The sequence below is a fragment of the Gossypium hirsutum genome, chromosome A10 (assembly GCF_007990345.1).
Source record: "Gossypium hirsutum isolate 1008001.06 chromosome A10, Gossypium_hirsutum_v2.1, whole genome shotgun sequence".
NCBI lineage: Eukaryota > Viridiplantae > Streptophyta > Magnoliopsida > Malvales > Malvaceae > Gossypium > Gossypium hirsutum.
Window position 1 is genome coordinate 48,058,032 of NC_053433.1, and position 72,089 is coordinate 48,130,120.

Below are 72,089 nucleotides of genomic sequence, written 5' to 3' on the forward strand. Positions count from 1 at the left end.
TTTCGAAAATATCTCATTTTATTACATGTACGAGAACTGACGATGCTGTTCATGATGCGAGCATGCCCCAGAATTCTCCTAGCTCAAGTATGGACCTGATTGTGCTGCCCCAAGGTCCCATTACGCGAGCACGAGCTAAAGCATTTAAAGATCATGTTTCAGCCTTAATCGAACATATATGGGATGAATCCATGGTCGGGCACATTAAAGAATCTTAAGTCAGCTCAACGAAGACTCCATGCATTCTTTTACAAGTTGACCTTAGCTTCTCTTCGGTTCCAAGAGCTCAACTCAGCTCCAACTAGCTCAATTGAACTCAACTTTAATTTTTATTTAATTGCATAATGTTGGAATAAATTAAATAAGTTAGTTAATTTAGTTTATGCCAGCTCAAATAAATTAATTTTGTTTTAATTGGTATAAATCTGGACCTTTTAAATAGATATGATTGTGTCTTAAGTTAGCTTAATTTATTAGCTAATTAATTTAGTTTAAGACCGGTTTTAAATGTGCTGCTCATTAAATTTTCCCAGCCGATTTTTGCTATTGAATTTGTCCAAGTTCCAGCCAATTTAATACATGTCTTAACTTTGCATAATTAATTTGTCCCAGCTACTACAAGGTTTATATGTGTCTTAAGCTACTACAAATTATTGTGTCTTAATAGGATTAATGTGCCAAATTTATTTCGGTGCAGATACATTGCATGGGTGGCATTTAAGCTAGTTAAAAGCTGCTAATTAGCGTTCCCTAATAGCCATAATGGTTCGGTCATTGCAATAGCCACCATTAGCTGCTGGTTGCTCTCTCCAACGTAACCACTTAGCTCTTCCAAGCTGCTCTTGAAGACGTTCACACCAGCAGCCAAGCCGTTCACATTACAAGGCTATTCAAATCTTTGTTTTCACACCTCATGGCTGGCTAGCTACCTAAGGAGATCACTTAAGGCTCAAGACCATTCAGCTCTACTAAGCATTTGCTCCTTAATTGTTTTCAAGCTCCAATGCCGAATTTAATTATGCATTTCAGTTCCCAAAATGTGCCATTAATTTCCAGCTAAACAAATGCTTCTAGAATGTCGTCCAATGAGTTCTTCAAAGCCAAGAAACTTCAAGGAAACTTCCTAAATAAATCTGGAATTTTCTAGCTTAATTAGGAAGCAAATAAAAGGCTGATCAGCTACCTAAAATGGCTATTCGGCTAGCCTTTGCAACAACTATAAATAGTTTGCTTATTTCTTTGTAAAAGGACTTTTGCCAAATTTACAGCCGAACCTTTGTTGTGGTGAGAATTTTCTTCTCTAAATCTCGTTTAAGATTTTGTTGGCTTATCTACCTAGTAGTGGCGTCAACTGATTTCTTTTACGAGACCGAACTTATCACTTATTTTAGTATGGCATTCACAACACTCAATACCGAGGTTCCTATCTACCTAGATAGTGGGTCGAGGCCCATATTCCTTTCAACCATCCCAACTTAAGAGTTAATAAGTTTCGGGTCGATATTTGCTAGTATCGGTTCAACTTGTTCTTAAGACAACCATTTGCCATATTTTCTTCCATTACCTAAAATACTCCGAATCAACCATATTTTGTTTATTTTCTGAACCAAAACAAACTACCAAATATCCTAACTCCTCTTTTTCTTGAACCTAAGCTTATTAACAACTTTTGAACCCAAACTTAGTCATCCAAATCTTCTTAAACTGAAATTACTTTCTTCCTTCAATTTCCATCGACAATTTCTCATAGACAATCGAGCATCTTACATACGACTCAAATCAAGGAAAGGAGAGCACGTATCATTTGGTATCAGAGCTACCCAAAACGAGAAGTTCAGACATTCAGAGCAAACCCGGAGTAGATTCGTAAAAAAAGAGTAAAAAAAAGTTATTTCATGAAATTCAAGTATTACATTGAAATTATCATTTTGTAAGTAAAAAAAATTCGAAGTTGAAAAAAAATCAAAAATTTAAATATAAAAAAAGAGGTTTATACAATTGATTTGTTCTTTGAACTCCGAAGTCCTTGAATCAATATAGCTCCCGGTCAACCTTCTTTGCTAATATTCCTATCAATATACACGCCACACTTTCTACCCAAATCCCTGTTCTTTCAGCCAACCCTCAACCTATACGCTAATCCATTGTTTACCCTTTTTGAAACCGATTCCCAAACTAGAGATCTAGCCTTAGTATATCCTTTATGAGGTTATAAGAGAAGAAAGGAGTGGAAAAAGGCACGAGTGAGTGAGTGCAATTGAGTGGACGTAAACGCCAAACGAGCATAAACACAAGCACGAGTGCCATCATTCTTTCTTTCTACGAGATCTTGTGAAGATTATGGTGAGGTTACAACATGTCGCGAAGTCCAAAATGTAACATAAACGAGGGATTACCAAGACAACCTGTAAGGAACGTGGCTCCCGTAGGTGGAGGAGTCCCTCCTAAGGGAAATCCAACGGATGTTTCGCAATGAACTTGAGTCCATAAACAAAAAATTAGATCAAGTCAAAGAGAGAGGGCAACGATAAAGGACACCTCAAGGCCCTAGACGTGAAAGAGGTCGAGCAAGGAAGCTGATATGATCTCGGTTTAGTAGTTGAGTCCAAGTCGTTTGATTCCCGATTGTAAACGAAGAAGTAGATTAGACGAGAAGGAGTTAGAATATATTTGTGTACAAAGAAGTAAGATAAGTTCGTGCAAAGTTGGATGTGGATTTGGTTTAAGTCGAAATGGTATGAATAGAATGGAAGAGTTCGGTTTAGGATAATTAAGAAATGGTATTTGGTTTTGGTACGTTTTGGTATTTGGGAATTGGTACGAAATGGTATGGAATTGGTATGAAATGGTATGGTATTTGGTACGAATTGGTAATGGTTCAAAGAGGTCAAGAATGAACCAACATTAAAGAAAAGTGTCGACCCGAAACTTATAGGACCTAAATGAATTGGAAATGGTTAAAAAAAGAACCTTGACCCGATACTTAGGAAAGTATGAACCAAAGGTATCAAAGGTGAACGCCACACTCGGGTTTAAGGAGTGATAAGTTCGGAAAAGACTCGGAAAGACGCCACTAAAAGCTTAGATAAGTCTTACGGGCCTCGAACGAAATTTGAGAGAAAATGCCTCACAAATTTGGCAGCAATTCGCTAATTAAAATGTCAAAAAGTTTCTTTACAAATTGAATTTAACAACTATTTATAGACAAAGACTAGGCTAGCCGAATAGTCATATGAATGCTTAAGAATTAAGCAAATGAATTCCTTTAATGTGCTTAACTAAATTCGGCTGAATGGAGCTCCAATGGTCATCTTCTAGAAAGAGCAATGAACTTAGAAGCTTGGAAAGATGCATGGCAGCAGCTAGGTTCGGTTAATGGACTTAAAAAAACTCAATTAATTGGCAACTTTTGTTGAAAAGTGATCAGCAATTAAAGGAGGTAATGAGCAGCCACCAAGGTGTGAAAACTCAGCTTTGAAGAGTCATGGCATGTGAACATATAGAACCGAACAGCCAAGATGAATCCAGCAATGTGAAAAGAATTAAAAGTCGGCTGAATGGTCAACTTGGGAGTAGGAAACAATAGCTTCTTTGGCTGAATGGTCACCTAGGATACTTCAAACAACAGCCAAATTTAATTCCCCAAACATGCATGTGCCGTCCCCTTACATGTATCTTCTTTTAACTCATTCATGCACCAAGGACATCCAAATGTGATGTACCTACAGCAAAATTTATTCAATAAATCAAATACATTTTTAAACACATTAATTTGGCAGCAAATGACACAAAAATTATGCACATTAAATTCGGCCACCTTAGGACATAATTAAAACATGTAATAAAATTGACACATTAAAACATGCATAAAAAACATATTAATGAGCTATAGAAATTAAGACAAATTAATAACATATAATTATAACTCAATTATCATGCATAATTAAATTTGTCCAAATTTTAAACCAAATAAATAATGAATATTAATTGAGCTGTAATAAACTAATTAAATGACTCAAATAATTATTTCAGCTACTATAATAAGGTCTTGATGTGAGCACGCCCGGGGCATCCTCGAGTGCAAACCAAGATCTAAACGAGCTGCCTAAAGGACCTATAACTCAAGCTTATGCTAAACATTTCCTAGAAGCTATTTTAGCTTCTAATGCAAAACCTTGGTTCGAAATAAGGGCCAAAGCTCACAAAATCAGCTTGAAGCAACTATCCAAAGGACCCGTGCATTGTTGGCAAGCTGATCCTAGCTCATTTCTAGCTCCTCGAGCACCGTCCAGCTCAACTCAGCTCATTTGAGCTTGTTTCAGCTCGTTTGAGCTCAACCGAGCTTACTTTCAGCTCCTTCTTTCTTTCTTTCAATAAACTAAGTCTTAATTTAGTTTATAATTAAGTTTGCTACAGCTCATGCCGAAACCCCTAGCTCAATTTCAACTCATTAAGTGTTTTGACTATTTTGAGCTAGCTGAATTTATTATAAGTTGACTTATAATTATTGTGTTCAAATTTAGTTAGTGATATTAAGTTATTTAGTTATTATTTTAAATTATAATTATATGAATAGTTGTGTGTTATTTAATTATGTTATTTACTTTTGTAGGTTAGCCGAATTTGGAAGATACATTCATGGCATTTAATGCAAGGTCCATGGGAAAGTTAATTGAACGGGAGGATACATGCATGGACCGGTTCAATGTTTGGAGGACATACATTCATGTACATGGAAGGTTAATGCATATTGAAAGGTGCATCTCCCTTGGACGGCACACATGCATGAATGGGGGGTAATCAATGCAAGTGCATGTATGGCTAGGTTCAAGGCCCCTTCCAAGTTCCATGTACAATCGATGCATGTGGGAGGACCCTTGGAGTTTCCTAAGCACCTATTCGGCCAAGAGACACCCTTTGGGAGTTTCATGCATCCCATGGCCGAACCTAGACAATCCCATTGGCTTCCAAAGTTTGCTCATACATGAAGCTGCCCATTCATCTCCCATTCGGCCGAACATGGACAAGGACACCATTGGTCATTTTTCTAGAAGATTCATGTCTTAATTTAGGTTCATTACTTAATCATTAAGTTCATGAATGGACTATTCGGTTAGCATAAGAAACTAGTATAAATAGTTTGTTGATTTCATTTGTAAAGGACTTTTGACTTTTGATCATTTGAATGAACTTTGTTCAAAGAGTGAGTTTTCTCCTCTCTAAATTCGTACGAGTTTTGATCTGACTTATCTAGCGTGCTAGTGGCGTCTATCATTCTCTTTTGAACTTATCACCTTGCTTTGGTGTGGCGTTCAACCCTTCTACAATTCCGCAATCCCACCTTGAACCGAATAGAAATCGGGGTGACACTTTTTAGTGTTGAATCGTTTCTGGCGTTTAAGCTCATTTATCCATTCCATCGACTATCCTAGATTTTACCCAACTATAATATCTTTTTACAAAACCGAGCCTTCATTTATCAACTTCCATTTTTCTTATTTTTATCCTTAAATCGAGCCTACTACCCTTATAAATTTACCATCACCTTAGCCAACCTTTAAAACCATTTGAAAGCTTCCGCATCTTTAGCCTTATTTCATCCTATTTTCGATAACTCAACTATTCCTCGTCGACGATCGGGCAATTACGTGAAACGACTCAATTAATCCGGGCCGGATCATATCATTTGGTATCAGAGCTACTAAAACGAGGAGTGTCGACATTCGTATCAAGCTCGGAGTAGGTTCGTAATGTAAAAAAAAAAGTCAAAAAAAAATCCAAAAAAAATTTTTTGAGTTGGAATTTAATTTTTTTTCTCTTCCTTGTATTTTGTTTACTATTGTATTAGATTTAAAAAAAAGAGAAGAAATTCAAAAAAAAAATCAAAAAAAATCAAAAAAAGAAAAGAAAAAAAAAGGTGAGCAAAAAAATCAAGTTAAAAAAAAGTGAAAAGTCTTGCGAGTTTTTATTTTTTCTCTTATTTACTCCGATCATCAAGTTTCCCTTCCTACCATTATTTACCCATCCCAACGCCACACTTAGCCTTGATTTTATTTTGTTTAGCCTACCCTACACCGACATTATCCCTTGTAACCCATTTTGAAACCGACCCTCAAGCAGCAAATTAAGTCTATCGAGACGAATTACAAATTTGTGAGACTAGGTCGAGTGGTAAAAGGCAAGAGAGCGTGAGTTCATTCGAAAAAAAAAGCCTAAAAGAGAGTTCAAACACGAGTGAGTGAATTTTTCTTTTTGAGCGAACTTGAGAGATTTGTGGTGAGAATTATTTTTCTTTCTAATTTAACTTTTGTTTTCTAATATTTTGTTGAAGCATGTCTGAAGAATTTTCTGAATTTGAATTCCAAATGTGGAGACAAGAAATGCAAAGGATAATGCGATCTGAATTTCGACAATTCGACAAAGATAAAGAAGATTTGACATCTACTATCGTTGACATCAAGATTAGTACAATCCTTCAAAGATTGGAAAATGAACCACAATGTGAAGATATGTTTCACACGCGTTGCCGTGTCCACGATAAAGTTTGTTGCCTCATTATTGATGGTGGAAGTAGGTCAAACATGGCTAGTATTCGAACGGTAAAAAAACTTGGCTTGGCCACTACCAAGCATCCACAACCCTATCAACTGCAAGGACTTGGTGTTGAAGGCAAATTTGAAGTTACTCAACAAGTGCGTGTTGCATTTTCCATCGGAAGATACCAAGACGAAGTCCTTTGTGATGTTGTGCCTATTCAAGTTTGCCATTTGTTGCTAGGAGAACCATGGCAATCGGATCGCAAGGTCATTCACTATGAACGTACCAATAGGTATTCCTTCAAGCATCAAGGAAGGAAAATCACTTTAGCGCCGCTCACACCGGAACAAGTGCAAGAAGACCAATTCAAAATGAAGCAATCCATTGAGCGAGAAAAGGAGAAAGAGATTGAAAAAGAAATTGAAAGAAAACAAAAGAAAACGAAAAAGAAAAAGAAATTGCAAAAGAAAAAGAAATCAAAAAAGTGAAAGAAAAAGAAAATGAAGAAAAGAAAATTGAAAAAGAAAAAGCGAAAAAAGAATTTGAAAAAGAGTTTGAAAAAGAGAAGAGTGACAAAGGAGAAAGTAATCGAGCAAAAGTGAGGAATGTTCTAACTAACCCATTTGCAAGTTTGCTGTGTAAAATTTCTTCTTTCCAGGTTTCCAAGGAATCGATTGACAAGTTTCGACTTCAATACCTTTCGAAAGAGAGAGGGTTCACCTTGGTTGAAAAAGGTAACATTCTCAATGATCGTCGTTCGCCTAAGCCAAAAGAGGAGCAAGGTATGAATGTTGAAAATTTTAAAGCACCTCTGCCTTATTCGATTGTTGATGGAAACCTTGTTGATGATTTGTCCTTTAAAAATGATCTGAATTTTGATGTGGTTACTTGCCATTCTTTGACTGATAATATCATATTTGCGTGGAATGATGGCAAGAAGAATAATGTTTTTGGAAATTGTGATGCTGATGAGTTTGTTATTGAAATAATAAATATTCGGCATTTGCAAGATAAGAAAACATATAAGCCTTTCCATCTGCTTGATTTGAGTAAAAATGTGCACTCATTGATCTTTTATGAGAAACTACTTTGTCTAAACAAGAATGTACGTATGAGATTTGAGATGCATGAATGCTTGAAAACATGCATGTCTTTGATTTGTTTGTTTGATACGAGGATGACATGTAAAATGGTTAGTGCACTTAAAGTTGAAGATGGTGTCTCAAATCTGCCTTGTTGTATAAATTTTGCATGTTTGAAAAAAGCCTTTGCTGTTTTTAACAAAGAATGACCAAAACCGTGTGTTTAAGCCCGGAGCAAGTTATCTTAAGTTGTTGATAAATAAAGGTGAGTACTCTAATTTTGTTTGGAATAAATATTTTGAATCTTCTCATCTTTTCCGAATCTTATCACTATGTGTGAATAGATGTGTGAACCATTTGTGCTTGCTTGATGTTATGACTTTAAATTTGAAAACGAAGTTGTTGAACTATGACAAGTTGCAAACGCTAAATCGAAGCTTTGGCTCTACATCATTGTTCAAAGTTTTTAAGTCATGGATTTTTGTTGTCCAAAATTATAATTCCCGAATGCTTCTTGTTTTTGGTATATCTCCAACGAAGAAATTCTTAACTCATTGCGGAAAGGTAAAATCAACTTTCACTTTTGATCCCGGCATTGGTTCATTTGTTCAATTTTTGCATAAGATCTTAAGAAGACCTTTTGAACTTATAAACCATGGTGTCACTAATCTATTTAATTTTTGTGTAGGTGACACTTCGAAGTGGTTCCCTCCTAAAAAGGGAGGGTATAAACATAAATTGTGTCCTACTCAAGGCATGTCTGATTTGCAGGTTTTTGGAAGCAACTATGCCAATTCCATCGACAAAAGGGCTGGTGACGATGTAAAATTTTTTTCGAGAAAATGGCCCGATTTGGGGACAAATCGCTTTAAAGAGGGAGGGAATGATGTGAGCACGCCCGGGGCATCCTCGAGTGCAAACCAAGATCTAAACGAGCTACCTAAAGGACCTATAACTCAAGCTTATGCTAGCTTCTAATGCAAAACCTTGGTTCGAAACAAGGGCCAAAGCTCACAAAATCAGCTTGAAGCAACTATCCAAAGGACCCGTGCATTGTTGGCAAGCTGATCCTAGCTCATTTCTAGCTCCTCGAGCACCGTCCAGCTCAACTCAGCTCATTTGAGCTTGTTTCAGCTCGTTTGAGCTCAACCGAGCTTACTTTCAGCTCCTTCTTTCTTTCTTTCAATAAACTAAGTCTTAATTTAGTTTATAATTAAGTTTGCTACAGCTCATGCCGAAACCCCTAGCTCAATTTCAACTCATTAAGTGTTTTGACTATTTTTGAGCTAGCTGAATTTATTATAAGTTGACTTATAATTATTGTGTTCAAATTTAGTTAGTGATATTAAGTTATTTAGTTATTATTTTAAATTATAATTATATGAATAGTTGTGTGTTATTTAATTATGTTATTTACTTTTGTAGGTTAGCCGAATTTGGAAGATACATTCATGGCATTTAATGCAAGGTCCATGGGAAAGTTAATTGAACGGGAGGATACATGCATGGACCGGTTCAATGTTTGGAGGACATACATTTATGTACATGGAAGGTTAATGCATATTGAAAGGTGCATCTCCCTTGGACGGCACACATGCATGAATGGGGGGTAATCAATGCAAGTGCATGTATGGCTAGGTTCAAGGCCCCTTCCAAGTTCCATGTACAATCGATGCATGTGGGAGGACCCTTGGAGTTTCCTAAGCACCTATTCGGCCAAGAGACACCCTTTGGGAGTTTCATGCATCCCATGGCCGAACCTAGACAATCCCATTGGCTTCCAAAGTTTGCTCATACATGAAGCTGCCCATTCATCTCCCATTCGGCCGAACATGGACAAGGACACCATTGGTCATTTTTCTAGAAGGTTCATGTCTTAATTTAGGTTCATTACTTAATCATTAAGTTCATGAATGGACTATTCGGTTAGCATAAGAAACTAGTATAAATAGTTTGTTGATTTCATTTGTAAAGGACTTTTGACTTTTGATCATTTGAATGAACTTTGTTCAAAGAGTGAGTTTTCTCCTCTCTAAATTCGTACGAGTTTCGATCTGACTTATCTAGCGTGCTAGTGGCGTCTATCATTCTCTTTTGAACTTATCACCTTGCTTTGGTGTGGCATTCAACCCTTCTACAATTCCGCAATCCCACCTTGAACCGAATAGAAATCGGGGTGGCACTTTTTAGTGTTGAATCATTTCTGGCGTTTAAGCTCATTTATCCATTCCACCGACTATCCTAGATTTTACCCAACTATAATATCTTTTTACAAAACCGAGCCTTCATTTATCAACTTCCATTTTTCTTATTTTTATCCTTAAATCGAGCCTACTACCCTTATAAATTTACCATCACCTTAGCCAACCTTTAAAACCATTTGAAAGCTTCCGCATCTTTAGCCTTATTTCATCCTATTTTCGATAACTCAACTATTCCTCGTCGACGATCGGGCAATTACGTGAAACGACTCAATTAATCCGGGCCGGATCACATCAGGTCTTAATGAAATTGAGCTAGTTCGAGCTCATTGAGCTTGAAAGAAGCTGGAAACGAGCTAAATGAAGCTCCACAAAATAAGATTGAGCTACGTCCAGCTTGTAAACACGACGAGCCTCGCTTGTAGGCTGATGCAATGGCCGTTCCCAAGGGCGGGTCGTATCAGAAGCCCTAGATGACTTGTATGACCCAAGTGACTTAAAATGCGACCAAGGATCAAATCAAAGTGAGCGTCGCCAATGATGTGATCTCAATCGCATCATGTTGTGGCACCACTCATTGCTATCATGATTGGCCTAAACACGAGGGCCCCAAGTGCAAGATGAAGCTCAATCTCAGCTCAACAAGCTCAATCTTAGTTTTTCCCAGCTCGATTTAGCTCACATGAGCTTAATTTAGCTCGTTTGAGCTCAATTTAGCTTACTTTAGCTCGATTGAGCTTGGCTTAAGTTTATTTCAACTCATTATTTTAATGTCTGAATAAATTAAGTAATTTATTAATTTAGCTTAAATTACTACAGCTCATAATTATGTTTTGACTTATTACATGTTTTAAATGTGTCTTGGCCGAATTTAATATGTCTTGTTAAGACTTTATTAAATTTGTCTAATTTAATTTATGTTTAATTAGTGTGTCTAAATTATATTAATGTTTGTTCAGTTGAATTTTATGTGATTTAATTTTGGTTCATGTGTTTTTGTAGGTGAGTTGAATTTGGAGAGTAATTAAACAAGGTTCATGCATGATAGGTTCAATGTATGGGACGGTGCATGTAAGGCCTCTTTCAATGAATGGTGGCTGATCCATTTGGCTCCCCAAGGCACCTATTTGGCCAAAAGGTGTCCAGCAACTTAAAGCACAAGCTTGGCCGATCGTATTCCCAAGGCAGCATCTAAGCCATTCACACCTCAATTTGACTAATCAGCTCCTATACATGTATGGGTGGATTCATGAACGTCCAAAGGGAGGGAATATTACCTTAATTCATCACATTGAATGTATAATGTGCATGTACAAAGGGGAGAACGAATTTACAAGGTACATGCTTCCATTCATGAACCAGCCCATCATTAAAGTTTTAATTAAGAGAGATGCATGACCCATGCACCTAGCATTCGTCCAAGAGGGGTTGGATATGAATTGAAGATGCACATTCATGGAACAAGGAAGCTTTCTTATTGGTTAAGCATGCATGAACGGGTTTTGGGAAGAAACATGATTATTCAACCATGCATGAACTTACACTATCCATGAACAGAGATTTAATGGTTGAAGTGTGAACATTTTTAATTGTTGTGTGAACACATTAGTAGCTGAATTTTAATAGGCATTAGAGAGCCTATAAATAGTTTATTTTGTTTATTGTAAAAGGTTACAGAATTTGATTATTGAAAACTTGATTGTGAGGTTTCCTCCTATCCTATTTCGTACGAGTCTCGTTCTGACTTATCTAGCTCGCAGTGGCGTCAACCCGACTTCTTGAACTTATCACCATCCTGGTGTGGCGTTCATCCACCTTTTTATACCTTTGGTTCCTACCTCTCTATAGGTAACGGGTCAAGGTCCATCTTCGACAATCCATTAAACCCACCTTAAGCAATATAAGGCCCGGGGCAATACTTCATATAGTATTGAATCGTTCTTCGCTTGAGTTCTATTTTTCCATTCCATTTTAACTATTAAATTATAAACAATATTTCTTTATTTCACCGAGCCTATCAAACATCTATCCAAACCATCTTTTGAACCCATTTTCTCAACTTCCGCTATAAAAAATCATCTAACTCCATCTATCTACAAAATCGAACAAACTTCTTGTCGACGATCGGGCAATCAAGTGAATCGACTCAATCAATCGGGCCGGATCACATCATTTGGTATCAGAGCTACTAAAACGAGGAGTACCGATGTTCGTATCAGGCCGCAAGTAGGTTCGAAACGTGAAAAAAAAATTAAAAAAAAATTGAGTTGTAATTTAATTTTTTTCCCTTGTATTTAGCTTACTATTGTATTGGAGTAACAAAAAAATAAAAAAAATCAAAAAAAAATTGATTGAAAAAAAAATTCAAAAAAAAAGTAAAAAAATCGAGCAAAAAAAAAGAAAAGAAAAAAAGGTGAGCAAAAAAAATCAAGTTTAAAAAAAAAGTGAAAAGTCTTGCGAGTTTTTATTTTCTTCTCTTATTTACTCCGATCATCAAGTTTCCCTTCCTACCATTATTTACCATCCCAACGCCACATTTTAAACCAATTTTCTTCTTTATTCAGCCTACCCTACACCCGACATTATTCCTTGTAACCCATTTTGAAATCGACCCTCAAGCAGCAAATTAAGTCTATCGAGACGAATTACGAATTTGTGAGACGAGGTCGAGTGGTAAAAGGCAAGAGAGCGTGAGTTCATTCGAAAAAAAAGCCTAAAAGAGAGTTCAAACACGAGTGAGTGAATTTTTCTTTTTGAGCGAACTTGAGAGATTTGTGGTGAGAATTATTTTTCTTTCTAGTTTAACTTTTGTTTTCTAATATTTTGTTGAAGCATGTCTGAAGAATTTTCTGAATTTAAATTCCAAATGTGGAGACAAGAAATTGATACGATCTCGGTTTAGTAGTTGAGTCCGAGTCGTTTAGTTCCCGATCGTAAACGAAGAAGTAGATTAGACGAGAAGGAGTTAGAATATATTTGTGTACAAAGAAGTAAGATAAGTTCGTGCAAAGTTGGATGTGGATTTGGTTTAAGTCAAAATGGTATGAATAGAATGGAAGAGTTCGGTTTAGGATAATTAAGAAATGGTATTTGGTTTTGGTACGTTTTGGTATTTGGGAATTGGTACGAAATGGTATGGAATTGGTATGAAATAGTATGGTATTTGGTACGAATTGGTTATGGTTCAAAGAGGTCAAGAATGAACCAACACTAAAGAAAAGTGTCGACCCGAAACTTATAGGACCTAAATGAATTGGAAATGGTTGAAAAGGACCTTGACCCGATACTTAGGAAAGTATGAACCAAAGGTATCAAAGGTGAACGCCACACTCGGGTTTAAGGAGTGATAAGTTCGGAAAAGACTCGGAAAGACGCCACTAAAAGCTTAGATAAGTCTTACGGGTCTCGAACGAAATTTGAGAGAAAATGCCTCACAAATTTGGCAGCAATTCGCTAATTAAAATGTCAAAAAAATCCCTTTTACAAATGAACAAACAAATATTTATAGTTCTTCAAAGGCTAGCCGAATAGACAAACTTAAAAGCTAAGAAAAATCAAGAAAATTCCAGAATTAATTCCTCCATAAGATTCGGCTGAATGGGCATTCAAATGGGCAGCTTAAGCATGAAGCAAATGCACCTTGCAAAGATGAATGCATCGGTAGATCAATGGTCTTGTCCAGGTTCGGCCTTGCTCTTAAATTACTCCTTAAATTGGCACTTGTTGGCTGAAAAGATAGGAACATTAAAGATAGTTGTTGAACAGCCACACAAGTGTGAAAAGTCAGTTTTGAAGAGTCAAATATGTGAACATATAGAACCGAACAGCCAAGATGAATCCAGCAATGTGAAAAGAATTAAAAGTCGGCTGAATGGTCAACTTGGGAGTAGGAAACAATAGCTTCTTTGGCCGAATGGTCACCTAGGATACTTCAAACAGCAGCCAAATTTAATTCCCCAAACATGCATGTGCCGTCCCCTTACATGTATCTTCTTTTAATTATTCATGCACCAAGGACGTCCAAATGGGATGTACCTACAGCAAAATTTATTCAATAAATCAAATACATTTTTAAACACATTAATTTGGCAGCAAATGACACAAAAATTATGCACATTAAATTCGGCCACCTTAGGACATAATTAAAACATGTAATAAAATTGACACATTAAAACATGCATAAAAAAATATTAATGAGCTGTAGAAATTAAGACAAATTAATAACATATAATTATAACTCAATTATCATGCATAATTAAATTTGTCCAGATTTTAAACCAAATAAATAATGAATATTAATTGAGCTGTAATAAACTAATTAAATGACTCAAATAATTATTTCAGCTACTATAATAAGGTCTTAATGAAATTGAGCTAGTTCGAGCTCATTGAGCTTGAAATGGAAGTTAATTCAGCTCGTATTAAAGTGCAAGGAAGGCTCATCGAGTTTGTCCAAGCTTCGTCAATGCGTCCAACCAAAGTCTCGCCCCAAACTTGATCTACTAAGGCTGAAACAGCCTCCTTGAATTGTTTAGCTCGTGATCGGGTGATTGGACCTTGAGGAAGCTCCAAAGGCTCCTTGCTCGAGCTATGTTGGACTTGAAGCGTGGCTGTATCAGAAATGCAAAGGATAATGCGATCTAAATTTCGATAATTCGACAAATATAAAGAAGATTTGACACCTACTATCGTTGACATCAAGATTAGTGCAATCCTTCAAAGATTGGAAAATGAACCACAATGTGAAGATATGTTTCACACGCGTTGCCGTGTCCACGATAAAGTTTGTTGCCTCATTATTGATGGTGGAAGTAGGTCAAACATGGCTAGTATTCGAACGGTAAAAAAACTTGGCTTGGCCACTACCAAGCATCCACGACCCTATCAACTGCAAGGACTTGGTGTTGAAGGCAAATTTGAAGTTACTCAACAAGTGCGTGTTGCATTTTCCATCGGAAGATACCAAGACGAAGTCCTTTGTGATGTTGTGCCTATTCAAGTTTGCCATTTGTTGCTAGGAGAACCATGGCAATCGGATCGCAAGGTCATTCACGATGAACGTACCAATAGGTATTCCTTCAAGCATCAAGGAAGGAATATCACCTTAGCACCGCTCACACCGGAACAAGTCCATGAGGACCAAATCAAATTGAAAAATTTGGTTGTAAAAGATTTTGAGCGAGAAAAGAATAAAGAAAATGAAAATGAAAGAAATGAAAAAGAAAAATGTGAAAATGAGATTTCAAAAACAAAAGAGAGTGAAAAGCAAAAAGAGATTGAAAAAGAAATTGAAAGAGAAGAAAAAGAAAGAGTGGAAAAAGAAATTGAAAGAGAGCTTGAAAAGAAATCGAGTGGAAAAGAAAAGAGTTCGTAAAAGAAACGAGTGAAGTGAGTAATCACGAAAAAGAGAGGAATTCTTTTGCTAACCCCCTTTCGAAATTACCTTGTGATTTTTCTTTGTTTCAGGTTTGCAAGATTCCATCCCCGGATTGGTTCCAACTTCATTACCTTTCTACCGAGAGACGTTTTCAATTGATTGAAAGAGGTAAGTTGGAAGATAAAAATGATTGTCACATTTCCAATGGTAAGCAAGGTAAGGGTTCCTTGTTGAGCGAGTTTCAACTCATTTACTCACATGTTTATGACAAGATTGCTGAAAATTGTTTTTGCGAAATTGTTTTCCCCATTGAATTGGTTAATTTTCGTTCATCTATTATTTATGATTTTGTTTCAACTAGTGCTTTGAAAAGTTTTTTCTATGATAAGTTTGTTGCTGGCAATTTTATTGAAGGCGTTCGATTAGATCAGCATGAACAAAGTGTGATAGTGTGCGATAAAGATTATTCACATACAAAGTTCGATTTGTTTGATTATCATATTCTGAATGATGGTGATTACACCTTCCATAGTGGTAAGAAGTGTTTTCCTATTGATGAGTATGGTATTGGCAAGAATTTTACTGAAGTACGAATAAATCCGTACAAACAAATTTTGAACTCTTGTGATAAAAAGTTGGCATGTGAAACGCCTAGTCTACTTGTGTGTGGTGATAATTTGAATTTTCTATTTTTTTGCGTAAATTCCCCATGTTTGAACAAGTCTATTCGAATAAGATTTACGATGTATGAATGTTTGAACATATGCATGCTCAAATTCTTTTTGTTCCACTTGTGTGAATTGTTGGTAATTAAGAAATTCACACTGCATTTTGGAACGAGTGAACAATATCGTGTGTTCAACCCTGGAGTTCGCTATTCTGGTTCATCTTTGAGAGAAGGCAAGCATTGTAAATTTTGTTTGAATGACCAAGTAAACAATCGTTGCTTGTATGATGCTTTGTCACTAAGTTTGAAAACGAGACGTGTGAATCTTGCTGGCTTGTTAAGACAAAATCAAATTTTTGATTGTAGAGAATGTTGTTTATTTTTGTTTAACAGAGTCAAGACATATGAATGTTTAAAGGCATGCTTGTTTAATTTTCTGTTGATCCGAATATGTGATAAGACGATGGCATGTAAAATGGTTAGTGCATTTGAATTTGAAGATGGTGTCTCAAATCTGCCTTGCTATATAAATTCTGCATGTTTAAGTAAGATTGATCGAGTGGAACTTAGATTACATGATCATTTGGAGGACTCCTTGATAAATTTTGATTATAAATTTGATTTGATTCTGATGCATCCTTTATTACCAAGTATGGAAAACCATTGTGAACAGGTAAGATCCACTTCTACATTTGATCCCGGCATTGGATTATGCATTCTAATTTTGAATAAGATTCTGAAAAGATCGTTTGAGTTTATAAATTTTAGTGTCACTAATTCGTTCCATTTCTATGTAGGTGACACTTTGGAATGGTTTCCTCCTAAAGAGGGAGGGCATGGAACTAAATCATTTTCTTTTCAAACCATTTGTGGTTCCTGGATTTTTAAAAACAATACTTTTCGGATCATGAACAAAAGGGCTTGTGATCTCGAAAAATTTTTCGCGAGCAAGTGGCCCGAATTTAGCTTAAATTACTACAGCTCATAATTATGTTTTGACTTATTACATGTTTTAAATGTGTCTTGGCCGAATTTAATATGTCTTGTTAAGACTTTATTAAATTTGTCTAATTTAATTTATGTTTAATTAGTGTGTCTAAATTATATTAATGTTTGTTCAGCTGAATTTTATGTGATTTAATTTTGGTTCATGTGTTTTTGTAGGTGAGTTGAATTTGGAGAGTAATTAAACAAGGTTCATGCATGATAGGTTCAATGTATGGGATGGTGCATGTAAGGCCTCTTTCAATGAATGGTGGCTGATCCATTTGGCTCCCCAAGGCACCTGTTTGGCCAAAAGGTGTCTAGCAACTTAAAGCAAAAGCTTGGCCGATCGTATTCCCAAGGCAGCATCTAAGCCATTCACACCTCAATTTGACCAATCAGCTCCTATACATGTATGGGTGGATTCATGAACGTCCAAAGGGAGGGAATATTACCTTAATTCATCATATTGAATGTATAATGTGCATGTACAAAGGGGAGAACGAATTTACAAGGTACATGCTTCCATTCATGAACCAGCCCATCATTAAAGTTTTAATTAAGAGAGATGCATGACCCATGCACCTAGCATTCGTCCAAGAGGGTTGGATATGAATTGAAGATGCACATTCATGGAACAAGAAAGCTTTCTTATTGGTTAAGCATGCATGAACGGGTTTTGGGAAGAAACATGATTATTCAACCATGCATGAACTTACACTATCCATGAACAGAGATTTAATGGTTGAAGTGTGAACATTTTTAATTGTTGTGTGAACACATTAGTAGCTGAATTTTAATAGGCATTAGAGAGCCTATAAATAGTTTATTTTGTTTATTGTAAAAGGTTACAGAATTTGATTATTGAAAACTTGATTGTGAGGTTTCCTCCTATCCTATTTCGTACGAGTCTCGTTCTGACTTATCTAGCTCGCTAGTGGCGTCAACCCGACTTCTTGAACTTATCACCATCCTGGTGTGGCATTCATCCACCTTTTTATACCTTTGGTTCCTACCTCTCTATAGGTAACGGGTCAAGGTCCATCTTCGACAATCCATTAAACCCACCTTAAGCAATATAAGTCCCGGGGCAATACTTCATATAGTATTGAATCGTTCTTCGCTTGAGTTCTATTTTTCCATTCCATTTTAACTATTAAATTATAAACAATATTTCTTTATTTCACCGAGCCTATCAAACATCTATCCAAACCATCTTTTGAACCCATTTTCTCAACTTCCGCTATAAAAAATCATCTAACTCCATCTATCTACAAAATCGAACAAACTTCTCGTCGACGATCGGGAAATCAAGTGAATCGACTCAATCAACCGAGCCGGATCACATCAGCCAAGGTTAACAGAACCAGGGTCAAAAGGACCGAGGCTGAGTCGATGACGATTTGAAGAATATTAACCTCTCCATACCACCTTTTCAAGGAAAGTCTAGTCCGGAGGCGTACTTGGAGCCGAAAAAAAGAATAGAGTTGGTGTTCGATTGCCACAACTACTCGGAGGCTAAGAAAGTCAAGTTAGCGGCAATCAAATTCTCTGACTAAGCCATGGTGCTAACAACAAACCGAAGACATAACGGAGAGAGGCCGATTTCTACATGGCCCGAGATGAAAGCTGTGATGAGAAAGAGATTTATCTCGTCTTATTACCATCGAGAATTATACCAAAATTTACAAAACCTTACATAAGGCCACCGAAGCGTGGAGGATTATTTTAAAGAAATGGAAATGGCAATAATTCGAGCAGATGTGGAAGAGGACCGTGAGGCAACCATGGCTAGATTCCTAGCCAGGCTAAATCGAGTGATTGCTAACGTGGTGGAGATTCAGCACTATGTCGAGGTGACCGACATGGTTCATGTTACGATTAAAGTAGAAAAACAACTCAAGAAGAAAAGTTCCGCTCAAACCTATCCCAACCCCGCAAACAACTCAAAGTAGAGACAAGGTAAGAGCAAAAAAGACTTCCCTAATCGCTCGAGGATCAAAATAATCCTGCAAAGTTTAACAAACCTGTTAGTGAATCAAGCAAAGGAAAAGAAGTTGCCAATCCAAATCATACCAGGGACATCAAGTTCTTTAAGTGCTTGGGACGAGGGCACATCACTAGTCAATGCCCTAACCAAAGAACAATGGTGTTGAGTGCCAATGGCAAAATCAAGTTAGAAGATGAGAAAGATGAAGAGTCTAATAGCTCTGCTAGGGAAAGAAGGCGAACTTAAATATGCCGTCTAAGGTGAAATTCTAGTGATCAAATGAAGCCTAAGTTTACAAAGCGCAAAGAATGAACAACAATGCGAGAACATCTTTCATACACGTTGCCTTGTGCAAGGCAAGGTGAGTAGCCTTATTGTGGATGGCAGGAGTTGCACAAATCTTGCTAGTACATTAATGGTAGAGAAACTTGGTTTGGCCACAACGAAACTGATGTGATCCGGCCCGAGTAGATGAGTCGAATTCACGTAGTTGCCCAATTGTAGTTTGAGACAGTCGTTTGTGCCTCAGATTTTAGTAATAAAAGTAGAATAATGGATTAGAATAAGCGGAAGGTTTTAAGAAGGGTAAGTTTCGTAATAGGTTCGGTTATGTGTAGCAAAGATGGGTGATGGATAATGGGTCGGTTTGGTTACAAGAAGGAAAGTTGAAAGATGGGGGATGGAAAAACGAACTCAACGTTAGGAATAATTCAACACTAAGAAGTGTCACCCCGGTTTCTATATTGTTAAGGTGAAGTATGGATAGATGGATAGGTGAACGCCACACCAAGATTGGTGATAAGTTCAAACAAGACGATTGACGCCACTAGCACAAGCCAGATAAGTATTTCGAAACTTGTACGAGATATGAGAGGAAGCAACCTCACAAGAACAAATGTTCATTAACAATTTTGGCCAAAAGTCCTTTACAAATGAAATCAACAAACTATTTATACTAGTTTCTTATGCTAACCGAATAGTCCATTCATGAACTTAATGATTAAGTAATGAACCTAAATTAAGACATGAACCTTCTAGAAAAATGAACAATGGTGTCCTTGTCCATGTTCGGCCGAATGGGAGATGAATGGGCAGCTTCATGTATGAGCAAGCTTTGGAAGCCAATGGGATTGTCTAGGTTCGGCCATGGGATGCATGAAACTCCCAAAGGGTGTCTCTTGGCCGAATAGGTGCTTAGGAAATTCCAAGGGTCCTCCCACATGCATCGATTGTACATGGAACTTGGAAGGGGCCTTGAACCTAGCCATACATGCACTTGCATTGATTACCCCCCATTCATGCATGTGTGCCGTCCAAGGGAGATGCACCTTTAAATATGCATTAACCTTCCATGTACATGAATGTATGTCCTCCAAACATTGAACCGGTCCATGAATGTATCCTCCCGTTCAATGAACTTTCCCATGGACCTTGCATTAAATGCCATGAATGTATCTTCCAAATTCGGCTAACCTACAAAAGTAAATAACATAATTAAATAACACACAACTATTCATATAATTATAATTTAAAATAATAACTAAATAACTTAATATCACTAACTAAATTTGAACACAATAATTATAAGTCAACTTATAATAAATTCAGCTAGCTCAAAAATAGTCAAAACACTTAATGAGTTGAAATTGAGCTAGGGGTTTCGACATGAGCTGTAGCAAACTTAATTATAAACTAAATTAAGACTTAGTTTATTGAAAGAAAGAAAGAGGAGCTGAAAGTAAGCTCGGTTGAGCTCAAACGAGCTGAAACAAGCTCAAATGAGCTGAGTTGAGCTGGACGGTGCTCGAGGAGCTAGAAATGAGCTAGGATCAGCTTGCCAACAATGCACGGGTCCTTTGGATAGTTGCTTCAAGCTGATTTTGTGAGCTTTGGCCCTTGTTTCGAACCAAGGTTTTGCATTAGAAGCTAAAATAGCTTCTAGGAAATGTTTAGCATAAGCTTGAGTTATAGGTCCTTTAGGCAGCTCGTTTAGATCTTGGTTTGCACTCGAGGATGCCCCGGGCGTGCTCACATCATTCCCTCCCTCTTTAAAGCGATTTGTCCCCAAATCAAGCCATTTTCTCGAAAAAAAATTTACATCGTCACCAGCCCTTTTGTCGATGGAATTGGCATAGTTACTCCCAAAAACCTGCAAATCAAAAAAAAATCATTTTGAATTGATCAAATGCATGGGATGATAGAATGCATGAATGGCTTAAGTGCATGTATGGTGGTTGTCTCCTAACTTTCCAAGGCACTTATTCGGCCAAGAAGTAGCTGTTCACACTTTGAATTGACCTATAAGCTACTACACATGCATGGATGGGTTCAAGAACGTCCAAAGGAAGGAATTAACTCAATAATTCAACACATTGATTGAATTAAGTGTATGCACAAAGGGGAGAACGAATTTACTAGGTTCATGCTGCCATTTATGAACCTACATGCTATTAAAGAGTTTAATTATGAGGATACATGTTCCATACAAGTGCATGAACGTCCCAAGGACATGAATGCAACCTTTGGTGCACATACAAGTCACTTGAAGCCTTTCTTTATGATTAAGCATTCATGCACACACTTAGGGGGAAGAAAGTGTCCATTCAACTAGTTCATGAATCTGCCGAATTTATGAACTATTTTAATACATTAGTGTGAACGTTTTTATTATTGTGTGAACACCTAGATGCCGAATTTGAATGGTCATCTATGTGCCTATAAGTATTTGTTTTCTTTCAATTGTAAGGGACTTTTTGCCAATTTTTTTATTGAATTTAATCTTGTGAGAATTTTCTTCTCTAAACTTTGTTTGAGACTTTGTTGACTTATCTACCTAGTAGTGGCGTCAACCCTGTTTCGTTCACCCATATACCGAGGTTCCTACTTTGTTAAGTAGCGGGTCGAGGTTCTATCATTTTCATTTTCGCCTTGAAAGCCTATAAGCATTTGGGTCGATATTTTCTAATATTGGTTCGTGCTTGCTTTTGAGTTCCTTCTTTCCATTCTTTCATTTACTTTAAATCGAACCTTAATATTCATATTTTAAACCCTTCATTTGAACCCTTGAATAGCTTCCGCATAATTTATTTAGAAACATCTTTTTGAACAAACCGAACGATACTTTCTCGTAGACGATCGGGCAAACTCGCATACGATTCGACTCTCCCCGAGGCAGTTCGCATCATTTGGTATCAGAGCTTGTAAATCGAGAGGCGCCAACGTTCGTAACAAGATCAAAATAGGTTCATAGTTAAAAAAATTTCGAATTAAAAAAAATAAAAAATTCAAGTTGTAATTTTCGTTCTCTCTCTTGTAATAGTGATATTGTGAAGTATTAAAAAAAGAGACAAAAAAATACGAAATTAAAAAAAAAGAAGGAAAGTGTGTGATCAAGATCGATTCTTTTGTTTACATTTTTGTTCCGACCTTCAATCTTTCTTTTCATCAACTTTCTACCCCCATCCCCCAAAACACCACACTACACCAAAGACTATTTTTCTTTTAGCCTACCCGTACACCGTGACATTCTAACCTTTGTAACCATCTTGAAACCGACCCCAAAGCACCAAGACGAGTCGAAAGAAACAAACTACGAGGTTACGAGAGTAAGCTTGAGTGGTAAAAGGCTAGAGTGTGTGAGAACATTCGAGAGTTGAAAAGCCAAAAACGAGCGAAAACACGAGTGTGAGTGCCATCATTCTTTCTTTCCGAGTGAACTCGTGAGGATTTTGTAGTGAGGACTTTGTGTCTATTTTACTTAACAATTTTCCTTTTAGCGATAACATCATGTCTCGCGAAGAATTTGCCGAATCAGAATATCAATATTTGGTGCAAGAAATGCAAAGAATGGTGACAACTAAGTTTGACAAATTGCATGAGAGATTAGATCGTGTGGAGAAAAGAGACTAACGGGAACGAATGTCATCAAGTCAAAAAGTGGATTCGAGAGCATCACGGAGATACACATCCAACGACTACTCAAGAAGAGATTACAATCGAGATTCTTTTTCATCAAGGAATTCAAGACGAAGAGACGCCAATCTTGATTTTGAATCCTTCCGAGAAAACGTGCGAGATGAAAGATACACCTCTTCAAGAGCTCCAAAGAAAATAGCCACAGAGAGATCTTCACGACGGATTGTTCGTGAATCATATGTAAATGATTTTTCTTCTTTGAACAAAATGATTTTTCTCCTAAATCTTTTGTAACCTCTTGTAAAAAGCAAGCGAGAAAAGAAGAAGACGAAAAGCAAAAAGAGATAAAAAGAAAAGAGAGGCAAGAGGCAAGTAAGAGAGAAAATGAGCGAATCTTGAGAGAACTTGCAAAAGCCTTTGAAAAAGCCTTTGAAAAGCAAAATGAAAATGAAAATGAGATTGAAAAAGAGAATGAAAAGCAATTTGAGAGTGAAAAAGAAGATGAAAAAGAAATTGAAACAAAAGAAACGAGTGATTCAGAAGAAAAAGAATCGAGTGAGAAAACAAGTGAGCAAGTGAGGATTATTTCTACTAACCCACCTGTTCGATCTTCTTGTGAGTTAACTTTTCAGGTTCCTAGAAGTTTGTGCGACCAATTCCATCTACATTACCTTCCAAACGAGAGGTGTTTTAGGTTGTTCAAAAAAGGTAAGTTCGCGAATGACTACCACCCACTTGCGATCGAAGGTAAGAAAGGTAAGGATTCTTTGTTTATCGAATCAAAGTCACTTGATTTGGATAATTCTTGTTCACTTACTGTTGTTAACGAATTTGTTTTAAAAGGTGCCATATACAGTTTTTCTTATGACAATTACTACATTGGCAAATTTGTTGACAACATTGGATTAGTTTGCTCTAAGCGAATTTTGAACATGTTTGATCAAAGTCTGTCACATAAAAATTCTGATGTGTTTGACCCTGCAAACTTTTTGAACTCATGTGTTAAATCTTTATGTTTAAATATGCCTGCTCAATTGATTTGTGATAAATCTGCCTGTTTGAAAAGTTGCATGTTCGTTAAAAATTCTTTGTTTGGCATCCATGTTAAAAGATCTTCACATGATATGTGCAATTGTGTTCTTCATGAACAATCTTGGAGTTTTTGTGCTAAATTTCCATGTAGTGATTTGCATTCCCGATTAATACTCTTGAAGTATGAACCTTTGCATTTTGGTATGCTCGGTTTTGTCAAATCAACATGTGTGTTTAAACTAGTGAAATATAATTTGTGTGGTGAGTTGATTATATGTTTTTCTAATATGTTGCTTGTTGGAATTCCTAAACAAGTTCGTGTGTTCAAGCCTGGTATTTGCTACATGAATTCATTTTATGGAAACATTAAGCACTTTGCATCATTTGCAATCAAAATATGTTTGCTTGATGTTCAAACTTTTGATAAGAAGGTGAAATTCAATGATTTGGGTTTCAATTTTGATTCATTTATTAATCACCTTGTTTGGCCACATCTGAAATTTTCGTTTCATTTCGAGAAGGTAAGGCCAACCTATGTTTTTGGAATTGAATCAAATTTCCATGGTAACTTCCCTTTTCCATTTAAGTCTATAGTTTTCGATAATACTAACCAGTCTTATTTTTGTGAATTCCACCCCTCGAGGAGCAAGACATGTCATGGTGCGTCACCACCTATTCAAATTTATCGGAGTAATAGGTTTGTCTTACGTTATCTATCCAAAGAGAGAAGATTCATTTTGACCAAGAAAGGTAAACCCAATCCTCAATTGTCTTCTTTCATATTCGTCAAGGTAAGTCATCTGAAAATTTTCAAATATCTTTGCTCAATTCGATTGAAGTTGAAAATTCCATTGATTGGTTGTTTGGAAATTATTTATACTTTGATGTGATGGATTTTTCCTTTTGGCATTGTGATAATGTGATTATTACGTTGGAATTTGGAGACTCCCCTCATGTTGTTCAAAAATGAAAGGAAGAGTTAGCATACCTTTGGCCATGGCATACCTTGCATGAGCAAGACAAGGGACCAAATGAGTTACTATATTCGATCAAAGAAATTAAAATGTTTTAGATGAGGAATAATGTGTTTAAGTGCCTACCATCATTTTCAACCAATTATCCCATGATCCAACTTAGTTTTCATGTTTGTAACAATGGTCTAATGAAACTCTTTGATAATTTTACGTATGCTTGCTTTGTCCAATTGAGATTTTTGGCATATGATCGATTGAATGAATATTTTATGAACTATCGAACACATTTGAATTTGACTCCTTTGATTTTTTTTTACCGGCTGTGGTAAGAATTTTTCAGGTTTCTGTGACATCTTCCATCCCATTTGATCGAGGAAAACCATGCACGAGTCAAAGTTCTCCCATGGATAAACAGATCGACTTGAAGACAAGTCGCCTAAAAGAGGGGGGAATGATACGAGCATGCCCCACGAACTTTATCGAGCAAGTCTATCAAGCCGAGCAATGACATGTTGGCAAGCTGATCCAAGCTTGTTTCCAGCTCCACGAGCTCCGTCCAGCTCAAATCCAGCTTATTCGTGCTCAATCCATCTTGCCTGAGCTAAACCGATGTAACGCCTCGTACCCGAGACCGTCGCCGGAGTCGAACACGAGGTGTTAATAGACTTAATTCATTACTTAAAAAGCTCAAACAATTTATTTTTAAAATTTTCAGTCAAGCTAGCAATCTGCATCACAGTCGCTTAAAAATTCATATCTCGAGTTCCAAAACTCAAAATCCAATTCCGTAAATTTTCCCTAAAACTAGACTCATATATATATTTACTAATTGTTTTATAAAATTTTTGGTCTAGCAAATTAGTACAGTTTATTAGTTAAATTCTCCCCTATTTCAGGGTTCGACTACTTTGACCTCTGTGTATTACGAATCAGATATCTCCCTGTACAGAGTTTCAATGACTATGCCATTTGTTTCTAATAAAACTATACTCAATAAGGAATCTGTACATATAAATCATGACTTCTAACTATCTTTGAACAATTTATGGTGAATTTCCAAAGTCAGAATAGGGGATCCAGAAATCGCTCTGGCCCTGTTTCACAAAAATTTAAACATCTCATAAAATATAACTCATATACCTGTTTTGTTCCATCCATATGAAAATAGACTCATAATTCTTCAATTCCATATTTTATTCACCATCTAATTGTATCTCTACTATTTTTAGTGATTTTTCAAACTCACGTCACTGCTGCTGTCTGAATCTATTTTATGGTAAAATTTACCTATTTCATGTTTTCCATGGATTAGCTAGTAATTTAGCATACATAACACCAAATATGATCATGATTAGCCATTCCAATGGCTAATCATTACCAAGCATTTCCATACCACTCAATAACCATATCATAAGACCATATATACAAAATGATTATAATGCTATACATGCCATACTCAAAATATGCAAGCCATTATGCCAAGATGGTATACGGATATAGTGTGAGTATGCCTCCGACTGTTCCCGATTTCTGAGCTGGCTTGTCAACACTACAAGGAATGAAAAGGAGGAAGTAAGCATAAATGCTTAGTAAGCTCACATGCAAATAGCAAGTAACACAACTATATAAGCAAACATAAAACATTATTTGCATAATCATCACCGAGACATTCATATCACATTTTCATTTATCATCTTACCATATTGTTGTTATATCGAGTTTTCAACCCGAGGGTTAAGTACATACCTATTCAAAGTATTCATTTCACAACACTTACCAATACGTCCCTTTCATCTGAGTATTCCTCCATTTGAGTAGAATTTTACCCATTGAACACATCGGAATATAATTCGGATACATGGAAAGTTTGCACATAAGTGCCACATATGTAGCCAAGCTACCATGTAACCCGCCCATAAGTGAACTCGGACTCAACTCAACGAGCTCGGATGCCTAGTTACATCTCTTGAACTTGGACTCAACTCAACGAGCTCGGATGCCTAGTTACATCTCTCGAACTCGGACTCAACTCAACGAGTTTGGACAGTCGCATCCATAAGTGAACTCGGACTCAACTCAACGAGTTTGGATGCCCAAACATCCTAGTGACATGTCACTTGTATCCTAATCTATTCCTAAGGTTCAAACGGGTGTTTTCCTCGATCACACATCTTTTCCATCTTCCACGGAATATCGAAATTGATACTTCGGTGATAGTTCATACTCACCAAGTAATTCACATAATTACATATTATTCAACAATAACCACAAAGCATAATATTTCATGATAATAATCAGCATCATATCATATAAACAACATTAAATTGCTTAAAATGACAATTATGTTACTACATTTACACATGAACTTACCTCGTATGCGAAAATGGCTACTTTTACCATTTCGTCCACAACTTGGTACTTTCCCCATTTTAGCCCGAATTTTAGTCTTCCTTGCTCTATCATTTAAAATATAGTCTAATTAGGACTCACATTATACAAATTGACCCAAAATCATATTTTGGAAAAATTACAGTTTTGCCCCTAAACTTTTGCATATTTACACTTTTTCCCCAAAGCTTGTAAATTAAACTTCAGCCTATTTTATTATGTTTTATGACATGCTGATCATTTTTCCCTTCTATGGCAACATCAAATTCTCACTCTAACATGTACTTATGATTATTAGGTATTTTTACCGATTAAGCCCTTTTGCTCATTTTCACTTAAAACCGAGTAGCACAAGTTGTCTAACATAATTTAAAACCTCATATTCTATCATAAAACACCAAAATACACAAATTTCACCTATGGGTATTTTTCCAAATATGAACCCTAGGTTGAATTATTGCTAGCATAAGCTTAATCGAGCTACCGGGACTCCAAAAATGTAAAAATCATTAAAAACGAGGCTAGAACAGACTTACAATCGAGCTTGGAAGCTTGAAAAACCCTAGCCATGGTTTCTCCTTGCTATATTCGGCCATGGGGTTGAAGATGAGCAAAATTGGCTTTTAATTTTGTATTTTAATTCATTTTACCCCTAAATGACCAAAATGCCCTTACTACTAAACTTTCCAAAAATTCCATCCATGTCCAATTTTTGTCCATAGACTTAGAAATTGGTAAAATTGCTATTTAAGACCTCCTAATTAATATTTCAAAACAATTTCATATTAGAAACTTCTAGAATGCAAGTTTTACAAATTATTCGATTTAGTCCCTAATTTCAATTTAAGCACCTTATGCATAAAATTTCTTCACGAAATTTTCACACAATCATGCAATCATATCATATACCTCAAAATAATCATAAAATAATTATTTCTATCTCGGATTTTGTGGTCACAAAACCACTATTCCGACTAGGCCCAAAATCAGGATATTACAATCGAGCTCACTCCTAGCTCACTTTCAACTCACGAGCTAAACCTTAGCTCAAATTCAGCTTAGGGGTTTAGCCTCAGCTCAACTTTAGCTCACGAGCTAAAGCTTAACTCATTTTAGTTTAAACTCGGTTTTGTCTTTAATGCATTAAATAAAAATTTGCACATATTTATTTAAGCATTAAACTTGTCTTATATTAATATTTATGAATTTCCATGAGATATCTTAATGACTTGTTGATACGAGTCATAAAGGCCCAATCCAAGTTCAAGAACGTGATGGGCTCAAATTACCACAAGGCCCAATAACGAGATCAAAGGCCCGACAAATGCGGTCCAAACTAAATGGGACCATTCAAGAGCTTGTTAGCAAGGCCTTAGATGCATACACGAGAGAACAAGAAAATCAAGATTCACTTTCTTGTTTTCAAGAAAATCAAGAAATCGAATCTTGGCCCAATTTTGCTGTTCGAAGAGATTTCAAGAATCAAGAAAATCAAGATTTCAAATCTTGGAAATCTTGGTCCAAGAAACCAAATCTTGCAGCCAAAACGCATTGGATCTCCATTACGAGCATCAACGACCCAATTTTGGTAGGAGATGGATCACGAGCCCAAATTCTTGAAGGCGAGGCCCAATAACCAAAATCCAGCCCAATCAAGAAATTTCTTCATACTTAGTTGAAAATCAGGCCAAAATGTCAAAGGGCCCAATTTGTAAACATCTTACTTGTTTAATTTAATTTTTTAATCTTTAGGAGCATTACATGTAAAATTCGGCCCAAAACAGCCCATATAAGTGCATGGCCGAATTTACCTTGCTATTTTATTAATTAGGTTTAATTTTTTTAGTTACTTGTGAGATTAGGATTTGTTGGAGGCCTATATAAGCATTGGCCAGCCACCCTTTGTGAAAACATCTTATTATTATTTTTTCTATCAAATTTCAGATTTGTTGAGTGCAGAATTTTCTTTGGGGTTTTCTCCAAGAATTCTCTCTTGAGTTTTCTTTAGAAGTTGTTTTAACAATCTTTTGATTGTGGGAGCCATCTTCAACCTTCTTCTTGCCATCGATATTCCTTGGAGGGGAGATTAGAGCCGTTTGAAGGAATTTGTGAATTCTTTCAGGAATTCAAGGGTTCTTAGGACTTTTCTTTATTTCTTGCTGTTTCGATTTGTTTCTTTATTCCTACTTGTGCCGATTCATCATCTAATAATTTGCTGTTCTTGTTTGTGTTTCAGCCTTGATTCAAACTCCAAGAACTCTTCATTTAATCGGTTCTTTTATTGGCAACATATAATCGACTCAAAATTCCCCAAAATTTAGGGTTCTTGCCGTTTTCTATTTCTTCTTGTTGGGTGAAATTCGGCTGCTGAAATTTGGGCAATTCATATTGGGTGTTCAATTGGACCGAATTGCAACTTAAATTCACTTCTTGAACCCTTCAATTTCATCTATTTCTTTCTTTTCTTTTTTTTTTGCCGTCCAAATCCCTAATCTTCCAATTAAAAATCTGAGTGTTTCAATCTACTTACTGTTTTGGTGTTCTTGGCAGATTCGGCTTGTGGGATTTCACTATTGGAGTTCGATTTCATCTTCTTGAACTCCGAATACATTTATTCATTCGTTCTTTGTTCCTTGCTGCTCATTTAATTGAATTTGGGGATTTAATTTCAGATCTGATTAGTTTAATCTTGTTCTTTGTTTTAATTTTTAGATCTGTTCGTTTAGAGCTTTCGTAGGAGTTTCTCGTGACTTGGCAACTCGATCTTGGTCCGCGCGCATTCCTCTATCATTTGGTATCAGATTTTGGGCGTTTTGGGTGTTCTTGGTTGATTTCTAAACTGATCTCTATTTTTTTAAAGCATAAACAGCAGTTTTACCCAGAAAAATTGTTCAAAAAAAATTCATTTGAGTGGGTAAACGTTGTCCGATTGATCTGAAATTTTACATACATGTTTTTGGCACTGTTATTGAATATAAAAAAATTATTCCCGCAAAAAAAAAAGTCAAAAAAGTCAAAAAAAATCAAAAAAGACGAAATTCAATAAAAATTTTAAAAAAGATTCAGCGGGTTGAATTTGGTGACCAAAATTTCCAGATAAAAAATTAAATATATAAGGACACTCCAGATTTAATTTCGTGATTTTTGGAGATCGGGAACACCTCGAACGAAGTTGTCAAGTTACTCCGCAGTTTTTCGGGTTTTCTGTTTTCAGCAATTTTTATTGATTCTTAGCTGTAGGTTTTCATTTGTTTACCTTTATTCTTCCTTTACGTTATCTAACACCTTCTTGTCTCTTGTGTTAGTAGGATTTAAACGTGTGCACAACTTCTTCCTCGGTGCAACACGAATCAATTGGTGTCTCGTCAATTTTTGGCATCCTAGTGCAAATTAGGATTCTTTGGTAGTTTGGTTCACACTCTCTAATTGGTTGATATAAACTCTGATAAAGAACTCACAAGATTGAATTCGACCTCATTGAGAATTTGATTTTTTTCTTTTTGAGTGATTAACGGTGAGGTTTGATAACTTTTATTTTTGAGTGTTGAGTGTTTATTTTTGCAGTTTTTTTGGAAGATGTCTAAAGATGACCATAATGATACACTTATGGAAGTCCAACAATAGTTAGAAGGACACGCTGCTGCAATCACACAAATAAATGCTACCCTTCAAGCATTGAATACTACTTTGAATGAGGTACGAATGAATCAAGAACTTCAATATCGAGATCCAATCAGGGAAGATAGGAATAACCAGCCCCATAGGCGCGGCCCTCGACGTGTCCCTAGAATGGGTGATGATTTTCATGATCGTGGACAACCTTCTTTGGCAAAACCGAAATTCACAATTCCCCAATTTCGTGATAAGAATGATCCTGACGCTTATTGTGAATGGGAATCTAAGATTGAACTCATGTTTCGGTATTATAAATGTCCGGATGATGAAAAGGTAGCGTTAGCAACACTGGAATTTTCTGATTATGCATTAAGTTGGTGGACTCAACTTGGGGTAAACCGCCATCGGAATTATGAAGGTGAGATTTCGACATGGGATGAGTTGAAACAGATTATGCGTAAAAGGTTTATTCCACCTCACTACTATAGAGAAATTAAAACAAAGTTGAGAAGACTTATCCAAGGTAGTAGGACGGTGGATGAATATTTTAAAGAGATGGAGATGCTCATTCAGAGAGCTAATGTGGAGGAAGATGAAGAAACAACTATGGTTCGATTCATTGATGGTTTGAACAGGCCGATAGCTAATACATTGAGGCTACAAACTTACATTGATTTGGAAGAAGCAGTTCACAAAGCCATTGAGATCGAGCAACAATTAAAGGAACAAAGGTTTGGGTCCTTCTCTACTTCACAATATTATCGAGGTAACAATTCCAATTCTGATTTTAAGAGTTCAAAACCACATTTTGTTACTAACAAGTCTTCTTTGAGTAATGGAAGTAAACAATCAGATTGGAAAAAAGGGGCTCCTGCAAAAACGCAAACACCGTCTAAGCAGCCCAATTTAGGTGATTCGAGTGCGAAGAGGACTCGTGAGATTGAATGCTTTAAGTGCAAAGGGCGTGGTCATTATAGTAGAGAATGCCCTAACACGAGATTACTTCTTCTAAAAGATAACGGTGAGTACACTTCTGACTCTAATAATACAGATCCAGATATGCCAGAACTTGTGGATGACAGTGATAATGGCGACGAGTTGGTCGAACCACCAAAGGAAGGGGACTTTGCTACTTTTCAATGCCTTGTAGTTCGTCGAACCCTTAACATTCAGATGAAAGACGATGAGAGCCAAAGGACCAATATTTTCCATTCTCGGTGTTTTATTAAAGGTAACTTATGTTCACTCATTATTGATAGTGGGAGTTGCTCGAATGTAGTGAGTAGTTATTTGGTGGATTCTTTAAAGTTGCCTTGTACCAAACACCCTAAGCCATATCACCTTCAGTGGCTTAATGAATGTTCCGAAGTTAAAGTTACGAAACAGTCCTTGGTCACTTTTAAACTCGGCAATTATGAGGATGACGTATGGTGTGATGTAGTCCCCATGCATGCGGCACACTTGCTCCTTGGACGACCTTGGCAATTTGATCGCGATGTTACACACCAAGGTAAACTTAATCGATACTCCCTTGTATTTAAAGGCAAGAAATTCACTTTTGCTCCTTTAAATCCTACTGATGTATATAAAGATCAATTGAGGATGATAAAATTTTGTGAGGGGGTAAGGGAGAAAGAGCAAGTACAAAAGACAGAGAGAAAAGAGGCTAATAGTAGTGGAAAAAGTCAAATTTTAAAAAGCCCAAAGGTGAGTGAATCCTCTAGTGGTAAAATGAGCAGAAAAAATCTTTTGGCAACAAAAAAAGATGTGAAGAGAGCCCTACTTAATAAACAGCCTTGTATCCTTGTGAGGTTTAGGCAAAATTATTTATCTTTATCTAACATTAACGAAAATTTGCCTAGTGTGTTTCAATCTCTTTTGCAGGATTATGAGGATGTTTTTAGTGAGGCCCCTAAAGGTTTACCACCTTTACGAGGGATAGAACATCAAATTGACTTAGTACCCGGAGCTTCAATCCCAAATCGACCAGCCTATAGATGCAATCTCGAGGAGACAAAGGAATTGCAAAGGCAAGTGGAGGAATTACTAGACAAAGGGTATATTCGTGAGAGCCTAAGTCCTTGTGCTGTTCCTGTCTTATTGGTGCCAAAGAAAGATGGTACGTTTCGTATGTGTGTTGATTGTCGCCCAATCAACAAGATAACGGTAAAGTATTGACACCCAATCCCTAAACTTGATGATATGCTTGATGAATTACATGGTTCAATAATATTTACAAAAATTGATTTAAAAAGCGGTTATCATCAAATTCGAATGAGGGAAGGGGATGAATGGAAAACAGCCTTTAAAACAAAATTTGGATTGTATAAATGGTTAGTTATGCCTTTCGGCCTTACTAATGCACCTAGTACATTTATGAGATTAATGAATCATGTTTTGAGGCTACATTTGGGTAAATTTGTAGTAGTTTACTTTGATGATATTTTAATTTACTCAAAGTCATTAGATGATCATGTTTTCCATGTTCGAACCGTTTTGGATATTCTACGAACTGAAAGATTATTTGCCAACCTTGATAAATGCACATTCTGTTGTGATAAACTAATATTCTTAGGTTTCATAGTTAGTGCTCAGGGTATTCATGTCGACGAGGACAAAGTTAAGGCAATTAAGGAGTGGCCGACTCCTAAATCGGTAACTGAGGTGAGATCTTTCCATGGTTTAGCCAGTTTTTATAGACGATTTGTGAAAGATTTCTCTACTATTGCTGCCCCATTGACTGAAGTTATAAAGAAATCAGTGGGTTTCAAATGGGGTGAAACCCAAGAAACAGCTTTTCAAACTCTAAAAGCTAAGTTATGTTCTGCTCCTTTGCTTAAATTACCTGATTTTGCTAAAACTTTTGAACTTGAGTGTGATGCTTCAGGAATTGGAATCGGCGCCGTTTTAATGCAAGATAAGCAACCTATTGCTTATTTTAGTGAGAAATTGAACGGTGCACAGTTAAATTACTCGACTTATGACAAAGAACTATTGGCATTAGTTCGTGCACTTCAAGTATGGCAACATTATTTGCTGCCTAATGAGTTTGTCATACATACAGATCATGAGTCTCTTAAATGGTTAAAGGGACAAGGTAAGTTGAGTAAAAGACATGCCCGATGGGTAGAATTCATTGAAACATTCCCTTATGTGATTCAATATAAAACAGGTAAAGATAATGTAGTCGCAGATGCTTTGTCTAGACGATATACTTTAATAACTATATTGAATGCTAAAGTCTTAGGGTTTGAACATATTAAAGAGTTATATGATGATGATACTGATTTCAGCCATATCTATAAGAACTGTGGACATACTGCTTTTGAAAAATTTTATCTTGTAGATGGCTTTCTTTTTCGTTTAAACAGGTTATGCATACCAAAGTGATACGAGCACGCCCCGTGAACTTCATCGAGCAAGTCTGTCAAGCCGAGCATTGACATGTTGGCAAGCTAATCCCAGCTCGTTTCCAGCTCCACGAGCTCCGTCTAGCTCAAATCCAGCTTATTCAAGCTCGATCCAACTTGCCTGAGCTAAACCGAGCTCACTCCTAGCTCATATTTAGCTCACGAGCTAAACCTTAGCTCAACTTCAGCTTAGGAGTTTAGCCTCAGCTCAACTTTAGCTCACGAGCTAAAACTTAGCTCATTTTAGTTTAAACTCAGTTTTGTCTTTAATACATTAAATAAAATTTGCACATATTCATTTAAGCATTAAACTTGTCTTATATTAATATTTGTTATTAATATATCATTGTCATTATATAAATTGATTATGTTCACATAGCCGAATTAATGCATGACATTAATGTGTTCACATCATGCCGAATTTATGAGTGTTTATGAGATGTCTTAATGACTTGTTTATTTCATGTAGGTACATTCCTTTGGACGGTACAATGTATGAATGAAGAAACATCTCTTTTGGGCATTCCACACTCATGAATGAAGAAGTATTAAATGCTGGTGCATGTACGGCTAGATGCAATGTTTCTACAAATTCATGCATGTGTCGAATGCATGTATGGACATTAAAGGCTAGTCCATGAATGGATCAAATGCATGGGATGATAGAATGCATGAATGGCTTAAGTGCATGTATGGTGGCTGTCTCTTAACTTTCCAAGGCACTTATTCGGCCAAGAAGTAGCTGCTAACTAATTCTATGTTGACCATAGAGCTCCTTGAGCATGTTCACACTTTGAATTGACCTATAGGCTACTACACATGCATGGATGGGTTCAAGAACGTCCAAGGGAAGGAATTAACTCAATAATTCAACACATTGATTGAATTAAGTGCATGCATAAAGGGGAGAACGAATTTACTAGGTTCATGCTACCATTTATGAACTTACATGCCATTAAAGTGTTTAATTATGAAGATACATGGTCCATACAAGTGCATGAACGTCCCAAGGAGATGAATGCAATTTTGGTGCACATACAAGTCACTTGAAGCCTTTCTTTATGACTAAGCATTCATGCACAAACTAAGGGGGAAGAAAGTGTCCATTCAGCTAGTGCATGAATCTGCCGAATTTATGAACTATTTTAATACATTAGTGTGAACATTTTATTATTGTGTGAACACCTAGATGCCGAATTTGAATGGTCATCTATGTGCCTATAAATATTTGTTTTCTTTCATTTGTAAAGGACTTTTGACTTTTGATCATTTGAATGAACTTTGTTCAAAGAGTGAGTTTTCTCCTCTCTAAATTCGTACGAGTTTCGATCTGACTTATCTAGCGTGCTAGTGGCGTCTATCGTTCTCTTTTGAACTTATCACCTTGCTTTGGTGTGGCGTTCAACCTTCTACAATTCCACAATCCCACCTTGAACCGAATAGAAATCGGGGTGACACTTTTAGTGTTGAATCGTTTCTGGTGTTTAAGCTCATTTATCCATTCCACCGACTATCCTAGATTTTACCCAACTATAATATCTTTTTACAAAACCGAGCCTTCATTTATCAACTTCCATTTTTCTTATTTTTATACTTAAATCGAGCCTACTACCCTAATAAATTTACCATCACCTTAGCCAACCTTTAAAACCATTTGAAAGCTTCCGCATCTTTAGCCTTATTTCATCCTATTTCCGATAACTCAACTATTCCTCGTCGACGATCGGGCAATCAAGTGAATCGACTCAATCAACGGAGCTGGATCACATCATTTGGTATCAGAGCTACTAAAACGAGGAATGCCGACGTTCGTACCAAGCTCGGAGTAGGTTCGTAACGTAAAAAAAAAATTTAGGTTGTAATTTTTTTCTACTTCCTTTATATTTCAGCATATTGTAATTGAAAAAAAAGAGAAGAGGAAATTTGAAAAAAAATTGAAAAAAAATCGAAAAAAAAATTTTAAAAAAATCGAAAAATCGAAGTATAAAAAAAAAGAGTGAAAAGTCTTGTGAGTTTTATTTTGTTATTATTTCTTGTTGCTTTCAAGCATCCATTCATTCTACCATTCCCTCTACCCCTCCCAAACGCCACACATACTTTGATTTTTATTTTCTTTGTTTAGCCTACCCTACACCCGACGTTATCCCTTGTAACCCATTTGAAGCCGACCCTCTAAGCCGCAATAAGTCTTCTTGAAACAAAATACGAATTCACGAGAGTGAGACGAGCGGAAAAAGGCACGAGTGGTGAGTACATTAGATCGAGCAAAAGCCATTAGACAAGTGTAAACACGAGTGGAGTGTTATCCAATTTTCTTTCCGAGCGAAATTGTGAGGTTTGTGGTGAGGTACTTCATTTTTTTTATTTTGTTTTGTGATCTAACATTTTCTTTTTAGCAACAAAAATCATGTCATACGAAGAGTTCACCGAATCGGAATACCAATATTTGGTTCAAGAAAAGCGAAGAATGGCGACTAAACGAGACCAAAGTGATCGAGTTTCTTCAAGTCGTAAAACGGAACCAAGAACCCCACGGAGATATACCCCCGACTACTACTTAAGAAAAAGTTCCTATCGTGATTCCTTTTCGCCATCTACTTCGAGACAAAGAGATTTATACTATGACGCATATTCATCAGCGAATTCGAGAAGTGACTTCGATCGAAAGTCCTTTTCATCAAGAAATTTGAGAAGACGAGAAGCCGATTACGATTTTGATTCATTCCAAGATGGCGTTCGAAGAGAAAGACGTACTCCTACTAGATCTTCAAAGAAATCTTACCCGGAGTATTATTCACGAAGTTTTTATTGTGAATCATATGCAAATAGTTCTTCATATTTCGAACAAGATTTGTATTCTCATCATTCTTTTGTACATTCTTGTAAAGAGAAAACAAAGAAAAGAAAAGAAAAAGAAAAAGCAAGAGAAGAAAAAGAAAAAGAAATAAAAAGAAAAGAGAGGCAAGAGGCAAGTAAGAGAGAAAATGAGCGAATCTTGAGAGAACTTGAAAAAGCCTTTGAAAAAGCCTTTGAAAAGCAAAATGAAAATGAAAAAGAAAATGAAAAGAAATTTGAGAGTGAAAAATAAGATGAAAAAGAAATTGAAACAAAAGAATCGAGTGAGAAAACAAGTGAGCAAGTGAGGATTATTTCTACTAACCCACCTGTTCGATCTTTTGTGAGTTAACTTTTCAGGTTCCTAGAAGTTTGTGCGACCAATTCCATCTACATTACCTTCCAAACGAGAGGTGTTTTAGGTTGTTCGAAAAAGGTAAGTTCGTGAATGACTACCACCCACTTGCGATCAAAGGTAAGGAAGGTAAGGATTCTTTGTTTATCGAATCAAAGTCACTTGATTTGGATAATTTTTGTTCACTTACTGTTGTTAACGATTTTGTTTTAAAAGGTGCCATATACAGTTTTTTTATGACGATTACTACATTCGCAAATTTGTTGACAACATTGGATTAGTTTTCCCTAAGCAAATTTTGAACATGTTTGATCAAAGTCTGTCACGTAAAAATTCTCATGTGTTTGACCCTGCAAACTTTTTGAACTCATGTGTTAAATCTTTATGTTTAAATATGCCTGCTCAATTGATTTGTGATAAATCTGCCTGTTTGAAAAGTTGCATGTTCGTTAAAAATTCTTTGTTTGGCATCCATGTTAAAAGATCTTCACATGATATGTGCAATTGTGTTCTTCATGAACAATCTTTGAGTTTTTGTGCGAAATTTCCATGTAGTGATTTGCATTCCGATTAATACTCTTGAAGTATGAACCTTTGCATTTTGGTATGCTCGGTTTTGTCAAATCAACATGTGTGTTTAAACTAGTGAATATAATTCGTGTGGTGAGTTGATTATATCTTCTTCTAATATGTTGCTTGTTGGAATTCCTAATCAAGTTCGTGTGTTCAAGCCTGGTATTTGCTACATGAATTCATTTTATGGAAACATTAAGCGCTTTGCATCATTTACATTGAAATTATGTTTGCTTGAAGTTCGAATTTTTGATAAGAAGGTGAAATTTAATGATTTGGGTTTCAATTTTGATTCATTTATTAATCACCTTGTTTGGCCACATTTGAAATTTTCGTTTCATTTCGAGAAGGTAAGGCCAACCTATGTTTTTGGAATTGAATCAAATTTCCATGGTAACTTTCCTTTTCCATTTAAGTCCATAGTTTTCGATAATACTAACCCGTCTTATTTTTGTGAATTCCACCCCTCGAGGAGCAAGACATGTCATGGTGCGTCACCACCTATTCAAATTTATCGAAGTAATAGGTTTGTCTTACGTTATCTATCCAAAGAGAGAAGATTCATTTTGACTGAGAAAGGTAAACCCAATCCTCAATTTTCTTCTCTTCATATTCGTCAAGGTAAGTCATCTGAAAATTTTCAAATATCTTTGCTCACTTCGATTGAAGTTGAAAATTCCATTGATTGGTTGTTTGGAAATTATTTATACTTTGATGTGATGGATTTTTCCTTTTGGAATTGTGATGATGTGATTATTACGTTGGAATTTGGAGACTCCCCTCATGTTGTTCAAAAACGAAAGGAAGAATTAGCATACCTTTGGCCATGGCATACCTTGCATGGGCAAGACAAAGGACCAAATGAGTTACTATATTCGATTAAAGAAATTAAAATGTTTTGGATGAGGAATAATGTGTTTAAGTGCCTACCATCGTTTTTAACCAATTATCCCTTGATCCAACTTAGTTTTCATGTTTGTAACGATGGTCTAACGAAACTCTTTGATAAATTTATGTATGCTTGCTTTGTCCAATTGAGATTTTTGGCATATGTTCGATTGAATGAATATTTTATGAACTATCGAACACATTTGAATTTGACACCTTTGAGTTTCTTTTTATTGGCTGTGGTAAGAATTTTTCAGGTTTGTGTGACATCTTCCATCCCATTTGACCGAGGAAAACCATGCATGAGTCAAAGTTCTCCCATGGACAAACGGCTCGACTTGAGGACAAGTCGCCTAAAAGAGGGGGGAATGATACGAGCACGCCCCGTGAACTTTATCGAGCAAGTCTGTCAAGCCGAGCATTGACATGTTGGCAAGCTGATCCCAGCTCGTTTCCAGCTCCACGAGCTCCGTCTAGCTCAAATCCAGCTTATTCAAGCTCGATCCAACTTGCCTGAGCTAAACCGAGCTCACTCCTAGCTCATATTTAGCTTACGAGCTAAACCTTAGCTCAACTTCAGCTTAGGAGTTTAACCTCAGCTCAACTTTAGCTCACGAGCTAAAACTTAGCTCATTTTAGTTTAAACTCAGTTTTGTCTTTAATACATTAAATAAAATTTGCACATATTCATTTAAGCATTAAACTTGTCTTATATTAATATTTGTTATTAATATATCATTGTCATTATATAAATTGATTATGTTCACATAGCCGAATTAATGCATGACATTAATGTGTTCACATCATGCCGAATTTATGAGTGTTTATGAGATGTCTTAATGACTTGTTTATTTCATGTAGGTACATTCCTTTGGACGGTACAATGTATGAATGAAGAAACATCTCTTTTGGGCATTCCACACTCATGAATGAAGAAGTATTAAATGCTGGTGCATGTACGGCTAGATGCAATGTTTCTACAAATTCATGCATGTGTCGAATGCATGTATGGACATTAAAGGCTAGTCCATGAAAGGATCAAATGCATGGGATGATAGAATGCATGAATGGCTTAAGTGCATGTATGGTGGCTGTCTCTTAACTTTCCAAGGCACTTATTCGGCCAAGAAGTAGCTGCTAACTAATTCTATGTTGACCATAGAGCTCCTTGAGCATGTTCACACTTTGAATTGACCTATAGGCTACTACACATGCATGGATGGGTTCAAGAACGTCCAAGGGAAGGAATTAACTCAATAATTCAACACATTGATTGAATTAAGTGCATGCACAAAGGGGAGAACGAATTTACTAGGTTCATGCTACCATTTATGAACTTACATGCCATTAAAGTGTTTAATTATGAAGATACATGGTCCATACAAGTGCATGAACGTCCCAAGGAGATGAATGCAACCTTTTGGTGCACATAAAAGTCACTTGAAGCCTTTCTTTATGACTAAGCATTCATGCACAAACTAAGGGGGAAGAAAGTGTCCATTCAGCTAGTGCATGAATCTGCCGAATTTATGAACTATTTTAATACATTAGTGTGAACATTTTTATTATTGTGTGAACACCTAGATGCCGAATTTGAATGGTCATCTATGTGCCTATAAATATTTGTTTTCTTTCATTTGTAAAGGACTTTTGACTTTTGATCATTTGAATGAACTTTGTTCAAAGAGTGAGTTTTCTCCTCTCTAAATTCGTACGAGTTTCGATCTGACTTATCTAGCGTGCTAGTGGCGTCTATCGTTCTCTTTTGAACTTATCACCTTGCTTTGGTGTGGCGTTCAACCTTCTACAATTCCGCAATCCCACCTTGAACCGAATAGAAATCGGGGTGACACTTTTAGTGTTGAATCGTTTCTGGTGTTTAAGCTCATTTATCCATTCCACCGACTATCCTAGATTTTACCCAACTATAATATCTTTTTACAAAATCGAGCCTTCATTTATCAACTTCCATTTTTCTTATTTTTATACTTAAATCGAGCCTACTACCCTTATAAATTTACCATCACCTTAGCCAACCTTTAAAACCATTTGAAAGCTTCCGCATCTTTAGCCTTATTTCATCCTATTTCTGATAACTCAACTATTCCTCATCGACAATCGGGCAATCAAGTGAATCGACTCAATCAACCGAGCCGGATCACATCACAAAGTGTTCCATGAGAGAATTGTTGATTCATGAAGCCCATAGTGGGGGACTAATGGGACATTTTGGAGTGGCCAAAACACTAGACATATTGCAAGAACACTTCCATTGGCCACATATGAAGAAGGATGTGGAAAAGGTATGTTCCAAGTGCATTACATGCAAACAAGCAAAATCTAAGGTAATGCCTCATGGCCTTTACACTCCTCTACCGATTCCTACTTCACCTTGGGTAGATTTATCCATGGATTTTATTTTAGGTTTGCCTCGAACAAACAAAGGAAGAGATAGTATATTTTTTGTTGTTGACAGGTTTTCAAAGATGTCACATTTTATTCCTTGTCGCAAAACAGATGATGCTACACATGTGGCAGACTTATTCTTTAAAGAAGTGGTAAGACTTCATGGCATCCCTAAAACAATTGTTTCTGATAGAGATGTCAAATTCCTTAGCCACTTTTGGAAGGTATTGTGGGGTAAGCTTGGTACTAAATTGCTTTATTCTACTACATGTCACCCCCAAACTGATGGTCAAACTGAAGTAGTTAATCGAATCTTAGGGACTCTATTACGAGCTGTTGTGGGAAAGAACATTAGAAATTGGGAAGAATGCCTACCATTCGTTGAATTTGCATATAATAGATCTATTCATTCTACAACTGGTTATTCCCCATTTGAACTTGTTTATGGTTTTAACCCACTAACAGTACTTGATCTTGCGCCATTACCTCTTGAACACGTTATGAATTTAGATGGCGAACAGAAAGCTGAGTTGGTGAAATCTTACATGAGAAGGCTAGACAGCGAATAGCCAAAACAAATGATGCCAACACCAACAAAGCAAACAAGGGGCGCAAACGGGTTGTACTAGAACCCGGAGATTGGGTTTGGGTCCATTTGAGGAAAGAACGATTTCCTACAAAAAGGAAGACTAAGTTGGATCCAAGGGGCGATGGGCCTTTCCAAGTACTCGAGCGGATCAATGATAATGCCTATAAAATTGATCTACCTGGTGAGTACAATGTAAGTTCTACTTTTAATGTGGCTGACTTGTCCCCATTTGATTTTTCAGATTCGAGGTCGAATCTTTTTGAGGAAGGGGGGAATGATACGAGTCATAAAGGCCCAATCCAAGTTCAAGAACGTGATGGGCTCAAATTACCACAAGGCCCAATAACGAGATCAAAGGCCCGACAAATGCGGTCCAAACTAAATGGGACCATTCAAGAGCTTGTTAGCAAGGCCTTAGATGCATACACAAGAGAACAAGAAAATCAAGATTCACTTTCTTGTTTTCAAGAAAATCAAGAAATCGAATCTTGGCCCAATTTTGCTGTTCGAAGAGATTTCAAGAATCAAGAAAATCAAGATTTCAAATCTTGGAAATCTTGGTCCAAGAAACCAAATCTTGCAGCCAAAACGCATTGGATCTCCATTATGAGCATCAACGACCCAATTTTGGTAGGAGATGGATCACGAGCCCAAATTCTTGAAGGCGAGGCCCAATAACCAAAATCCAGCCCAATCAAGAAATTTCTTCATACTTAGTTGAAAATCAGGCCAAAATGTCAAAGGGCCCAATTTGTAAACATCTTACTTGTTTAATTTAATTTTTTAATCTTTAGGAGCATTACATGTAAAATTCGGCCCAAAACAGCCCATATAAGTGCATGGCCGAATTTACCTTGCTATTTTATTAATTAGGTTTAATTTTTTTTAGTTACTTGTGAGATTAGAATTTGTTGCAGGCCTATATAAGCATTGGCCAGCCACCCTTTGTGAAAACATCTTATTATTATTTTTTTCTATCAAATTTCAGATTTGTTGAGTGCAGAATTTTCTTTGGGGTTTTCTCCAAGAATTCTCTCTTGAGTTTTCTTTAGAAGTTGTTTTAACAATCTTTTGATTGTGGGAGCCATCTTCAACCTTCTTCTTGCCATCGATATTCCTTGGAGGGGAGATTAGAGCCGTTTGAAGGAATTTGTGAATTCTTTCGGGAATTCAAGGGTTCTTAGGACTTTTCTTTATTTCTTGCTGTTTCGATTTGTTTCTTTATTCCTACTTGTGCCGATTCATCATCTAATAATTTGCTGTTCTTGTTTGTTTTTCAGCCTTGATTCAAACTCCAAGAACTCTTCATTTAATCGGTTCTTTTATTGGCAACATATAATCAACTCAAAATTCCCCAAAATTTAGGGTTCTTGCCGTTTTCTATTTCTTCTTGTTGGGTGAAATTCGGCTGCTGAAATTTGGGCAATTCATATTGGGTGTTCAATTGGACCGAATCGCAACTTAAATTCACTTCTTGAACCCTTCAATTTCATCTATTTCTTTCTTTTCTTTTTTTTTGTCGTCCAAATCCCTAATCTTCCAATTAAAAATTTGAGTGTTTCAATCTACATACAGTTTTGGTGTTCTTGGCAGATTCGGCTTGTGGGATTTCACTATTGGAGTTCGATTTCATCTTCTTGAACTCCGAATACATTTATTCATTCGTTCTTTGTTCCTTGCTGCTCATTTAATTGAATTTGGGGATTTAATTTCAGATCTGATTAGTTTAATCTTGTTCTTTGTTTTAATTTTTAGATCTGTTCGTTTAGAGCTTTCGTAGGAGTTTCTCGTGACTTGGAAACTCGATCTTGGTCCGCGCGCATTCCTCTATCACTTGTTTATTTCATGTAGGTACATCCTTTTGGACGGTACAATGTATGGATGAAGAAACATCTCTTTTGGGCATTCCACACTCATGAATGAAGAAGTATTAAATGCTGGTCCATGTACGGTTAGATGCAAGGTTTCTACAAATTCATGCATATGTTGAATGCATGTATGGACCTTAAAGGCTAGTCCATGAATGGATCAAATGCATGGGATGATAGAATGCATGAATGGCTTAAGTGCATGTATGGTGGCTGTCTCCTAACTTTCCAAGGCACTTATTCGGCCAAGAAGTAGCTGCTCACACTTTGAATTGACCTATAAGCTACTACACATGCATGGATGAGTTCAAGAACGTCCAAAGGAAGGAATTAACTCAATAATTCAACACATTGATTGAATTAAGTGTATGCACAAAGGGGAGAACGAATTTACTAGGTTCATGCTGCCATTTATGAACCTACATGCTATTAAAGAGTTTAATTATGAGGATACATGTTCCATACATGATACGAACCATCTCGGGAAGAGTCGAGTCGTATGTAGATTGCCCGACCGTCTACGAGAAGTTATGTTAGGTTTAGTTGAGTTGAAGGTATAGTCAAAGTAGAAAGAGGGGTACGAATGGAATGGTAGGAACGAAAGGGTAGGAACAAAAGGATACGAACAAATTGGTCGGTTTAGGTTCGATTAGGTAAAGAAGAGAACAGGTTTGAACTACTAAAGGTACTTTCAAGAACCAATACCGTAATGGTATCGACCCGTTGATTAAGCCTTTTGAGTTCGGTTATAGGTTTGGTAAGGGAAACCTCGACCCATTATCTAACAAGATAGGAACCTCGGTATGTTGAATGCCACACTATGAATAGTGATAAGTTTAGGTATGTCAAAGAACACGGTTGACACAACTAGAACGCTAGGAACGCCAAACGAATCTTTGAACGAAATATAAGAAAAGTTTGCCTCACAATTTCGGCAGCATAACATTAACATAAGTTTCAAAAGTCCTTTACATGGAAATTGAACAAGTATTTATAGACCTAAGTCTAGGTAGCCGATTGGCCTTTCATGCTTACACATTAATTAAAGAAAATTCTAGAAAAATGACCCTTAATGTGCATGTCTAGATTCGGCTATGGTAATAGGAAATGAATGAATCTTCATGCTTAAGAAAACTCAAAGTGAATGCATGATGTCCAATGGTCACTTGTAGGTTCGGCCAACCTTGTTAAATGAAGCAATGTTTGGCCAAAAAGTATGAATTAATTGTGGACACTCCAAGGGCCATCATGTGTGTGAAACCGAATGTTGAAGAGTCTTCTAGTGTGAACAAGGTGAACCGAATAGTCTTGCCATGTGAACATAGGTGTGAACGAATTAAGGAGAGTCATGGGGAAGCTAATTGGCCAAGCTATCTTCATGCATGTGTGAGTGTCCTTTGGCCGAATGGTCACCTTGGAGAATGAAGAGATAGCACACCATACATGAATGGAAACATTCATGAACCTTAAAGACATTGAATATGGTCATACATGCACTTGGCCGAACATGCACCTAAGAGATTCAAGTCCCCCAACCGTCCATGCACCTTCAAAATTCATGCTTGCTTTTAATCTCCATATGTCCATTGCGTTTCTACAAGAAATGTGAACAGAATTAATTCAAACTAATGTGAACACAAATATCAACATTAAATTCGGTTATGACAAATTTAATTATCATCAATAAACACTTTTAAGATATACTTAATATAACTAATGTGAACTAAATTTAATATGTAGGATATTAATTAGCTAATTATTGAACTTATTAATTAAAAAGTCAATAGTAGTCAAATGAATTCAAAGTGAACTCCACGAGCTGATGGTTAATTCATGAGCTAAACCCGAGCTGGGCTTAAACTCGTGAGCTGATAATGAGCTGGTCCCGAGCTAATGAGCTGGTGTGGAGCTACATGGGAGCTAACTTGAACTGAAGGTAAGCTCGGTGAGCTGAACTGAACTTGTAGAAAAGTTCGGCATGGATTTCCAAAATGGCCACTAACTGGTTCGATAGGTCTAGCATTGACATCATCCCACACATGCTGAACTAAAGCTATAACAGCTTCTTTAAATTGTTTTGCACCCTTGTGATCGGCCCTTGAGGTAGCACCAACGGATCTCGGCTTGGACTTGACTTATGGGAAGCCGTGATCGTATCAATACAAGTGCATGAACGTCCCAAGGAGTTGAATGCAACCTTTGGTGCACATACAAGTCACTTGAAGCCTTTCTTTATGATTAAGCATTCATGCACACACTTAGGGGGAAGAAAATGTCCATTCAACCAGTTCATGAATCTGCCAAATTTATGAACTATTTTAATACATTAGTGTGAACGTTTTTATTATTGTGTGAACACCTAGATGCCGAATTTGAATGGTCATCTATGTGCCTATAAGTATTTGTTTTCTTTCAATTGTAAGGGACTTTTTGCCAAAATTTTTATTGAATTTAATCTTGTGAGAATTTTCTTCTCTAAACTTTGTTTGAGACTTTGTTGACTTATCTACCTAGTAGTGGCGTCAACCCTGTTTCGTTCACCCATATACCGAGGTTCCTACTTTGTTAAGTAGCGGGTCGAGGTTCTATCATTTTCATTTTCGCCTTGAAAGCCTATAAGCATTTGGGTCGATATTTTCTAATATTGGTTCGTGCTTGCTTTTGAGTTCCTTCTTTCCATTCTTTCATTTACTTTAAATCGAACCTTAATATTCATATTTTAAACCCTTCATTTGAACCCCTTGAATAGCTTCCGCATAATTTATTTAGAAACATCTTTTTTGAACAAACTGAACGATACTTTCTCGTAGACGATCGGGCAAACTCGCATACGACTCGACTCTCCCCGAGGCGGTTCGTATCAAAATTGTTGTGTCTTAATAGGATTAATGTGCCAAATTTATTTGGGTGCAGGTACATTGCATGGGCGGCATTTAAGCTGGTTAAAAACTGCTAATTAGTGTCCCCCAACAGCCATGGTGGTTCAGCCATTGCAACAACCACCATCAGCTATTGGTTGCTCTCTCCAACATGACCACTTAGCTCTCCCAAGCTGCTCTTGAAGATGTTCACACCAGCAGCCAAGCCGTTCACATTACAAGGCTGTTCAAGTCTTTGTTTTCACACCTCATAGCTAGCTAGCTACCCAAGGAGCTCACTTAAGGGCCAAGACCATTCAGCTCTTCTAAGCATCAGCTCTTTAATTTTTTTTCAAGCTCCAAAGCCACAATTAACTCGGATCAAAAGAAGCTCATTCGCATGCCCTCCCTCTTTAGGAGGGTACCACTTCACATTGTCACCTTTAAAAGAATAAAATGAATTAGTGACACGATGAAGATTAAACACAAAGGAACTTTTTGAGATTTGATTCACAGATTGAACAAATAATCCAATACCGGGGTCAAAAATAGAAATCGTTCTTACCTTTTTCTTCGATGGAAACAAACATAAATCACAAGGCATTTGATAGCTATGGTTTTGGAAGTCAACTTTCCATGGTTCGATTACCTTAGGCAATGATATAGAATGGTGTTCACCGGGGTCAAAGACAAAATTTTCTCTTGCCATTTCAATTTGATTTGGCAATTTCATGACCGATTTCATAGAAAGAGCACTAAGCAACTCAAAATCATTATCATTCAAAACATGTTCGAATCTTTTAGTCCACAGTTGAGAACATCCTTCGAAAACAAAATTTTGATTTTGACTTAACAAACCAACAAGATTCACATGGCTCATTTTCAAACTTAAAGACAAAGTATCATACAAACAAAGATTGTTTACACATTCATTCAAACAAATTTTACGATGCTTGCTTTCTTTCATGGATGATTCATAATAGCAAACTCCAGGATTAAAGACATGATTTTGACTACTCGATCCAAATGGCAAAAAGAGTCCTTTTATCTCCAACAATTTACACAAATTAAACAACGAGGGTGTTAACATACTCAAATTCAAACAAGCAAACTGATGTGATCGGGCTCGGTTGATGGAGTCGAGTTCACTTAAGTTGCCCGATCGTCGACGAGAAGTTTGTTCGATTTTGTAGATAGATGGAGTTAGATGATTTTTTTATAGCGGAAGTTGAGAAAATGGGCTCAAAAGATGGTTTGGATAGATATTTGATAGGCTCGGTGAAATAAAGAAATATTGTTTATAATTTAATAGTTAAAATGGAATGGAAAAATAGAACTCAAGCGAAGAACGATTCAATACTATATGAAGTATTGCCCCGGGACTTATATTGCTTAAGGTGGGTTTAATGGAAGTCGAAGATGGACCTTGACCCGTTACCTATAGAGAGGTAGGAACCAAAGGTATAAAAAGGTGGATGAACGCCACACCAGGATGGTGATAAGTTCAAGAAATCGAGTTGACGCCACTAGCGAGCTAGATAAGTCAGACAAGACTCAAAGGAAATCGGATTGGAGGTAACCTCACAATAAGTTTAATAATCAGAAATGTCTAACCTTTTTACAAAGAGAAATGAACTATTTATAGAGTTCAGGTGATAGTCGAATAGTCATACTAAACAAGCTTAAAGACTAAGTAATTCGGCTTTAAATGTGTAAAACTAAACTAGAAATGTATCCATTAAAAGTGATGTCCAAATTCGGCTGTATGGATGTTCAATGGCCAACTTCATGAGTAAGGAAATGTACTTGAGGGCTGATGAATGCATGGGATGCCAATAGCTTTGTCTAGATTCGGCCAAGGTGTGAATGGACACTTCAAAAGATGTCTTTTGGCCGAATAGGTGCATAGGAAATTCAATGGTCAGCAACCGATGCATGTAGGTGGATATTCATGCACTCTTCCATTCATTGTATTGAATCATTCATGCATCATCTTTAAGGCAACCATTCATTGTAGGTAGTCATGCATGTACCCGAACATACATTGAACCAAAAATGTTCATGAATCCTCATTAATTGTGTTCCCACATGTGGATGTACCTACAAAAGATATAAACAAATTAGATTCAAGGTACATTCAGCTTAAATTAAATAATATCAAGACATATTTAACAAATTAAAATAAAGACATAAATAAAATATAATTAATAATAAATTCGGCTAGCTCAATGATAGTCAAAATTCTTGATGAGCTGAATTGAGCTAGAAAATTCGGTTATGAGCTGTAGTAAAAATAATTAAAATAAAACTATCACTCAAATTATTCAAATAATAAAATTAACGAGCTGGAAAGAAGCTAAATTGAGCTCAAATAGGTGGAATTGAGCTCAAGTGAGCTGATTGAAGTCGAATTGAGCTAAGGGAGCAGGAATTGAGCTGAAATTAGCTTGCACTAAGGTGCATGGTTTCTTCAAGGAGTTGGATCGAGCTTCCCCATCTTCAACGAGCTGATTCTCCTTCCAAAACTTGAACAATAAAGCTGAAATAGCTTCATGAATTTGCTTGGACCTAACTTGAGTCATTGGTCCCTTTGGGAGCTCGAGGGAAACAAGATTCAAGCTTGGTGGTGCTTGGGACGTGGTCACATCATTCCCCCTTCTTCAAAACGACTTGTCCTCAAGTCGAGCTGTTTGTTCTCTAGAAAATAATCCGTCTTATGCAACTCTCCTTGAATGAATGGAACAATTAGTCGTTCATAAGCCTTTGCAAAAGAACTCACAATATTCGGCATTAGAGATGGCAAATGAATCAATGAAAATAGACAACCATTAATCATCAAGAAATGATCAGAACAACTATGTGGATCATGCATGGTCATAACAAGACAAGTATGAGTCATGTAAAAAGGAAAATTTAAAACATCATTCTTACAATCATAAGGACAAAACTCCTTCCATATCCATAACTCATCAAATGGTCGAGACAAAGACAAATATGTTTTTAAGCATTCGAACCTTTCAATTTGCTTCCACAAGTCATTGTTCAAGTAAATGGAATGCGAGTAATGGAACAAGAAATTTAAATCTTCATCACAAACACACAAATGAAAAGTTTCATATGATTCATGATTTCGCATGTTTGGCACTCGCAATTGTCGTTTGGTTATGTTCTCAACAATGAATTCATCACATTTTCCAAAGAGAAAAATCGTCTTATCATTACTCAAAATGGATTTATCATCATCAAGCAAAATCAAATAATTAACCACAACAGGATTCAAGTGATTTTCAGCAATCAAGGCGTCTTCAAAAATTTTAGTTACATTCGACTTAAGAAAAGATGGTCGCATAACATCAGAATTCATACCTGATTCACCTTTAGAAGTGGAAAATTGACAATCAATTTTACCTTTTTCAATCAAAGTGAACCTTTTCTCCTTGAGAAGGTATTTAAGTCGAAGCTCATTACACAATCCTTGAAAAACCTGAAACGAAGGGTAAACACAAAGGCAACTTGCACTTTTCGAAGTGTTGGGTTCATAATGCTGAAAGAGGGTAATGTCTCCATAGAAGTTGAACTCAAAGGAACAGGCTAAAACACTATTCACATATTGAACATATGTAACGATACCAGGTTCAAAAACATGAGTTGATCTTACCTTTTCGAAATGAAAAATGAATTTCATGTATAGCCACATAAAATGATCAAAGAACAATTTTAAATTATAAATAGAGTCTTTAAATTTCAGAGGCCAAACATCAAACAGACATAACTTTGTCGCATAAAATTTAGGATGCTTGAGTTCCGCACATATCAACCTAAAATAATAAATTCCAGGTTTGAACACACGAGTTTGATTACTTACGCCAAAGTGTTTTAGTAAATCAAACATGTCAAACCAAAAGGGTTTTCGTGTCCATAGAAACAAACATTCAAATCTCTTTATATTCATCAAATCAAACTTGCACAAATTCATGGATTTGTCACATGACAATAATGGATGCACAAAATTATCATATTTGAAAAATTGAATCGCTTTTCGTGAAAACTCGACATAAACCAAATCTTTAGTTTGTCGTTCGTACCGAACAACATCAACCACATTGAAAGAATAGAAATTAATCGAATGAAAATAAGAGAATTTTTTTAAAACAAAGTCATTTTCAACAACTTTCAAACTTGATGGCCATGACTCGGTTTTTAAAACTTCCTTACCTCGCTTACCTTCAAGCTCGTGTGGTTTGATTTCAACTTCATCCTTACCTTTTTTGGTCATGCAAAAATGTCGCTCGTTAGGAAGATATTGAAGTTGATATTCGTCACAGAGATTTGTCGAAACCTGAAAAGAAGGAACAGAACAAAAACAAACATCACGGGGGTTTGTTAAAATTTCGTTCTCCTTTTCTTGTTCTCGCTCACTATCTTCATTTTCTCTCGTTTCTTCTTCAACATCTTTTTCTTTTTCAATTTTTTCTCAATCTCAATTTCTTTTTCAATTTTCTTTTCTTCATTTTCTTTTTCACTCACTATTTTGATTTCTTTTTCTTTTCACTACAATGTGTGGATAACACGAAAGAATCAAAGAGATAATCATTTGGCTCAAAGAAAGAGAAAATATTTTCATAAGCTTCTCGTCCATTTCTTCGAGAACAATCCTTTGGGAAGGACTTCTTTGAAGCATACGAGGAATAGCTCGTCCTTTCTCGCTCATCTCGAGTGATTTTTGACTCGAAGTTTTCTTCTCGCGGTCTCGAAAGCCTTGTTGAATAGGAGTCTTGATATGTGTCTCTTCTCGAATAATGTCGTCATGATGAACTTAACTCTATTTCTCGACTCGGTGGAGTTTGCTTCTGTCGGGCTTTTTCCTCCACTCGGTCCAAACGTCTTTTTAATGGGCTTAGTTTTTCCTCCAATATTCGGCCCATCTCGTTCACCAAGTATTGAAATTCATCGGTAGAGAATTCTTCTTGAGACATGATTCAAGAAAATGTTCGAAAATCGAAAGATAGAATAAATAGTAAATGAACCTCACCAATTCAAAATCCTCACCAATCTCTCACAAAGAAATAATGATTTTCACTCGCACTCGTGTTTACACTCTTCTAGGCTTTTTCTTTGATGTAAAACACACGTGCCTTTTACCTCTCGACCTCGTCTCACAATTTCGTAATTCGTCTCGATAGACTTAATTTGCTGCTTGAGGGTCGGTTTCAAAATAGGTTACAAAGGAATGATGTGGGTGTAGGGTAGGCTAAACAAAATAAAATCAAGGCTAAGTGTGGCGTTGGGATGGGTAAATAATGGTAGGAAGGGAAACTTGATGATCGGAGCAAATAAGAGAGAAAAAAAAATAAAAACTCGCAAGACTTTTCACTTTTTTTTTACTTGATTTTTTTGGTCACCCTTTTTTTTTTGCTCGATTTTTTTTTCACTTTTTTTTTGAATTTTTTTTCAATCAATTTTTTTTGAATTTTTTTGATTTTTTTTGTTACTCCAATACAATAGTAAGCTAAATACAAGGGAAAAAAAATTAAATTACAACTCAAAATTTTTTTTGATTTTTTTTTTCAAATTTCGAACCTACTTGCGGCCTTATTACGAACGTCGGCGCTCCTCGTTTTAGTAGCTCTGATACCAAATGATGTGATCCGGCTCGGTTGATTGAGTCGATTCACTTGATTTGCCCGATCGTCGACGAGAAGTTTGTTCGATTTTGTAGATAGATGGAGTTAGATGATTTTTTTATAGCGGAAGTTGAGAAAATGGGTTCAAAAGATGGTTTGGATAGATGTTTGATAGGCTCGGTGAAATAAAGAAATATTGTTTATAATTTAATAGTTAAAATGGAATGGAAAAATAGAACTCAAGCGAAGAACGATTCAATACTATATGAAGTATTGCCCCGGGACTTATATTGCTTAAGGTGGGTTTAATGGAAGTCGAAGATGGACCTTGACCCGTTACCTATAGAGAGGTAGGAACCAAAGGTATAAAAAGGTGGATGAACGCCACACCAGGATGGTGATAAGTTCAAGAAATCGAGTTGACGCCACTAGCGAGCTAGATAAGTCAGACGAGACTCAAAGGAAATCGGATTGGAGGTAACCTCACAATAAGTTTAATAATCAGAAATGTCTAACCTTTTTACAAAGAGAAATGAACTATTTATAGAGTTCAGGTGATAGCCGAATAGTCATACTAAACAAGCTTAAAGACTAAGTAATTCGGCTTTAAATGTGTAAAACTAAACTAGAAATGTATCCATTAAAAGTGATGTCCAAATTCAGCTGTATGGATGTTCAATGGCCAACTTCATGAGTAAGGAAATGTACTTGAGGGCTGATGAATGCATGGGATGCCAATAGCTTTGTCTAGATTCGGCCAAGGTGTGAATGGACACTTCAAAAGATGTCTTTTGGCCGAATAGGTGCATAGGAAATTCAATGGTCAACAACCGATGCATGTAGGTGGATATTCATGCACTCTTCCATTCATTGTATTGAATCATTCATGCATCATCTTTAAGGCAACCATTCGTTGTAGGTAGTCATGCATGTACCCGAACATACATTGAACCAAAAATGTTCATGAATCCTCATTAATTGTGTTCCCACATGTGGATGTACCTACAAAAGATATAAACAAATTAGATTCAAGGTACATTCAGCTTAAATTAAATAATATCAAGACATATTTAACAAATTAAAATAAAGACATAAATAAAATATAATTAATAATAAATTCAGCTATCTCAATGATAGTCAAAATTCTTGATGAGCTGAATTGAGCTAGAAAATTCAGTTATGAGCTGTAGTAAAAATAATTAAAATAAAACTATCACTCAAATTATTCAAATAATAAAATTAACGAGCTGGAAAGAAGCTAAATTGAGCTCAAATAGGTGGAATTGAGCTCAAGTGAGCTGATTGAAGTCGAATTGAGCTAAGGGAGCAGGAATTGAGCTGAAATTAGCTTGCACTAAGGTGCATGGTTTCTTCAAGGAGTTGGATCGAGCTTCCCCATCTTCAACGAGCTGATTCTCCTTCCAAAACTTGAACAATAAAGCTGAAATGCTTCATGAATTTGCTTAGACCTAACTTGAGTCATTGGTCCCTTTGGGAGCTCGAGGGAAACAAGATTCAAGCTTGGTGGTGCTTGGGACGTGGTCACATCACAAACCCTTTAAATTTCATTCGAAAAGATTTACAAAAACATGGAAATTTCACACCAAAAATTAGATAATCCACATGATCAACACAACCAAGCAGATGATATGTCAACTTTTGATCACACAATTCCAGATTTTGTTGGTGTTGATTTATTCGCTCTTCATCAAAAATCTTGCCAATGGCGTATTCATCAATACATTTCCATTCCTTTTCAACATGATCAGTGAGAATGAACATTTTATATGGACTTTCATCTTGCGAATCCAAAACATGTATTCCATTGCAAGTTAAAGACAAACAACTAATATCATCAAGAAAATAATATTTTTCAAAAGCAAGAATCTTTTATCATCAAACAAAACAAATGGGTCATCATCAATCAAAGAATGACAAGTAGCCACGTCAAAGTTTAGATTCTTTCTAAAGACCAAATCATCAACAAAGGACCCATCAACAATCAAAAAAGGCAGAGGTGCTTTAAAAATTTCAAGACTCATACCTTGCTTACCTTTTGGCATAGGCGAACTAGGATCGTTGAGAACACTACCTTTTTCAGCCAAAGTGAACCTTCTATCCATGGAAAGGTATTGAAGTTGAAACTTGTCAATCGGTTCCTTGGAAACCTGGAAAGAAGAAAATTTACACGGCAAACTTGCAAATGGGTTAGTTAGAACATTCCTCACTTTTGCTCATTGCTTTCTCCCTTTTCACTCTTCTCTTTTTCAAACTCTTTTCTAATCTCAACTTCTTTTTTTCTCTTTTCATTTCCTCTCTCATTTTCAATTTTATTTTTTACCTCACTCTCTTTTTGGATTTCTTTTTCTTTTTCAATCTTTTCTTCTTTTCTTTCGATTTCTCTTTCTCGCTTGCACTCTTGTTCAATCTCAATTTCTTTTTCGAATTCTTTCTCTTCATTTTCTTTTTCTCTCACTTTTTGATTTCTTGTTCCTTTTCTTTCATTTATTTTTTTCGTCTCTCGATTTCATTCCATATATGCTCATTTCTCTCATCAACATTTCTTGTCTTTCTTTTCTTCTTATTTCTTTTTCTTTTTGCCTCGCTCCTTCATTATAGGATGGAGATGTTACAAATGAATCAGCACTAAATGACTCTTGTTGGGTATAATTGGATCGACTTTCATACAAAAAATGATCACCTCTTCGAGATTGATTCTTGGCAGATGAATACCTTGGTGCATACGAATGACTACTTGTGATTTCTCGTTCGTCACCTTGAAAAGCTTCAAACTAAAAACTTGCTTTGCTTCGTCTTGAGTTCCTCATTGAATAGGAATCATGGTATGAATCTCTTCTCGAATAATCATTGGATGTGTGCTTTCGTGATGATCTTGTCTTCGTCTCTTGACCCGGTGAGTTTGGCTTCCATCGGGCTCTTTCCTCCACTCGATCCAATCGATCATGCAACTTATCAAATTTTGATTTCACCATTCTACGCATCTCTTGCATCAAATATTGGAATTCTGATTCAGAAAATGTTTCTCGAGACATGATTATGATACGACCCGCCCTTGGGAACGGCCATTGCATCAGCCTACAAGCGAGGCTCATCGTGTTTGCAAGCTGGACGTAGCTCAATCTTATTTTGTGGAGCTTCATTTAGCTCGTTTCCAGCTCCTTTCAAGCTCAATGAGCTCGAACTAGCTCAATTTCATTAAGACCTTATTATAGTAGCTGAAATAATTATTTGAGTCATTTAATTAGTTTATTACAGCTCAATTAATATTCATTATTTATTTGGTTTAAAATCTGGTTGGATTTAATTATGCATGATTAATTGTGTTTTTCTTACATGTTATTAAGTTAAATTAAATTCCTACAGCTTATAAATAAGTCTTAATACATGTTTTAATGTGTCTTGTCCAAACTGAATTAATTAGACTTAGTTTAATTAATTGAGTTTTGTTTTAATTATTTGGATTAATGTTGTCTAAATTTCGTTTTTAATATGATTCAGCTGAATAATGATCAACTAAATTCATTTGTTCATGTTGTGTAGGTTGGCCGAATGTGGGTGGAAGCATTTAAGCTAGGTGCATGCATCATAGGTTCAATGAATGTGGCGTTACATGCATGAGGAATGTTCAGCTGATTTTAAATGATTCAAGAACCAGCATAATGCCGTTCACACATGAAGTTCACACACAAAGACTCTTTGAAACCGAGTGTTCACACTTCATTTGGCCATTCAAATCCCTCTTAATGGCTGGTCACTTTTCAGCAAAAGATACAACTTAAATGAGTTCATTTATGTACATTGGCCGAATTTAACTTCTTCATGCACCATTCAAAGTGACCAAGGTTCAATGGGAGTTCTAGAAGCTTGTCAAGTTCAGCCGAATCTAGCTAGCACATTCAAGTGGTTCATTTGCTTACTCCTTAAGGATTGAAAGAGACCATTCGGCTAACTTAGGAGATTATTATAAATAGCTGAATTTTTTTACTTTGTAAAGGACTTTTTGACATTTTAATTAGCGAATTGCTGCCAAATTTGTGAGGCATTTTCTCTCAAATTTCGTTCGAGACCCGTAAGACTTATCTAAGCTTTTTAGTGGCGTCTTTCCGAGTCTTTTTCGAACTTATTACTCCTTAAACCCGAGTGTGGCGTTCACCTTTGATACCTTTGGTTCATACTTTCCTAAGTATCGGGTCAAGGTCCTTTTGAACCATTACCAATTCGTACCAAATACCATACCATTTCGTACCAATTCCATACTATTTCGAACCAATTCCCAAATACCAAAACGTACCAAAACCAAATACCATTTCTTAATTATCCTAAACCGAACTCGCCCATTCTATTCATACCTTTTCGACTTAAACCAAATCCACATCCAACTTTGCACGAACTTATCTTACTTCTTTGAACACAAATATATTCTATCTCCTTCTCGTCTATTCTACTTCTTCATTTACGATCGGAAACTAAATGACTCGGCCTCAACTACTAAACCGAGATCGTATCAGATTAAGTAATGGAAAAGAAAATGTTAAAAAAAATAAAGAAAATAAATACCTTACCACAAACCTCACAAATTCGCTCAAAAAGAAAAATTCACTCACTCTCGAGTTTGAACTCTCTTTTAGGCTTTTGCTCACTCTAATGTACTCACGCTCTCTTGCCTTTTACCACTCAACCTCGTCTCACAAATTCGTAATTCGTCTCGATAGACTTAATTTGCTGCTTGAGGGTCGGTTTCAAAATGGGTTACAAGGGATAACGTCGGGTGTAGGGTAGGCTAAATAAAGAAAAAAATTGGTTTAAAGTGTGGCGTTGGGATGGGTAAATAATGGTAGGAAGGGAAACTTGATGATCGGAGTAATAAGAGATGAAAATAAAACTCACAAGACTTTTCACTTTTTTTTGTTCTTTTTTTACTTTTTTTCTTTTTTTGCTCACTTCTTTTTTTTTGAATTTCGATTTTTTTGTGATACTCCAATACAATAGTAAGGTAAATACAATAAAGAAAAGATAAAATAAAATAAAATTACAACTCGAGATTTTTTTTATTTTTTTTGAAACTTTTTTTTTACAAACCTATCTTTCAAGATAGCTACGAACATCGGTACTCCTTGTTTTAGTAGCTCTGATACCAAATGATGTGATCCAGCCCGATTGATTGAGTCGATTCACTTGATTGCCCGATCGTCGACGAGAAGTTTGTTCGATTTTGTAGATAGATGGAGTTAGATGATTTTTTTATAGCGGAAGTTGAGAAAATAGGTTCAAAAGATGGTTTGGATAGATGTTTGATAGGCTCGGTGAAATAAAGAAATATTGTTTATAATTTAATAGTTAAAATGGAATGGAAAAATAGAACTCAAGCGAAGAACGATTCAGTACTATATGAAGTATTGCCCCGGGACTTATATTGCTCAAGGTGGATTAAATGGATTGTCGAAGATGGACCTTGACCCGTTACCTATAGAGAGGTAGGAACCAAAGGTATAAAAAGGTGGATGAACACCACACCAGGATGGTGATAAGTTCAAGAAGTCGGGTTGACGCCACTAGCGAGCTAGATAAGTCAGAACGAGACTCGTACGAAATAGGATAGGAGGAAACCTCACAATCAAGTTTTCAATAATCAAATTCTGTAACCTTTTATAATAAACAAGTAAGCTATTTATAAGCCTAAAATGCCTATTGATATTCGGCATCTATGTTGTTCACACTAACTTAAATTCTGTTCACATAGGTATTTAACATGTTCACACAAATAGCATTAAAATCCAGTTCATGCTTGAAGATGGTACATGAATTGGCCGAACCATCATGATGCTCCACTTGATGCATTCATGCATCCTTAGCCTTGAAGAATCTCCATAATTCCATGAATGTGCAGCCCTTTAATGATCCTGCATCTCCCTTGGCTGAATGAGGCATTAATGTGCCTAAAATACTTGAATGGTCATCTTGAAAATGCATGAATCATGCATGAAACGTCCCATGTATTTTCCCCCATAAATATGATCCATGAATCTTCAAATACATGAACTTTCAGCAACTCCCTCTTGCATGAACGTCCCAAATGCATGTGCTCCTTTAAATGCCATCCATTGAACCTCAATTGTGCGTGCACACTCCCATACATTGCACCAATCCGTTCATGAACCTGCAGCAAATTAAATCAGCAAGTTAAATGCATTTCAAACACATTAAATTAGTAGCATATGAACTCAATAATTTGCACATTAAATTTGGCCATACATATTAACAATTTTAGACATATTTAAAACATCATAATTAATTAAGTATTTAATTTAGATATAATTAAAACACTTAATTAATTATTTGTCCAGATTTTAACAAATTAACTAACTTAAGATAAACAACTAATTTAACTAATGACAAATTAAATGGTTTATTTCAGCAAAATAAATGCAAGCTAAAGAAAGCTAAAAATAAGCTCATTGGGTTAAGATTGAGCTGAATTGAGCTTGAGTGAGTTGACTTGAGCTCGAGTGAGCTGGAAACGAGCTAAACGGAGCTTAACGAAATGAAATTGAACTAATTCAGCTTGCATGGATTTGCAAACAATGCTTAGGGAGCTGATCCAAAAGTTTGCCCGGGGCATGGTCGTATCACAAATGCTTATAGAATGCCGTCCAATGAGTTATCCAAAGCCAAGAAGCTTCAAGTAAACTTCCTAAATAAATCTAGAATTTTCTAGCTTAATTAAGAAGCAAACAAAAGGCTGATCAGCTACCTAAAATGGCCATTCGTCTAGCCTTTGCAACAACTATAAATAGTTTGCTTATTTATTTGTAAAAGAACTTTTGCCAAATTTATAGCCGAACCTTTGTTCTAGTGAGAATTTTCTTCTCTAAATCTTGTTTAAGATTTTGTTGCTTATCTACCTAGTAGTGGCGTCAATCAATCTCTTTTACGAAACTGAACTGATCACTAATTTTAGTGTGGCATTCACAACACTCAATACCGAGGTTCCTATCTACCTAGATAGTGGGTCAAGGTCCATATTACTTAAGAACTAATAAGTTTCGGGTCGATATTTGCTAATATACTTGTTCTTAAGACAACCATTTGCCATATTTTCTTCCATTACCCAAAATATTCCGAATCAACCATATTTTGTTTATTTTCTAAACCAAAACAAACTACCAAATATCTTAACTCCTCTCTTTCTTGAACCTAAGCTTATTCACCACTTTTGAACCCAAACTTAGTCATCCAAATCTTCTTAAACTGAAATTACTTTCTTACTTCAGTTTCCATCGATAATTTCTCGTAGACGATCGAGCATCTTACATATGACTCAAATCAAGCCGAGGCGAGCGCGTATCAGTTTGCTAATCTTTTTTGTAGGGACATTGTCTGACTGCATGGCATTCCGTGAACTATCGTGTCCGATCGAGATGCAAAGTTCCAAAGTCATTTTTGGAGATCGTTGTGGAGTAAACTTGGAACTAAGTTGCTGTTCTCAACCACTTGCTACCCCCAAATGGATGGGCAAACGGAGGTGGTCAATCGCATTCTATCCACACTACTTCGAGCAATCATCTGAAAGAACTTGAAATCGTATGAAGAATGTTTGCCGCTGATACGAGTCATAAAGGCCCAATCCAAGTTCAAGAACGTGATGGGCTCAAATTGCCACAAGGCCCAATAACGAGATCAAAGGCCCGACAAATGCGGTCCAAACTAAATGGGACCATTCAAGAGCTTGTTAGCAACGCCTTAGATGCATACACGAGAGAACAAGAAAATCAAGATTCACTTTCTTGTTTTCAAGAAAATCAAGAAATCGAATCTTGGCCCAATTTTGCTGTTCGAAGAGATTTCAAGAATCAAGAAAATCAAGATTTCAAATCTTCGAAATCTTGGTCCAAGAAACCAAATCTTGCAGCCAAAACGCATTGGATCTCCATTACGAGCATCAACGACCCAATTTTGGCAGGAGATGGATCACGAGCCCAAATTCTTGAAGGCGAGGCCCAATAACCAAAATCCAGCCCAATCAAGAAATTTCTTCATACTTAGTTGAAAATCAGGCCAAAATGTCAAAGGGCCCAATTTGTAAACATCTTACTTGTTTAATTTAATTTTTTTAATCTTTAGGAGCATTACATGTAAAATTCGGCCCAAAACAGCCCATATAAGTGCATGGTCGAATTTACCTTGCTATTTTATTAATTAGGTTTAATTTTTTTTAGTTACTTGTGAGATTAGGATTTGTTGGAGGCCTATATAAGCATTGGCCAGCCACCCTTTGTGAAAACATCTCATTATTATTTTTTTCTATCAAATTTCAGATTTGTTGAGTGCAGAATTTTCTTTGGGGTTTTCTCCAAGAATTCTCTCTTGAGTTTTCTTTAGAAGTTGTTTTAACAATCTTTTGATTGTGGGAGCCATCTTCAACCTTCTTCTTGCCATCGATATTCTTTGGAGGGGAGATTAGAGCCGTTTGAAGAGATTTGTGAAATCTTTCGGGATTTCAAGGATCTTTAGGACTTATCCTTTAATTCTTGCTGTTTTTGATTTCTTTCTTTACTTTTCTTTGCTTATACTTGTGCCAATTTCTCATCTAATATTTTGCTGTTCTTGTTTGTTTTCCAGCATTGATTAAACTCAAGATCTCATCGTTTAAGTTGTTCTCCTATTGGCAGCACCCATTCGAACCCAAAAATCCCCAATTCCTAGGGTTTGGCCGATTGGATTTCTTTCAATTTGGGAATCAATTGATTGCTGGAAATTGGGCATTCTTGGTCGAATCAATTCCTTGGCAGATTCGCATCTTTTCTTTCTTCTCAATTTCGTTTGATTCATCGATTCTATTTCTTTTCTTCTTGCTGCTCTTTTAATTGAATTTGGGAATTTTAAATTCAAATCTAATTTGGTTTAATCTTAATCTTTGTTTTTGTTTTCAGATCTATTTGTCTAGGACCTTTCGTAGGAGTTTCCCGTGACTTGGCAACTCGATCTTGGTCCGCGCGCATTCCTCTATCATTTGGTATTAGATTTTGGGCGTTTTGGGTGTTCTTGGTTGATTTCTAAACTGATCTCTATTTTTTTAAAGCATAAACAGCAGTTTTACCCAGAAAAATTGTTCAAAAAAAATTCATTTGAGTGGGTAAACGTTGTCCGATTGATCTGAAATTTTACATACATGTTTTTGGCACTGTGACTGAATATAAAAAAATTATTCCCGCAAAAAAATCAGTCAAAAAAGTCAAAAAAATCAAAAAAGACGAAATTCAATAAAAATTTTAAAAAAGATTTAGCGGGTTGAATTTGGTGCCCAAAATTTTTGATATGATCCAACCCGGTTAATGAATCCGAATCGTTGTTGTGCCCGATCGTGAATTGGAGTAATTTGAAAGCTTTACAAAATAGGCTAGAAGGAAAGGAATTATTTAGGCTTAAAAGAGTTTTGCTGGTTTAGGAAATGAAACATAAATCAATGAATGAAGTTTGGGCTAAGTATTCAAAGCCGAACTAACACAATAGGAGTGTGTTATCCCGTAACTTAGGAGAATGCTTAGGTTGGTAGGGTGTTGATGGAAGGTTTGTTAAGTGGATAGAAACTTCGACCCGCTATCAATGATGATAGGAACCTCAGTACGAATCGAACGCCACACTTTTGGGATTAAAGTGATAAGTTCGGATAGAAAGACGGGTTGACGCCACAAGGGTTACTTGATAAGTCAGACGAGTCTTTGGAGAACAATGAGAGTTGAAAACAAACTCACAAAGTAAACAAATTTCATATAAAGTTTAAAAGTATATTGTCTAACCTTTTACATGTTTACAAGCCAACTATTTATACTAAAACTAGGACATGAATAGCCAATTCTGGCCATTAATAAGTAACATGAATCAAAATTAAATCACATAAAATTCAGCTGAACAAACATTAATATAATTTAGACACACTAATTAAACATAAATTAAATTAGACAAATTTAATAAAGTCTTAACAAGACATATTAAATTCGGCCAAGACACATTTAAAACATGTAATAAGTCAAAACATAATTATGAGCTGTAGTAATTTAAGCTAAATTAATAAATTACTTAATTTATTCAGACATTAAAATAAATGAGTTGAAATAAACTTAAGCCAAGCTCAAACGAGCTAAAGTAAGCTAAATTAAGCTCATGTGAGCTAAATCGAGCTGGGAAAAACTAAGATTGAGCTTGTTGAGCTGAGATTGAGCTTCATCTTGCACTTGGGGCCCTCGTGTTTAGGCCAATCATGATAGCAACGAGTGGTGCCACAACATGATGCGATTGAGATCACATCAATTTCCAGATCAAAAATTCAATATATAAGGACACTCCAGATTTAATTTCGTGATTTTTGGAGATCGGGAACACATCAAACGAAGTTGTCAAGTTACTCCGCAGTTTTTCGGGTTTTCTGTTTTCAGCAATTTTTATTGATTCTTAGCTGTAGGTTTTCATTTGTTTACCTTTATTCTTCCTTTACGTTATCTAACACCTTCTTGTTTCTTGTGTTAGTAGGATTTAAACGTGTGCACAACTTCTTCCTCGGTGCAACACGAATCAATTGGTGTCTCGTCAGTTTTTGGCATCCTAGTGCAAATTAGGATTCTTTGGTAGTTTGGCTCACACTCTCTAATTGGTTGATATAAACTCTGATAAAGAACTCACAAGATTGAATTCGACCTCATTGAGAATTTGATTTTTTTCTTTTTGAGTGATTAACGGTGAGGTTTGATAACTTTTATTTTTGAGTGTTGAGTGTTTATTTTTGCAGTTTTTTTTGGAAGATGTCTAAAGATGACCATAATGATACACTTATGGAAGTCCAACAACAGTTAGAAGGACACGCTGCTGCAATCACACAAATAAATGCTACCCTTCAAGCATTGAATACTACTTTGAATGAGGTACGAATGAATCAAGAACTTCAATATCGAGATCCAATCAGGGAAGATATGAATAACCAGCCCCATAGGCGCGGCCCTCGACGTGTCCCTAGAATGAATGATGATTTTCATGATCGTGGACAACCTTCTTTGGCAAAACCAAAATTCACAATTCCCCAATTTCGTGGTAAGAATGATCCTGACGCTTATTGTGAATGGGAATCTAAGATTGAACTCATGTTTCGGTATTATAAATGTCCGGATGATGAAAAGGTAGCGTTAGCAACACTGGAATTTTCTGATTATGCATTAAGTTGGTGGACTCAACTTGGGGTAAACCGCCATCGGAATTATGAAGGTGAGATTTCGACATGGGATGAGTAGAAACAGATTATGCGTAAAAGGTTTATTCCACCTCACTACTATAGAGAAATTAAAACAAAGTTGAGAAGACTTATCCAAGGTAGTAGGACGGTGGATGAATATTTTAAAGAGATGGAGATGCTCATTCAGAGAGCTAATGTGGAGGAAGATGAAGAAACAACTATGGTTCGATTCATTGATGGTTTGAACAGGCCGATAGCTAATACATGGAGGCTACAAACTTACATTGATTTGGAAGAAGCAGTTCACAAAGCCATTGAGATCGAGCAACAATTAAAGGAACAAAGGTTTGGGTCCTTCTCTACTTCACAATATTATCGAGGTAACAATTCCAATTCTGATTTTAAGAGTTCAAAACCACCTTTTGTTACTAACAAGTCTTCTTTGAGTAATGGAAGTAAACAATCAGATTGGAAAAAAGGGGCTCCTGCAAAAACGCAAACACCGTCTAAGCAGCCCAATTTAGGTGATTCGAGTGCGAAGAGGACTCGTGAGATTGAATGCTTTAAGTGCAAAGGGCGTGGTCATTATAGTAGAGAATGCCCTAACACGAGATTACTTCTTCTAAAAGATAACGGTGAGTACACTTCCGACTCTGATAATACAGATCCAGATATGCCAGAACTTGTGGATGACAGTGATAATGGCGACGAATTGGTCGAACCACCAAAGGAAGGGGACTTTGCTAATTCTCAATGCCTTGTAGTTCGTCGAACCCTTAACATTCAGATGAAAGATGATGAGAGCCAAAGGACCAATATTTTCCATTCTCGGTGTTTTATTAAAGGTAACTTATGTTCACTCATTATTGATAGTGGGAGTTGCTCGAATGTAGTGAGTAGTTATTTGGTGGATTCTTTAAAGTTGCCTTGTACCAAACACCCTAAGCCATATCACCTTCAGTGGCTTAATGAATGTTCCGAAGTTAAAGTTACGAAACAGTCCTTGGTCACTTTTAAACTCGGCAATTATGAGGATGACATATGGTGTGATGTAGTCCCCATGCATGCGGCACACTTGCTCCTTGGATGACCTTGGCAATTTGATCGCGATGTTACACACCAAGGTAAACTTAATCGATACTCCCTTTTATTTAAAGGCAAGAAATTCACTTTTGCTCCTTTAAATCCTACTGATGTATATAAAGATCAATTGAGGATGATAAAATTTTGTGAGGGGGTAAGGGAGAAAGAACAAGTACAAAAGATAGAGAGAAAATAGGCTAATAGTAGTGGAAAAAGTCAAAATTTAAAAAGCCCAAAGGTGAGTGAATCCTCTAGTGGTAAAATGAGCGGAAAAAATCTTTTGGCAATAAAAAAAGATGTGAAGAGCGCCCTACTTAATAAACAGCCTTGTATCCTTGTGAGGTTTAGGCAAAGTTATTTATCTTTATCTAACATTAACGAAAATTTGCCTAGTGTGTTTCAATCTCTTTTGCAGGATTATGAGAATGTTTTTAGTGAAGCCCCTAAAGGTTTACCACCTTTACGAGGGATAGAACATCAAATTGACTTAGTACCCGGAGCTTCAATCCCAAATCGACCAGCCTATAGATGCAATCCCGAGGAGACAAAGGAATTGCAAAGGCAAGTGGAGGAATTACTAGACAAAGGGTACATTCGTGAGAGCCTAAGTCCTTGTGCTGTTCCTGTCTTATTGGTGCCAAAGAAAGCTGGTACGTTTCTGTGTGTTGATTGTCGCCCAATCAACAAGATAACGGTAAAGTATCGACACCCAATCCCTAGACTTGATGATATGCTTGATGAATTACATGGTTCAATAATATTTACAAAAATTGATTTAAAAAGCGGTTATCATCAAATTCGAATGAGGGAAGGGGATGAATGGAAAACAGCCTTTAAAACAAAATTTGGATTGTATGAATGGTTAGTTATGCCTTTCGGCCTTACTAATGCACCTAGTACATTTATGAGATTAATGAATCATGTTTTGAGGCTACATTTGAGTAAATTTGTAGTAGTTTACTTTGATGATATTTTAATTTACTCAAAGTCATTAGATGATCATGTTTTCCATGTTCGAACTGTTTTGGATATTCTACGAACTGAAAGATTATTTGCCAACCTTGATAAATGCACATTCTGTTGTGATAAACTAATATTCTTAGGTTTCATAGTTAGTGCTCAGGGTATTCATGTCGACGAGGACAAAGTTAAGGCAATTAAGGAGTGGTCGACTCCTAAATCGGTAACTGAGGTGAGATCTTTCCATGGTTTAGCCAGTTTTTATAGACGATTTGTGAAAGATTTCTCTACTATTGCTGCCCCATTGACTGAAGTTATAAAGAAATCAGTGGGTTTCAAATGGGGTGAAACCCAAGAAACAGCTTTTCAAACTCTAAAAGCTAAGTTATGTTCTGCTCCTTTGCTTAAATTACCTGATTTTGCTAAAACTTTTGAACTTGAGTGTGATGCTTCAGGAATTGGAATCGGCGCCGTTTTAATGCAAGATAAGCAACCTATTGCTTATTTTAGTGAGAAATTGAACGGTGCACAGTTAAATTACTCAACTTATGACAAAGAACTATTGGCATTAGTTCGTGCACTTCAAGTATGGCAACATTATTTGCTGCCTAATGAGTTTGTCATACATACAGATCATGAGTCTCTTAAATGGTTAAAGGGACAAGGTAAGTTGAGTAAAAGACATGCCCGATGGGTAGAATTCATTGAAACATTCCCTTATGTGATTCAATATAAAACAGGTAAAGATAATGTAGTCGCAGATGCTTTGTCTAGACGATATACTTTAATAACTACATTGAATGCTAAAGTCTTAGGGTTTGAACATATTAAAGAGTTATATGATGATGATACTGATTTCAGCCATATCTATAAGAATTGTGGACATACTGCTTTTGAAAAATTTTATCTTGTAGATGGTTTTCTTTTTCGTTTAAACAGGTTATGCATACCAAAGTGTTTCATGAGAGAATTGTTGATTCATGAAGCCCATAGCGGGGGACTAATGGGACATTTTGGAGTGGCCAAAACACTAGACATATTGCAAGAACACTTCCATTGGCCACATATGAAGAAGGATGTGGAAAAGGTATGTTCCAAGTGCATTACATGCAAACACGCAAAATCTAAGGTAATGCCTCATGGCCTTTACACTCCTCTACCGATTCCTACTTCACCTTGGGTAGATTTATCCATGGATTTTATTTTAGGTTTGCCTCGAACAAAAAATGGAAGAGATAGTATATTTGTTGTTGTTGACAGGTTTTCAAAGATGTCACATTTTATTCCTTGTCACAAAACAGATGATGCTACACATGTGGCAGACTTATTCTTTAAAGAAGTGGTAAGACTTCATGGCATCCCTACAACAATTGTTTCTGATAGAGATGTCAAATTCCTTAGCCACTTTTGGAAGGTATTATGGGGTAAGCTTAGTACTAAATTACTTTATTCTACTACATGTCACCCCCAAACTGATGGTCAAACTGAAGTAGTTAATCGAATCTTAGGGACTCTATTACGAGCTATTGTGGGAAAGAACATTAGAAATTGGGAAGAATGCCTACCATTCGTTGAATTTGCATATAATAGATCTATTCATTCTACAACTGGTTATTCCCCATTTGAACTTGTTTATGGTTTTAACCCACTAACAGTACTTGATCTTGCGCCATTACCTCTTGAACACGTTATGAATTTAGATGGCGAACAGAAAGCTGAGTTGGTGAAATCCTTACATGAGAAGGCTAGACAGCGAATAGCCAAAATAAATTATGCCAACACCAACAAAGCAAACAAGGGGCGCAAACGGGTTGTACTAGAACCCGGAGATTGGGTTTGGGTCCATTTGAGGAAAGAATGATTTCCTACAAAAAGGAAGACTAAGTTGGACCCAAGGGGCGATGGGCCTTTCCAAGTACTCGAGCGGATCAACGATAATGCCTATAAAATTGATCTACCTGGTGAGTACAATGTAAGTTCTACTTTTAATGTGGCTGACTTGTCCCCATTTGATTTTTCAGATTTGAGGACGAATCTTTTTGAGGAAGGGGGAATGATACGAGTCATAAAGGCCCAATCCAAGTTCAAGAACGTGATGGGCTCAAATTACCACAAGGCCCAATAACGAGATCAAAGGCCTGACAAATGCGGTCCAAACTAAATGGGACCATTCAAGAGCTTGTTAGCAAGGCCTTAGATGCATACACGAGAGAACAAGAAAATCAAGATTCACTTTCTTGTTTTCAAGAAAATCAAGAAATCGAATATTGGCCCAATTTTGCTGTTCGAAGAGATTTCAAGAATCAAGAAAATCAAGATTTCAAATCTTGGAAATCTTGGTCCAAGAAACCAAATCTTGCAGCCAAAACGCATTGGATCTCCATTACGAGCATCAACGACCCAATTTTGGTAGGAGATGGATCACGAGCCCAAATTCTTGAAGGTGAGGCCCAATAACCAAAATCCAGCCCAATCAAGAAATTTCTTCATACTTAGTTGAAAATCAGGCCAAAATGTCAAAGGGCACAATTTGTAAACATCTTACTTGTTTAATTTAATTTTTTAATCTTTAGGAGCATTACATGTAAAATTCGGCCCAAAACAGCCTATATAAGTGCATGGCCGAATTTACCTTGCTATTTTATTAATTAGGTTTAATTTTTTTTAGTTACTTGTGAGATTAGGATTTGTTGGAGGCCTATATAAGCATTGGCCAGCCACCCTGATACGGGGTTGCGCGCGGACCAAGATCGAGTTGCCAAGTCACGAGAAACTCCTACGAAAACCCTAAACAATTAGATCTGAAACGAAACAGAAAATTAAAAGATTAGATTTTTGAATTTTCAGATCTGAAATAAAATCCCCAAAACAGTAAAGAATCAAATAGAGAATAGAAATAAGTGTTAATAAGGAATCTTGAAACCCTAGAAGAGATTGCGATTCTGCCCAATTGAACACCCAGATAGTTTTCCCCAAATTTTGGCAATCTAATTTCTCCCAAAAAGAGTATGGATGAATCGGCAAGAACCCTAGAAATTGGGGATTTTTGGGCTAATTCCTTAAGATAGAAAAAGGCTGAAAACACAATAAGAACAGAAAATAAATTAGATAAAGATTCGGCACAAGCAGAAATAAAGAAAGAATTGACAGTAAGAAATTAAAAGATAAGTCCTAAGAAGCCTTGAAATCCCGAAAGATCTCACAACTCCCTTCAAACGGCTCTAATCTCCCCTCCAAAGAATATCAATGGCAAGAAGAAGGTTGAAGATGGCTCCCACAATCAAAAAGATTGTTAAAACAACTTCTAAAGAAAACTCAAGAGAGAAATCTTGGAGAAAACTCAAAGAAAATTCTGCTCTCAACAAATCTGAAATTTTAATAATAATGATAAGTGTTTAACAAGGTGGACAGCCATGCCTTTAAATAGGCCTTATAACTAGTCCTAATCTAATTAGAAAACTAAAATAAAAAAAACTCCTAATTATTTTAATATGGAAATTCGGTCAAAGGTCATTTTATCTGGGACTTGATACGACCCGCCCCCGGGAACGGCTATTGTTTCAGCCTACGAGCGAGGCTCGTCATTTTTACAAGCTGGACGTAGCTCAATTTTATTTTTATGGAGCTTCATTTAGCTCATTTCCAGCTCCTTCAAGTTCAATGAGCTCGAACCAGCTCAATTTCAGCTCAATATCTTTAAGACCTTTATTATAGTAGCTGAACTAATTATTTGCGTCATTTAATTAGTTTATTACAGCTCAATTAATTTTTGTTGTTTAATTGGTCTTAAATCTGGACGAATTTAAATAAGCATGTTAAATATGTTTTTCTTTCTTACATGTTATTAAGTCATATTAATTCCTACAGCCTATAAATATGTTTTTATGCATGTTTTTAATGTCAAGTTTTATTACATGATTTAAAATTGCTTTAAAGCTGCCGGATTTAATGAGCTGTTTTTAGTGTCATTGTTGACCGAATTAATGTGTCTTGTTTTTATTCTTAATTTAGTTCAGCTAAATACCACATTAATCTTAGTTTTTCCTATTTATGTAGGTTGGCTGAATGTGGGGGTTCATTTAGCAAGGTGAGCCGAATGTGGAGATTCATTTAGCTTGGTGCATGCACAATAGATTCAATGAACCTGGAGATACATGCATCAAATTGGTGAGCTGAATTTGGCATTCCTAGGTGACTATTCGGTCAAGAGAGCTAATGTTTCCAACTCCAAAGCTGTCAATTAATCCTTTCACATTTGCTGGATGCATCTTGGCTTTTCGGTTCCATGTGTTCACACTCCATGACTCTTCAATGTTGAGCTTTCACACTTGAATTGGCTGCTCATTACCCTCTTAATTGCTGGTCACTTTTCAGCCAAAAGTTGCAACATAAATGAGCTAATTTATGGCCATTGGCCGAACCTAGCTATCCATGCATCATCCAAGTTTTTCCAAATCCAATGCTTCATCTAGAAGGTGTCTAATGGAGCTCCATGTTCAGCCAAATCTAGCTAGTTCATTTAAGTGATTCATTTGCTTAATTTTTAAGGAATGTAAGTGACCATTCGGCTAGCTTAGGTGTTGCTTATAAATAACTGAAATTTTACTTTGTAAAGGACTTTTGGACATTTTAATTAGCAAATTGCTGCCAAATTTGTGAGGCATTTTCTCTCAAATTTCGTTCGAGACCCGTAAGACTTATCTAAGCTTTTAGTGGCGTCTTTTCGAGTCTTTTCCGAACTTATCACTCCTAAAACCCGAGTGTGGCGTTCACCTTTGATACCTTTGGTTCATACTTTACTAAGTATTGGGTCAAGGTCCTTATCAACCATTTCCAACTCAATTTGGTCCTATAAGTTTCGGGTCGACACTTTTCTTTAGTGTTGGTTCACTCTTGACCTTTTTGAACCATTACCAAAACGTACCAAAACCAAATACCATTTTCTAATTAATCTTAAACCGAACTCGACCATTCTAGTCATACCATTTCGACTTAAACCAAATCCATATCCAACTTTGCACGGACTTACTTTACTTCTTGAAACTCAATTATATTCTATCTTCTTCTCGTCTATTCTACTTCTTCGTTTACGATCGGGAACTATACGACTCGGGTTCAACTACTAAACCGAGGTCATATCATTTGGTATCAGAGCTGGTAAAAACGAGAAGTACGAGCACTCGAAGTCAATTTGAAATAGGTACGTAAAAAAATTAAAAAAATTTGAAAAGAAAAAAAAATTGCATACGGTTTAGGTGCGGACGAAAAGAACGTGAAATATCCGTAAAAAAAAAGAGTCTGGAGACACTTCAATAGAAATTTTTCCAAAATCTCATTCTACACTCTTTTATATCCCCCGTAGTGAAATTTCACGCAATTAAAAAAAATTCGATATAAAAACAAAAAAAAGTGTTTCGAGTTTGTAAGTTTGGCATTCTTTTCTATTCATCTTCTAAGCCACACTTAGCCTAAAGCCTTTCTTGTTTCTTTTAGCCTACCCGTAACCTAACATCAATCCCTTGTAAAGCCATTTGAAGCCGACCCATTGAACTACGATAAGGTCACGACGAGTCACTTACGAAATCACGAGAGGAAATTCAGTAGAAAAAGGCACGAGTGTTGTGAGAGCATTAGAGAGAGGAGAAAAAGCTATTAAAGAGTGTAAACACGAGTGGAGTGCCGAATTATTTTTTCTTTTTGAGTGACTTGTGAGTTTTTGTTGTGAGGTTATAATTTCATATATCAAGAAGTCCTACAATAAACATGGCAGAAAGGCAACCTGTTCGAAATGTGCCGGACTTGAATTTGCAAGCATTGCTACGCGAGGTGGAACGATTGTTCGATCAAAAGTTAGAACCGATTCAAGATAGACTTGATCGTGTGGAAGGAAGAGCCCAACGAAGGAGAACTCCCTTAAGCCCTCCGAGAAATCGAGGACGGCAATCTGATTTAGATGATGAATCTTCCGAGTCGATTGAATACGAAAGTGATCAAGGGTCCAATGCGAATGTTCAACGAAGAGGCCAACGCAACCGAGGCCAACGAAATCGAGGGAGGTTCGATGATGACTTGAAAAGCATTAAGTTGTCTATCCCTTCATTCCAAGGCCGATCGGATCCCGAAGCTTATCTCGAGTGGGAGAAAAAGATCGAGCTTATATTTGAATGTCATAACTATTCTGAGGCCAAGAAAGTTAAGTTGGCTGCTATCGAATTTTCGGACTACGTAATGGTGTGGTGGGACCAACTTACAACTAGCCGAAGGCGAAATGGTGAGCGTCCTATCCAAACATGGTCCGAGATGAAGGCTATAATGCGACGACGTTTCATCCCTTCGTACTACCATCAGGAGTTGTACCAAAAACTTCAAAATCTTACACAAGGGACGAGAAGCGTGGAGGATTACTTCAAGGAGATGGAAGTGGCCATGATTCGAGCGGATGTGGAGGAAGATCGAGAGGCAACTATGGCTCGTTTCTTAGCCAGACTTAACCGTGAAATTGCCAACATAGTTGAGTTGCAACACTACGTAGAGATCGTCGATATGGTTCACATGGCGATCAAGGTCGAAAAGCAACTCAAGATGAAAGGCGCCGTACGTGGTTATTCCTCTTCGAATGCATCTAAGTGGAACCAA